This window comes from Crocodylus porosus, unplaced genomic scaffold (assembly GCF_001723895.1).
Source record: "Crocodylus porosus isolate Cpor-Errol unplaced genomic scaffold, CroPor_comp1, whole genome shotgun sequence".
Lineage (NCBI taxonomy): Eukaryota > Metazoa > Chordata > Crocodylia > Crocodylidae > Crocodylus > Crocodylus porosus.
The window spans coordinates 16,764,717-16,833,316 of NW_017728923.1; the positions used below are offsets into that span (position 1 = coordinate 16,764,717).

General features: G+C 42.0%; 3 long non-coding RNA genes and 1 other non-coding gene across 5 annotated transcripts; 2 read left to right on the plus strand and 2 right to left on the minus strand.

Moving 5' to 3' along the window:
- Positions 1-8,156: 8,156 nt before the first annotated feature.
- LOC109313514 lies at positions 8,157-37,971 on the minus strand. Of its 2 annotated transcripts, none has more exons than XR_002102069.1 (4): positions 37,890-37,971; positions 36,397-36,560; positions 29,142-29,280; positions 8,157-10,244 (listed from the first exon to the last, which is right to left on the minus strand). It is a non-coding gene; the product is annotated as an uncharacterized LOC109313514 (long non-coding RNA). The 2 variants fall into 2 exon arrangements; XR_002102070.1 differs by lacking the exon at positions 8,157-10,244 and adding an exon at positions 10,711-11,531.
- Positions 37,337-38,195, plus strand: LOC109313516. The gene is made up of 2 exons (XR_002102071.1): positions 37,337-37,635; positions 37,909-38,195. It is a non-coding gene; the product is annotated as an uncharacterized LOC109313516 (long non-coding RNA).
- Positions 38,196-46,853: 8,658 nt separating this feature from the next.
- On the minus strand, positions 46,854-46,925 carry TRNAT-CGU. The gene has a single exon. It is a non-coding gene; the product is annotated as a tRNA-Thr (tRNA).
- Positions 46,926-58,317: 11,392 nt separating this feature from the next.
- On the plus strand, positions 58,318-60,527 carry LOC109313517. Its single transcript, XR_002102072.1, has 2 exons — positions 58,318-58,747; positions 59,151-60,527. It is a non-coding gene; the product is annotated as an uncharacterized LOC109313517 (long non-coding RNA).
- Positions 60,528-68,600: the final 8,073 nt, after the last annotated feature.

Here is a 68,600-nt window from a genome sequence, read left to right on the forward strand (position 1 = left end):
ACTTAGAGAATTAGGATCTGGACTCAGATTTCTATTTAAAGCTTGGCAAAGTTTAAGGTTGTTCAGATCTGCTTGGGGTTTTAGTAAAAATACATCTCCAGTGGAAACATTAGTTCATACATATGCAGCAAGATTACCACAGTCTTTGTTTCCGAGAAAAGGATTCTTTACACGTGGAAATGAATGGGCATAATTACACTGGTACAATTATATCATTAGATTTATACATGCATAACTCCCCATGTGGTCACCCTTATTCTGGAAAAGAGAATCCACAGGAACTGTTATGCCTGTACTACTAAAACAAAATCACTTTATATTTAAAGCAAGCTAGAGAAATGTGTACATTAGCCAGCTCTTGCTCTTTAAATTCTCAATGATTGTACTGGTGCAGAATTAAGTCCAAAGTGTTACATTGCCTATGTTTTGGAATATATTAATACTTTAAGTTACTATTTAATTTAGTCTTTTGGAAAATCCAGGAGGATGGAGTCTTCCAACTAAAAGTATTTAAATTTAGCTCCATCTCTCTACTTTGAACAAGTAGCCAGATGCAAGATCTTAATGCAAGTGGAAATCATTTTCCTCCTCTTTTATTTTTCTTTCTGGAATTTTTAATGATCAGCATATCATGTATACATCAATCTGCAACATTTTAAAACTGAGCATGGATCAAATAACCATATAATTTTACATAATGACAAATTGAGCCATGTAGTTTCATCTTTATTAATGATTCATTTAAAATGTAGTATTATACCCTAACTACTAGATAAAGCTCCTATTGACTTTAATAAACCCAACAGAACTAACTGATCACCCTGTAAAAGTATATATAGATTTTATAGAAAATACACAGTTCTCTCTCTTAAATTCTATAGGACTTTTCCCTTAGTGGAACAACTTTATCACATGAATTCTTTTCTTTGTTGCATTCCATTTACTTCTTTACTAGGATTAACAAAACACTCCAAATATTTTTATGGGGAAGTAATATATTTACAAAAATTCTCATAAAAAATCTTTTATATTCAAGTTACAGAAAAGGACTCAGTCTTCCCAGGACACATTTTTATGATCAGATCAGGTCATATTTTAATTTCAAAATTATTCTGATGCTGCACTTGCTTGCATGTATGTGGGATAAGATGTCTCTCCTTGCTACTATTTCCTTGTGTGTTGGGGTCTCATTACTGCAATAATAAAGATTGTATTCTAGCCACACTATCTAGAGTGTGGCCATCAGCAGGTGAATTATTTAAGTAAATCTCATGCATAATCATGCCAGTCTGGTAAAATTAATGTTTAAATATTGATTGCCAAATAATATTTGGAGTAGAGTTAATGAAACTGTAAGTAGGACTGATCAGCACCTTTTTAATGAAGGCTTTAATGCCTTTGAAGATGCCTCTTATCAGTGTAGCCAAAAGTAAATTTAGAGAACTGTCAACTCCCAATACAATAAAATAATTGCTTTTCAGAAGGATACTACGTTACAGAATTACTCCCACTATTTGGGTCTATGTGGCACGGGCCAAATATAACACATATTGAAGCAAGTATAAGCACCATGGATTTATAGGAAGAGCAAAACATAGCATGCAAAAGGGTTACACTGATGAAGTCTTCTCACATTCAGTACTGGCCTGAAAAAGCCAAAGTAAATAGATACTCTGTGGGTGTGGCTACACATGCAATGAGTCTACATGAATAAACTCTGGGGCTTATTGCTCCAGAATTTTTTGCTTTTGGGCATGTTGATTAAATGTATTCCCAGGAACAAAAAATCTCCGGAGCAGTTAGCTGTAGAGTGTAGTCATGCACAGCATATGGAGCCCAGCCAGCCCCATCATCATCTGTGCATTTAAGTGCAGTAAGTTACTGTGCCTTCAGATAGTATTTGTCTCTGACAGGGCAGTATCCCACAGTGCAGTAAAATAGTCTACACTGGCCTAACTGCCATGCATGATTAGATGTTGATACTTTTCTGTGCAACAGTCTGCACTGTAATGCACACATGTAGGTGCACCCCATGAAATGTGCCCTGAAGATCAGCCGGCCCAGTTATTTCAGACTGAGGGGAGTAGGTTCCAAAGCAGGGCGGCCTTCATAGAGAACTGCTGCCAACCTTTTCTTCTAAATCTCAAGAGGCTACTGCTGAAGCCTCCTTTGCACATCACAACTGCTGCTGTTTGACATTAAAGAGAGATTTTTCAAGTATAACGGGTCTACTAACAAGAAACATGCAGTCAGATGTTGGTTTTGAACAATTAATTTTCAAATCTGCTCCCACTGAGTTTAGCAGCAAAACTTCTGTAGACTTCAGTTGTGGAGAATCAGATCTTGACTAACCACAGTTATATTATAATATGTTTCGGGGTATTATCAACCTGACAAATATAAACATGGTTGCTGACATAGTTAGATACCTATAAACACTGCAGATGTAATGACCTCTTGGGAATAACCTATGTGGATATTTTTCATGCTTGGAGAACGCTGGAAATTCTCAGCAGATTTAGAAATGAAACAGTGCTCATCCTAAACATTGCTAGTTTCTAAGCTGCTCATTAATTCTTCCTGAATTCATGAAGATTTATGAATCCACAAGATTGTCTGCTTCTTCACATATCCACACACACACTCTCTCTCTCTCTCCCCCCATTCCTGGCAAATTGACAGGACTGCTTTTCTTGGGAATTTGAGTATGGAATTTTGAAATGTTTTGTAAAATATCATTAGTGGCAGATGTGTTGAAAATGCCAAGTTCATTCTTCTTGTAGAGACTGTTCTGTTGATATCTGATGAGTATGTGAGGGTATGTAACTATAACTCTTCGTGACAGATCTAATTTCTGGTAAGCATGTTTAACTTCATTATCAATACAATGCCACATGCTATGAAATCATAAACATGACATCAGAACAGGACATATATTATCATAAAGAATTTGTCAATTTTGTAATGGCTGTTTCGTATTGGTAAATGTCTTTTCTCACCTGTTACTTGATGGAAAAAACACTAAATAAATGAAGAAGCCTACTGTGCACTTGACCACAGCAGGACTACTTATGACAGCAAAGTTCTTATTTTTAAATGTTTCTAAGAAAAACAGTATTTTTTTTCCTATTTAAATATTTAAATGTTTTAAAACCTGTAAATTATTTCTTGAATTTTAAAATATTACCTGTAACGGTAATCTATAATTCCCGCAGAATTTGGGGCCACAGAGGCAATCACCTCCCCTTTCTGTGCTCATCTATACCAGTGCAAAGTATATATAAAATACGTTGACACAGATTTGGTGCCTTTTCCACCACTTTGAATCATACAGCAAAATGTAAATTAGGCAAGAGCCTGAAAAACCTTGAAAAAATGTACAGCTTTTCTAAATTAAAAATTAAAATGAAACAAACAATATGAAAAAGCATGAAAATCATTCCCAGCTTCTACAACTAAGTGAAATATTAATATTGAACACAATCAAGACTAAAGATACTATTTAGTTGTTTAAAAATAATTTTTGAACTGTTGTGTTGCTACTGTATTTAGCAACACTCGGTATAGAAAGGCTTAGAACTTAACTTAAAAATTTAGGTCCAGAGAGGAGCGTGTCTCAATAGACTTTTGTCTAATAGCCTGTCTAGCTCAACAAATATTCAGTCTTTACTAGTCACACTTTGGCAGCTGTCTTACAATTTGACAGCATGAGTAGCAGATCTGATGTAGCGCTGTATTCTCCTTCTGCTACATCCACAATAGTTTCCTGATAAGTTCTTAAGACAGCTCTTAAGTGGTTTTCACTGTATGATACATCCCCACACGGTACATCTCTTCCAGAACAAATATGGTTTGACTTTAAAATCTTTTAGAATCTGAGCCAATCTGTGTCAAACGTTCAGTGGATGTAAACTGATAGAGCTTTGTTAAATCAGGGGAACGGTCCTGATTTTCACCAAATGAGCATCTAATGCTTTCTTGTCTGTATTACACTCACCCAGTGTGATATTAGGAAGCAGGGCTGTTCAACTTCAAAGCCCCCAGGGGCTTCATGGTAAAAGGGACATACCACATGTGGATGCTACCCCCCACTGCTCTGAATGCCCACATAGCACCTCCTCCACATTGCTACACCAGACAGCCCCCCCCCCCAGCCACTACACCATGTGGGCATGCAGGCATGATTCCTCCTCCCTCTCCCTCTGCAACACTCTGTCATGGACAGCCTGCCAAGGCTACCCTGCAGGCACATGATCCCCTCCCTGCTGCATAGCCTGGACCCCCCTAAGTTCTTGGTGCTCTGTTGCACTGCCTTACCCCTGGAATTAGGGCAGGAAGTGGCAGCTGGTGAACAGAAGGGGAGCCCAGCATCTCCAGCTGCTGCTGCAGTTGGACTGATAAGGGAAGTGTTGGCCAGGTGAAAGCCTGTGGGGGCTGCAATTTAATCTCTCACAGGCTGCATGCAGTCCACTGGCTGCCAGCTGGACAGCCCTGTTATAAAGCAAACAATCCCGCATCAGAAAGGATCTAGGTCTTGTTTTCACTGTCCTCGAATAAGGCACCTTGAAACCTAATCTGACATGTAAACAACCTTCCCTGATTTATGGAGGATGTTCCAAACCTCATGTCATCTCTACTTGTTTTGGGAGATGACATTAAAATAAAGTGATCTCTGAAAAGGATCTCTCTCAGAACCTCCTTTGAACAGGCCAATGACACTTTCTAAGGCTCTGTGTCAGTGACCTTCGAGATATTTGATAATATATTTATCCACACAATAAATCTATCAAAGCATGTCAGATAAAGTTCTTGTTAGACTGTGCTATTTAAAGCAGAAGATGCTAACTAAAGAACAAATGATTTATTAACTCTCTTCAACCATTTGTATTTTTGATTAAACCAAAGAAAAACATTCTTAGACCTCATAAAAGAAATGCTAAGTAGTCAGGCTGTCTGTGCTCACTGTATGTGATAGATTTATCCCTTGAAGTACCTGCTGCAAAACTGTTGGCACTAGGCTGAAAGCAGTTTATTATTGGAGTAGAGTGTTGCCCCTTCAGGCTCAAATGCTACATCTACACATGCGGTGGACTGCACAGTTGTTACTGTGGAGTCATTTAGTACTTTAGTATTACCTACTATGCAAGTACTAAATGATTGCACAGTAACTAGTGTTACTGTGCGGTACCATTGTAGCACATTTTTCTCCCAGTGCTACTGTGCAATAGCTCATTACTCCTGTGCAGTACCATTGCTGCACGGTTAGTGCCTGGCAACACTACTGCAGCAATGAGCATTTCATGTAGCATTTCATGTAGATGCGCCCAAGGTCAGCTAAATTGGCACATTTCCTATTTTTTTCCTGCATTCTCACAAGTTATTATTCATGCCGCAGGCTTCCATAGGTTTTTCTGATCTAGAGCAAGAAATGCTAAGGAAATTTTTTCCATTAAAAACTGTCTTTCTTTATGCTGTAGTTTACGTGCAGTAGTTACATCCTGTAGCTCCTCTGCACTGATTATAAGAAAGCAAGAGGAATAATGGTCTTTAGTAAAATGATAGATACTTCAGATATGGGATGGGTATCTTGTGTGACTTCTTGTCTCTCAGAGGAATAAAAAGGTATTGGCTCATAGAAGAGTTAGCTTGGTATAAAATGTCTAGACCTCACTTCTCCAGATGAACTACCTGTTTCCCATATCATATTCAAGACATGACAGTGTGCTTTCCTATAAAGGCCGCACCCTGGACATGCATGAACTCCTGTGCCAGGAGGCAGCATCCTTTACTTCACTGGTGCTCTGCAAGGGCTCACCCACATACGGTTCTTTGCAGGGTCAAGACCTATTTTTCTGAACAGCCTTTAACGTTCTGGATTACCAGAGATGGCACAAGTTACTATGTATTTAGTGAAATGCAGTTGTAAAAATATCACAAGTACAAGGCAAACTGTTAACATGAGAAATGTTTTGTATTGCTACTACAACATTTTGCTTGGCTGCTCAGGATATCCAGCTGTCAATAAACAACTTCCCTCTCGCCGCTAAAAGGTATTCTGTGCTTCTGAATGCCTAGAGCCAATACTAGATTTTGCTGCTTCCTTTCCAGGAGACTGGTTCCTGCAACCAAGTCATCCAATTTGTGTTATAGCCCTCACGAACATTCATTTGGAAGAGCAACACTTTCTCATTCTTTTTAATAAACATCCTGTGCATGTTTCTTCTCCTGTGGCTTTGCACTAAATAAAGAGAAAGTCTTGAAAGATTTGCTGAGTATTCCCTTATATAATTTCAGTGGGAAACCTAGACACAGGAAACAATTCTCATACAAATAGCCAAGGGTATCCATATTCTCCAGTGCCAAGCAACCACATTCAAAGAGAATGGCCAGGCCTAACCCAGACTTACGAGTGTCATGAAATTCTTTACAAATAACCTAAAAATATTAGCCTTGGTTGTGGATCACTTCTTGCTAAATCCCACATTGCTCTCCATCCTTACTGATTTTTTTTCCCCTTTCACACCATATCACAAGATGGAGCATAAACATAACTCATATGTATTTCTTTAGAAAGCCATGGCAGTCATAGATTGCCACACAATTTCAGTTTCCTAAAACACTGATTATCTTCTGTACATATAGTAGTAATATTTATCTAAAACCATAAATGCTTGCACTTTGCTTAGAGAATCTGTTTTTATAAGCAAGAAAATATTTAAAATCGCACATATTTTTTTCTTTTAAAACTCTTCAAACATTTCCAAAGTAGGTTCTCTATAAAATATGTTGAAAAAGAAATTACAGAAGGCATAGTATAAAGGGCTTTATTGGGAGTTGCATGCAAGTATTTTTCCTAGCTCACTTGTGACTTCCCAACTGGTAATTAATACAGTCATTCCAGGTTCTTGCCAATAAAATCTTTATACCACACTACCATGCATTATCTATATGTCCCTAATCATATTTTATTGGTGTATGTCACTGAGAAAATATAAACTATATTTGAGGTGTATGTGGCAGCACTTTAATAGCATTTACCCTTGGAAATATGAGTTCTAATATAGACTTATGAGTTGAAGTATCAATGTATTTTTGTGTTGACATTTGTCTACCAAAAATTCAGGTAAGAATCAAGGTGCTTTATATAGCGGAGTTCAGGAGAAACTTGCTGAGTTCCTATCTATACTATCCCTTCTTTTAACCTCCCAAGCCCCCACAACCCAAACCCTTTCCACTTAAAGTGCAGAGGTCCAGGGTACTGCATGAACTGAATATTTTTAATCTAAAGAAAGCCACTGGGTTAAATTCCGTTTTTTTCATACTCTAGTAATCCCACTTGGTGCAGTAGAGTTGCTTGGTTATAGCAGTCCCCTATATTTAGATTTCTAGAAAACATGGATTACTACCTCATAATGGTGTATTCTTCGTGCATGTCTACATGAGATGCTTTACTCAAGATTAGAGGAAACTACTGTGCAGTAAGCATCACCAACTACACTTGCAGATGCTTACTGTGCAGTAATTTGCTCTAATTGCAAGTAAATGTGCTACCTGTAAATACAAGCAGCAGATTTACTCAGGAGTAATTACTGTGCAGTATGGCAAATGTAGGTGGCCAACTGGGAGCAAATGTGCTCCGAGTCAGCCGGGAGCAGGAAATTGCTCCCTGCCCCCAGGAGCTTCCTGCTGCCAGGGCAGGGTCTGCCACTGGATCCTAGGTGGGGACAATGTTCCCCTGCCCCAGCAGCACGGTACTCCCAGCCCCTGTTCTGCAATCACAGAGCAGGGGTTGGGAGCTCCCTGCTGCCAGGGCAGGAGGGTATTTTCACCACCCACACTCCTGACAGAGGCCAGGCTCCTCGCAGGCAGCTCCCAGAGGCTGGGAGCAATCTCTCAGCCCCAGCCTAGAGCTCCTCCTGGTTGCTGCAGGGGGCTGGTGTGGGGCTTTTGGGGCAGGAGCACACCTGCCCACTGTGGGTTACTCTAGAGTAAATGCTAGTGTAAACACCTTGCATGTAGCTGGCAGAGCTCTTGAGCAATTCCCTACAGACAGAGCTGGCTACAGCAGCAAAAGCTCCAGGTACTGACAGAAGAAAACACTGTTCTGTAGGACATAGAGCACTGACCAACTACTACTAATTTTTCAGTTTCAGATGAAAACTCTTTAGTGCATTTCCAATTTTTTTCAAATGACTTAAGAAGCTCCGAATACAACTCTGGATAGTGCTTATCAATCTGTCATGTATGGTAGTGTTTGTTAACTTGCAACAAGAAAATGTTTATCTTCTTTCTACATTTGAAGAAAACAACAGAAATGAACGTTCCTGTGAAAAGCAGCTGGCAAATGGCCTGCATGCTAAAGGGACTCTGGTTTACTGTTTTATTTTTTACTTATATGGTTTTCTCTCCAGGATTCAGTCAACAGTAATGATTCTTTTTTTTTTATTACTTCTAATGCTAAAGATGTGTATTCAATAGCTACTGCCTAGAGTACAAACAGTACTCTGACACAAAGAAAAGGACAGCAGTACTCAAAGTATTATTTGTGACTTATTATCCATATTATTGTAGCACTTAGATATTGTAGTAATTGACTAGAACTCCATAGTACAACGAACTGTAGATATACAAAACAAAAAGAAAATCCTTATCCCAGAGTAATGGTCCAAAACTCTTGTCTTACATTAGGAACACAACCGCGTTTTAGTCTGTTACAAAAGAATACAATAGTATTTTCTTTTTCAGTGATATGTGGGTAGAACAAGGAAGTTTGTATTCCTGTTTGGTGTCCTATGATTAAGTGGCAAACTTCTGATGTTCCAACTGTTGGGTCATACGCAGTACATTAATTCAAAATATAATAAAAAACTCTAAGCAGATGCCTAATTTGTTTTAGAGTCTAATCAGATGTTACCCTGAGGAACACTACTGAGCATGTCACAGTAGTCTGCCTTCTTTCATAATTACGTTTATTATTTAATATTTATTGTTATAATTTAGTATTATTTTTATGTATGTTGTCAGTTTTTAGACGGTAACGCTTCAGATTTGTTGTATACATGCTAGTTTGTTTCCTTTTTAAAAAGCCAGAGGAAAAAAATCCTTTTAAGACCATTAGTATTATGTTCAAACAATACCAAACCAATTGATTGTAGCAAAGTAAGAACAGACTAAGCTTGATTCTCGCTGTTTTGCCTAGTTGCTCAGTATATGTGGTTGTCTTCTGATCTCCAAACGCTTTATGGTATCTTACTCCAAGACCTAATCTCATAGTTTTTAATCAGAAAATTCCTAGTGGTTGCAATGGAATTTTTTTCCTGGATATGAAGTACAGAATTAGAACTACATTCACTGTAGTGCTGTGTAACGGGCAAATGTCATGAAGTATCAGGCTTCATGAACCTGCCCATTTTTTGTTATACTTGCTTCTCTTCTCCAATCCTTGCATCCTGTCCACATAATGTATTGTCTGCTGCCTAACCTTGGGTGCCTGTACATGTGGTCAGGTGTGGGAGATGCATTTTAATTCGAGTGGTTCCTGAAAAGCACCTCAGTGTCATGTGTATTGAGACCCCCTGCATTTAAAAATGGCCATGGAACGCTTTAACTAAAGTTCAATCGATGAGCATTAGTTAAAGCACCCCAGCAACCATTTTTGCATGTGATCCTGTGGCAGTGCTAGCGCACTCTACTTAGAATTTGAAGCAGACTCAATTAATTGAGTGTGCTCCGACACGTTCTAATTAGAATGTGTCGGAGCACGTGTATAGGCATGCCTAGCTGGTTATGTCTCAGAGTACTGCGCTGTGGACACAAGCTCTCTGAGCGCTTGGAAGCTGTATAACCTGCAGTTTTTGCAGTCATCCACTTATATTAATTAGCACAATTAATAATGTACAATGCACTGCTGGGTAGATATATACTAGTGTATAGATATTAGAATGTGTTCTGCTCTCATACAAAGTCAAGCTCAATTTTCACTTCAATTGGAGCAGTATTTGGTTGTTTTTTATGGTTCTTGGGGCAAGGATCTATAATAGTTACATGTTTGTAAAACGCCATCCACATTATACCAACGTAAATTTCTCATTTATGTAGCATAATCGTGATGCTAAAAGTATATCTGTGTATTATTCCTTTCTTCCACTTCACGTAGTTCTTAGACAGATTGCTTCTTCCCAGTCAGAACCCTGCTGAAGTCAAGAGTCTGTTTGTGCATTGCAATGCAGGATCAAGGCACTAGTCTGAAATACATAAGATATATTTTGAGGATTGGAAGACAATACTGCTCTTAGCATCTGTCTAGTTAGCTTGATTAACACTGGCATGCTGTTTTCAACTACTTATGGGTCCTTGTGCGTAATGAATTACTATCAATAGCAAGAATTGGGGCTCTGTCTACTGGCAAACATTCCCCTTACGTGGTGGGCAGAAGTTCAAGGATCATAAAATGATCAAGATTTGGATTTCAATAAATCTGTTATGTTACTTGGGGCCCTTAGTAAAGTCACATTCATATACCCAGTACAAAAGAAAAAAGGCACTGAAGCAATATTTTGCAGCACTTTTGAAAGCATATAAAATAGAACACTGACACTGTGGTTTGCTAAACTGCACTTCACAAATTTTAATTTTAGAAGAAAACTGTAATTAAGATGGAAGAACTAGAGGGGCAATTGAAGAAACTAATCTGAAACAGATTGCCTGCACTCATTTTGCAAAACTTTATTGTTATCATCTATATACCCAACAAAAGTAATAAATATTTTCAGCATGAATTGATAGGAATAGGTGGAATGAGGAGCCCTGCACTGTTTTAAAATGGACAGCTAAATAGCTCCATATTTTTTTAGCAACGTGATGTGTCAGGGAGAACTGGAAACTGCAAAAGAGAGCCACTACTCTTACCCATTAAAATCATGATAAAATGGCATCACTTATGTCTATCTAAAACATAAATTAGTAACTAGTATCATTCAGGTAATATTACTAACTTTCCAGATTTTTATGCCATTTAAGGCAACACTTAGACTACTTGGGGGAATAATGTATTATGATAAGGTAATAACCTTAGACAGATATGTAAATATTTTTAAATATAATTCTTAAAATTCTGTAGGACACCTATGACTACTTTCTGCCAATAGTCACATAAATTATTTGTAATACATCTTTTTAAACAAGATACTATCAAAATTCCAGTCACGTTTTCAGTCACTGGGGATTATTACTATTTGTTCTTTATAGGAATGGAAAATTAATTATTTCCTCTTAAAATCAGCACTACCACGTACAAGCAATAACGCTAAAATCCAATTAAATACATGTTCTATAACATTCATTGCAGTTGCAATAAATTACAATAAAACAGTTCTCCATCTCACTTATTTACTGCCAAGCCAGTTAGGGGACTTCATAGATGAACAACACCTGCAATGCATCCAGAAGCAAATTGCGTGGGAGGAAGGGGAGGAGGGAGCCTAGATGGCAAGTATGAAGTGGTCACTTCAGCCTGTTGATCTAGTCAAAAGCTGAAAAAGAGATGGTTAATTGTGGCCAGGTCAAAGTTAATCAAACTGATAAAACAATTTCTCTTAATGAGTTAAATGAAATTAAAATCATAACGTGGCATCTTCCCATTGCCTAGCATACAGTGGGGAGTAGCGATAATGGAAAACGTGTTGGCAAAACCAAGCTCATTTATAGCTATAGGTAAAGGTCATATTGTACCTTAATTAGAATAGACAGAAAACATGGTCCATAATTTATTCTTGGTTATTAAAAAGAGAGAAAGGTGGATTTATATTTATGGGGGCTGTGCCTAAACTACATGTGAATGAAAGGAGTAGAACTCAAAAGAAGTACAGCAAAAGAAGTAGTGCCATCTGTTACTGAGCAGATGGTAAAATTTTCCCTCTTGCCCAACCCAAACTTGGGTGTTATCAGGAGGCACGGCTATCAGGACATTGCAGCCGTGGCTCAGTCTTCTTTTTTGGCAGTCATGCATTCAAGATCTTGAAAGAGAGACACTTGTTTTTTTGGACTTCTTAGAATTTTCTGTTTATTTACCACACAACCTGCCAAAGTTAATAAAGGAGCAGAGCAGGTCCAGGAAGGTGTGATGGGTAAGGGCAGATGGTGATTTGCCCTGTGCTGACCTGACTGACAAACCAGATGAAATTCTCCCTGAAATCACCTTGTGAGGGCAAGTAACTGCTCCACTTGTTTGGTACAAATGAAAGGGTTTTGCACTATCCTGTGATTGGTCAGACTCGATTAATCCTTTAGTGGCCCTAGGCAAACTCATGGGCCCCTACTTTTTTCACTCAATAATTATAACATGTAAAATAAGCACAACTTATTTTGGGCCCTTTCTTCACGTAGGGCCTTAGGCATGTGCCTAGTTTGCCTATGCATTAATCTGGCCTCGGTGACCAGGACAAGGCACACAGTGTCCAGACCTCGAGTCTAAACTCCTCAGTGTCATGCATTCCAGTTCTAGCATGTGGAGCTGAACCTAACACTATTGTTTTTGGGGTGTCTGCTCTAGAAAAAGAAGGGGATCTATTTTGTTATTTGAGTCTAATTTAACAAAAATCTTACAAAAACAAAACCATTTTGGCACAATTTTGAAGATATTTCTTCAAGAGCAGCTGCTTTTATAAGAGTTCTTAAGAGTTTGGGGCCTGTAAATCTCAGTCTGAACTCTACCACAGATGTAACCTCTGACACAAGTCACTGTCTGAAGCTACCCTGGACACAAACAGTTGCCTCTTCTGCCAGCTCAAGTGTATAAACTATTTAGATATCAATATTGTGCTCATCATTGTGGTATCTGAATGCCTGAGACAACAATTAACAACAAAACTGTAGCTTTCTGTTTTCAAAAGTATATGTAATATACAGTTTGTCCTTGGAAAGATACAAGAAGGAAATCGCTGCCTATCATTTTAAGAGGCTTGTCTACAAAACTAACAAAATACAAGCCATTAATGAATCACTGGGTGCATCTACATGAGATGCTATGGTGCAGTAGCGTTGCCAGGCACTAATCGTGCAGCAATGCTACTGTGCAGTAGTAATGAGCTACTGAGCAGTAGCTTGTTGCTACTGCACAGTAGTGTCAGGGAAAAAGTGTGGCGATGGTACTGTGCAGTAACACCAGTTACTGCACAGACATTTTAGTACCTGCACCGACTCATTTAGTCACTTTAGTACTGCACAGTCATTTAGTACTAAATGACTGAGCGGTAAGAACTGCACAGTCCACCGCACATGTAGATGAGGTCACTGTGGAGAAGAATTCTGAGGAGCCATTAAAATGTCTGTTAATATTATATCTGTTGCAGTCCAACTAATGGATAAGGTCACCTATTACAAATATTTCAATATAAATAATTCCTCAGCACAATAAATAAAGCAATAATCCAAAATAACTTGTTCATTTAATTCATCTCATGGAATGATCTTAAGTTTTAGTTTAAGCATGAAGTGCAGATAATGTAGATCTTTACTATGAATCACCCCATGTTGGTAAATGTTTGATTCTGAAATGAACATACTTTTCCTTTAAATTATCTTTGTTATTTTATAGCAATTCCATATATTTCCTTAACTGTGTATATACATGTTGCACATTGGTAGAGCTTCATCCATCTATAATTAAGGTTGTGTCAGCACTGCTATTCAAAAACTCTGTTTGCAGTTGTATATAGCATGACAGCAAAAATCCACTTCAGCAAGAATCTTGGCAGTGAACGTGTAAGGCTGGGGATGTGTTTATACATGTTTCAAATTTAAACAAAACAAAGTAAAACCTATTTAGACATATTTAATGTTTCACAGTTTGGTCTGATTGATGAGTGTGGGAGTGACCCTTTATTAATGGAGTATTACTTTATTTAATGAAATAGAAGAAGACCCTGATTATAAGATGACCCCCCCAATAATTAGATTCTATTTATGGAAAATTTATAAATTTGTTACAATTTTCCGGGTATAGAACCTAATTATTGGTTTGCCTTGTATTTGTCACCCTCTCACTGCTGCAGCACGGAAAATAAATCTGGGAGATCAGCTCTTTCCTCTACTTCCCTCTAACTTTTTCCCCTGGCAGCCCCTTCCCTGTCACTTTACTGTCAGACCCTGCTCTCCCTGAGCACATGGAAGTGAGGAGCAAATTTGAAAACAACAAACTTGAAATTAAACATGGTTGTAGCAATTTGCATACAGTAGCCATAGGCTTAGTTCATCCAGAATTAGTGCATGCTACTAATCTTGAAACTGCTTTAACTTTTAGCACGTGTGTTTCATAAACACAATTTTGAGCAGTGCTTTGGTACTTACATCTGTCTAGCATCAACTTTTTTTTAACCTGGCAAGGGAGATCCCATGATCAACAAGGACTTGGTAGAGAAGATCTCATGATTCTCTCAGCCAATCAAGTTTAGTTATAGGATGAGATCTGCCCCTTGCACTCCAGGCAGACTGACTACTGTAAAATTCCCCAAATGCAGGAAATTTGACTGCACAGGATTGTGGTAATGGGGGGCTGAGTTCTTGCTTTTCCCATGGCTTGCTCCTTAGTCTTTTGGTTAGAAGCAACCAGGACTAACAGGCATCCAAACCCCAAGGTCTTTGGGCTTGGGTCTTGCACATAGGATGCCTGCCATAAATTTGGGGAGTATCTGAAGCCCCAGACCGATGGGTATCAGAAGAAGGATACTTCCAGTGCTCAGTCAAAATTTGGAACTTAATTCAGGACTGATTTGGCCCTTAAAACAAAATCTTATATAAGTATAAAGTATGTATGGTATTAGTCCAAAGCCAAAAGGCTCATGATTTACCATATAGTTCACTGGACTGGGCCTCACTAGACTCAACAACATTCCAAGCTATGGTGAGCTACAACACTTCATACAGTTCACCCAGAATCCCTGCTGCACCCTCTCACAGCCTGGTACAAATTATTAGTGTGCCCCCACCCTCCATGGTGACCCCAGAGGTCAGCACTGCTCAGTACGTATATATATTCCAAATGTCCCCCACAAAGAATCCATGTACTAATTAGCCCCCAATCATGACCGGAACTGGGTGTTCTTGTCACAAGTCCTGAAATGCTCCAAAAGTTTATGTGCAGATGAGGAGCAGGGCAACCTAGTCTGGCTTTACCTTGTGGAGGGTGGGGCCACACTAATCACATGTGCCAGTCTGAGAAAGAGTGCACAGAAGGATTCTGGATATGCAATGTTGTAGCTCACCATGACTTGAAAAGAATCAGTGGTGAGGAGGACTGCACTTAATGGGCACTACCATGTAGCTTATGTAGATAGATTGCACTAACCTATACTTGTGGTATGGTCCCATTAGAATTGAAGGCCTTGATCAATGTCATAAAGGAAGAGAAAAAGATTGACAGAGTATAGGGGTGTAAAGAATGAAGGATGGGAGACCCAAAGCTCAAAACAATGGCAGGGGCAGCAACTAAGCATAAGGTGGAAAAAGAGTTGAAGAGCAGAAATGAAGGTCTGGAGACAGACAGTGGACAAAGGTCTAGAAGAGGGTATGAAAGAAGGTGATGGTGGGAACAACAGCAGAAGCAACAATGATGGCAGCAGTACCAGCAAAGCAGGGGGTGATGAGAGCGATGATGCCAGAGAAAACCCAGGAGCAAAGGAAAGTAAGCAACAGAGTGGGAGCAGCAGGCAAAGGTATGTTGGGCAAGAGACAGAGGACAGTGGGAACATGATGAAATTCCAGTGCACTGGGAGTGGCATGGTAGGAAGACACAGAAAACACAACAGATTGAAGAAAGGATCAGAAACTGCATATAACGTAGTATTAGTCACCAATGGAACAAAGACTGTATCAGTCCTAAACAGATATGACTTTTTGGAAAAGGGAATGTTTGTATACTGGATATACCGCTGGAGAACCTGACTAGCTTAACTGCTTTTCTAAACAGAAAACCTTGGCAAATCACTTACTGAAACAGAGATGGGTATGGGTTTTTTTAAAAGAAATATGCAGAGGAATGTGGGAGGGAGGAACTAAGAGGGATAAGGTTTATGGCAGGAGAAAAGACAAGGGAACGAGTGATTATAGTACAAATGTATATGGATTTATTAGTGGAAGAAGACATAGAAAGATGGTTGGAATTGCATGTTCAAAGAGTAATGAGTGTGAAGAAAGTGAAGGACAAATATGGTATTTGGACGGGGTCATGGAGGGCATTAATAGTGTTACAAGCAAATGAGTGTCGCCTAGCTGGAGTGATGTAATTCAGCTGGGGGCACATTGGAGTTTTATGATGTATCATGGGCAATCCAAACAGTGTAGCAAATGTGGAAAGGGGGGGGCACTTGTCTGCACATTGCCCTTATACAATGTGCTTCAAGTATGAAGGGAAGAGGTACAGGGTAACAGAGCACCAGGACCCACTAAAATACATTACCTGTGGAGGTGGGGAGGCTACTTGCACCACAGGTGTCCAATGGCCTTTGCAGACAAGGTCAGTTCCCACAAGGAACAGCGAGAATCAGAAGGGGCAGCAAGGGAGAAGAGAGGGGTGAGAGCAAGATGGAAATGGTGGAAGAGACCCTGCAGGAGGGAGAAATGGAGAAGTGGGGGGCAGAGTTTCTGTAACTGAGGAACTGCAGACATCAGTCAATGTCAGGAGTGTTTTAACACAAAAAGATGGGAACAGAGTGAACCAGGGTTGGAACAAATAAGGTCAGACATAATCTTCCTATGTGGTATACCAGAGGAGAGGGTTTATAAATGCTTTGAGAAAAGGTGGAGATGGGGATCATCTTGGTGGTCAGGGACAAATGAGAACAAAGTGGCAGGAGTAGCAATACTTTTCAAGAATCCAGAGTTGAGAGTAAATAAGTGGAAGACATCATCAGTGGAAGACTACAACGAATGATACCATCAGCCAGGGAAACAATTAGAAATTTTCAATGTATAGGCACCGTCAGAGTAGGACAGGGGAAAATCTATGCTTAGGAAGCTAGCAGTTTACGTGGTCGGGGGCAGGCTGTGGATAATAGTGGGGGACTTCAACTGTATAACAGAACAGGGGCAGGAGATGGAACTTTATACAGTTCATCCAGATTATTGAGAAATATAATAAAAGAAGTGGCACTAAAAGATGTATGGGCAGGAGAGAAAGATTTCACTAGAACAGACCCCAGGGAAGGAAACAGTCACAAACTGACTTTGCCTTGGTATCAAAAGAAACAGAGATAAAGAAAAAATAAACTGCCATTGTGGCATTTAGGGCATTTATACACATACCTTCTTCCTGCAACATGGCAGAGATCCGCTGCTTCGGAGCAGATTAGATTAATTGAGTCTGCTCCACATGTGAGATGAGGGGAATTGTGCTGTGCTGTGTGCAGTTGTATAAGTAGGAAAATGCGTGTCAGTGAGCAATAAATACCGGCAGCGCGCTTTTGAGCTAAAGCACCTCTGAGGAATTTTAGTTCACTGCCATTTTCTCAGCGCTGATGCTCATTTAGCCACTTACATAACTGCAAGCATTGCAGCACCAGGCGCTTTGAAAAGTGCCCAGCGCTGAGGCACTTACATATGTAAAAATGCCTATTTAGAATTACCAGATGCTGAAGGCAGAACTGAATCTTGGTCAGAGCCCCATAAGAGGAAGAGGCGTGTGGAAGTTAAATGGATGACTGTTACAAGGTAAGAAGATACGTCAAGTGTACTGAGACAGTATGGGGAGTGAACAACAGTGAAGAAATATTTTAAGATTACCTGGGAATGGTGGATGATGGTGAGAAAGAGGACAGAAGAGTTTTTCAGGACGGATGGCTGAAGAACCACAGAGAAAAGAGCAAAGCTGAGAGAGCTGCAGAAGAAGAGGCAGGAGCTGCTAGAGGAAGCCACAGAAGGAAGACAGGTATGAGAAGAACTAGAAGAAACAAGGCAAGAGATCAAAAGATGGCTTAAAAGAAAGGTGAGAGAAAAATGTTTTTAGTACAAGCACCCTGGGTGGCAGAAAACGAAGAGTGGTCCCGATACTTTTCAGCTAGAGTGAAGATGGCGAAAGGAAAGCTAAAAGTGGTGCACAAAGAGGGTGGTACCTGGGTGGAAAAAATAGAAAGAGGCAAAGAAAAAATTTTATGAAAAGGTATAAAAGAAGAGGGAAATTCATAGAAAGAAGATGAAGGATTTGCTGGAAGAAATTGAAGAGAAAGTAGAGGAGGAAGCAAAGAAGATGAAAGAAAAGATAAGTTTAAAGAAAAGAGTGCTTAAAAACCTTCAGAAGAAGGAAATCACCAGAAGTCAGACTGCCTATGGAATTTTATGGGAAGTTTTGGACATGTGTAGGGAAGGATATAGTAAAAGTCCGTGAGGAAATGGCAGGGGAGAGAGGCAGGGAAGGATTTTACTAGAGCCATTGTGATCTTACTGTTCAAGAAAGGGGAGAAGGAACTCTTGAAAAACTGGAGACCTATTACACTCCTCACTATGGATTGATTATAAATTAATGGCCAAGACAGTGGCTTTGAGGGTGAGGAAAAACCTCCAGAAGATAATACATGAAGACTAAGTATGCACATACCAGGTAGAAGGATCTCCAAAGCAGCCAGAGTAATCAGAGATACACTGTCCCACATCTGAGAGAGGAAAACAAATACAGTTATAGCAAACCTAGATTTAGAAAAAGCATAGGACAGAGTGGATCATGATTACATATTAAAGATGCTAGGAAAATTGGGTTCCCAGAGAAATGTATATGTTGGATTAGATTATTGTATAGAGAAGCAGAGATTCAAGTTCCAGTTAATGAGCATCTAAGCGGGACCTTTAAAATCCATACAGGGATGAGACAAAGGTGCCCCCTGTCGCTACTACAATTTGTGTGGCGTGGAACCATTAGCACCAAGAATAAGAAATGACAAGGTCACAAGTGGAGTAAAGATACCAGGTGGGGGAGAAGTAAAATTCATACTATACATGGATGAAACAAACGTAGTAGTTAGAGATAGATTCCTTTCATTGGAAAGGGTGCTAAAGTATACACTGGAGTATGGAAAAAGGTGACAACAAGGCTATAGCAAAAACTTTGGTTATGGTCCAGAAGTATGCATGTATTCAAGTACTTATGGTATTGATTTTTTGATGTTTTCTGCTTCTGTAACTCTATAACAACTTCTGTTAAAGAAAAGATAATCTAAACAACCTCAGTACCTCGTGGTGCCAACTCCGTGTGTGCTCCGGGGCTGGAGCACTACTAGAAAAAATTAGCAGGTGCTCAGCACCCACAAGCTACAGTCATTTTGGTTTTACTCAATACATGTTAGATCTCTGTTATGTTAAAAACTTTCCCCAGAAACTGAGCTTTTACGAACTGGTACCACTAGGTAACAGAAGAATGTTACATGGCTGCACAAGGGAGGTGGACTTAGACCAGTGCCCCATAATTCAAGGTGAGGTAGTGGACATCAGTATGGCTAGAGGTAGGGCCAAAGCACCTACCCGCAAAATCCACAGTCAGTGGCTATACATCTTGGAAGCTGTGCTGTATCCTTTGCCTTACTTGGGGCCACATGCTGCAGGGAACACCAGCACAGTCTCTCTGCAACCTTATTTACAGCACACAGGCTCTATGATGGTCCTAGAGCATGTCTGTACAAACCAACCCCCTCCACCACTTTCTGTATACCTCTTTTTGGTTCAGGGTCTACTGTTTCATGACCCTATATCCAGCATCATTCTAGTGGCGGGATGACAACTAATATTTGGCTCACAACCATGAGGCAGAACTGTTACTGACTTTATTCAGTGAACTAGACCGCATGCACCCGAAGTCCCATAAATATAATATATGAAAAAATACATATTTTTTAAACAGAAATCAAAATTTGTATTAGTGGTAATTTTTTAAATAATTTGATAGCTATACATAAAACTTAAAATAATTCTGATAATGCATTGAATAAACAATTTTTTTTTTGTATTTCATTAAATTTAGGATTTCAGCTTTGTGTTTTTATATAGCTGCCTGAAATATCAAAAATTATATATACGATAGAGGAAGAGACCTGTAACCTTTCTGTAAAGCTCCTCACATTTTGGGAAAGAATGAAAATATATCTATATTTATCATTTCTTGGCAAATAATAAATATTTCATAACTTTTGCACTGTGGAAATTCTAGTTTAAAGATGTCACCTGGGACAGAATTTGATTTCCCTGGGTGCCCCCAGATGAGTGCAAACTTGCCTTTTGTGGTATCTCAGAGGCTTCTGAGGCACCGCAAAACACATGCAGTGCACGTAAAAAGGTTCTCTGTGCTGCATATTTGCAGCACAGAGCCAGAATTAGATACCAGGAAATCCCAGTACCTAAAAAATGTGCCAAAAAAAGTGGGGCAGTACACATGGCTGCAGCATGTACCACCTGACGGTGGAGTCTGGCCAGCCAGAGTCATGTTCTGGCTGCTGGCCAGGCTCTGCATGCCTGTATCACCACTGCTGCAGCCCCATGAGGCCCCCAGGATCCCAGGTAAGGCTGCTGGGGCCAACCCAGGTGCTGGCCCCAACCCAGGTGCTGGCCCCAGCTTCACCTACCTCACCCAGGGCAATTTGCTGTGTGCCAGAGTGCATGTGCAGGGGCATTCCCCAGGCACAAGCAGCAGCGGCAGAACTATGTGCTTCTGCTGTTTGTCCTGGAGAAATGCAGTTTCTCGTTCATCTGGATGCACCCCCTTTGTGCATCCAAGTGCAGTTTTTTAGCCATGTAAATGATGTTTTTATTACTTATATGCACAGTTTGAAATTCTATCTTACATCCTTATCTCTCCTGCCCTGTGGATGCCTAAGCCTGCAAGTATAGACCAAGCATGCTAATGAGTTACACACTGGCTGGATTGCTCCACAACTAGGTAGGTGTGTCCATTCTGGATGGGTACCTGCATCTAAGACATGAAAACACAGATGGCCAAAATCACATGACTGATGAAGTAGGTGGGGAGGACTTTCCTATGTATTAACCCCAATAACTGAGTGGTTAGGACACTTGCTAAGGAAGCAGGAGACAGGTTCTAGGCCTCTCTTGTCCAAAAAGTTTTTGAATTTATCTCTCTTGACTTCTGCAGCATTTCCCAGGCCACAAGTCAGGTATTACCTAGTTCCTTCCACAGCCCTCGTCTTGAAGCTGAACCACAGCCATGGGCGACTGGTGCCTCCCGAGTCTGGGGGGGGCACCAGATTGCCGACTGGGAGGGACCCCCCAACGGCCAATCATCAACCAGGGGAGGGTGTCTCCCAGTGGCCAATTGCTGAGCCAGTGGCAAAACAGCTGGTGCTTCCAGGGGGTGCATGGATGATCTCAGGGGGTGCACATCCACCCCCTACGCATCACCAATGACCACAGCACCTTGCATTTTATAGTCATTGGGTTCTAGCCTGGACCCGTTTTCCTAGTGGGGTAGATGGTATACTGTTTTCCGTCCATGTATGCAATGACTATTAAGGACACTGGCTCAACCTTAAAGAGAGTGCTAGAGAACATTCTAGAGGGCCTAACCTGTGGTGTTGCTATTCAATACTGGTGCTGAGAGATCAGCAAGACTAAGGTTCAAACACCCACAGAGCAATGAGGTCTCTGGTTTCTAGGACAAGTGCCCTGACCCAGGGGATGGCCAATCTGTGGTACAAGTGGCACAGGCAGCCTCTGTTCATGACATGGCAGACAGGGGAGAGGACAGGCAGCACAGTAGCAGACAGAGTAGAAAGATGAATAGCAGTTCATGCAGGAAGCACTAGGCAAGAAGCAGAAAGCATAGCAGCAGATCAGGAAGGGATAGGATATCAGAGTGGTACTCGAGGGCCATGTCTACACATGAACTTTACTATGGAGTAGACTAATTAGCTGTGGAGTATTACCATCTACATGTGCTCTGGTATTAGGACATAGTACTACCTTACGGTAGACAAGGGTCTTTGGGTAGATGTGATATCTTTTATTAGGCCAACTAAATAGTTAGAAAAAAGTTCTTTCAAGTTTTTTGGCACAAACACCTTTCTTCAAGCACTGGGAGACTCTGCTGCTTATGGTGGAGTAATTGAATGCTATTAAACACAGGTGCAGGTGCTGACTGTGAGCATAAATTGCACCTGGCTAGCCCAGGCACCAGCAGGCCAAACTTCTGCCTGCTGCCTAGCCACATGGGTCTGTACTTTTAGCACCCTTTTGCCCCAGCCAGCCCCTCTGCCACCAACCAGAGCAGAGCAGAGCAGGGCTGGAGTGGTCCTGGCATAAACTGCTCTACCCCAGCTCAAATTGCTGCTGTCCTGGGCACAAGTGTAAATGCGGCACCTGGGAGTAGTTTACTCTGGCTCAAACTGCTCCAGAGTTTATTGCTTCAAATTAATTGTATTTGTAGACATACCCAGTGAGACTATAGGGCTAATTTGTGGCACACCTGCCTAAAAGGGTTGGTCCCTACTGCCCTAACCACTCAGTTATTAGAGCTAAAATATAGGTTCTTCACCTGCCCCCCTCCCCTTGCTTTTCCAGGACTTGTGCTTAGCTACATGCATATACTTGCAAACTAATTCCACGTGCTGACCCCATGCCACTTATCTGGCCTGTAGGACCAGAAGGTTGAGCACCACTGCCTTAAAATATGTGCCCATTGCAGAAATTATTCATTGTTGTAAACTCTAATTCTTTAATTGATTAGAACATTATACATTTGACCCATACTCTTGACTTAACTGTTTAAAATACAGATCTCAGACCACATACTTAACTCTCATTTTCTAACACTTATGATGGAAAAAATGTGTAAATAAATGCACATACTTGTATGACAGTTAATTTAAGATCTGATATATAGCCAAAAAGTGGGCAGAATTCTATGTCACTTAAAGCACCACCAAAGTGTGGCTTGCAACCAACTCTGCGTTACCTGACTAAAGTTTAGGAATTATTTTATTACCTCCTCTGAGCATGTACGTGCTTCCATTATAGAAACAGGGAAAAATTTATACATCTCTGGAGGCAATTCTATGAAGCATTTTTTAAAGACTTTCATACAGTTTGGAGTGTGGGCATGTGTATATATCCATATAAGAATTGTCTGGTATGTGTGAGATTTTATTTGCTGTGGTTTTAATGAAGCAGAAGAGGTCACTTACTTAAATTTTTTTAAAAGACTTACATAAATCCTAACTTAACATTACAATACAGAATGAGTATGAAAGCAGCTCCATTTTAATAAAAAAATCCAACATTTTACATATGATTGTGACAAAGATCATCCAAAAAGATTTTTAAAACATACAAAACCAAATGATTAACAGCTCATTCAGTTGACACAGTTGTCTGCCATGGCAAAGAAATACAGAGTTAGATGGCTCTCAGAATACCACCCCCTCACCTCCCTGCCATTGACTGTTAGTCTAGTATTCTCCAAACAGTGTATGTTCCCACATACTCTCGAATATTGTCTCAGTTTGAAACAGATTTTTTAGCCAAGTATTCTACTCAGCAGAAACAGGCTTGCTGAACACACTCCCAAATGACTGGAACTTCATTAATAATACTAGTAAGTTAATTAAGGATCTAAACCTTACAGTTTTAAACCCTGTATGGGCCTCAGGTTACACCCTAGTCATGATGTTTGTAGTTCATATCACAAGACCTTTAGCCCTCTCATATGACCTATAGCAGGGGTAGGCAACATTTTTTGGCCGGAGTGCTAAAAAAACCACAATGTCTATCTTAGAAGGTGCCGGAGTGCCAACATGCCAAAGCCCAGAGCAGCTGTTTGCAGCCTCCCAGCTACAGCCGGCCCATGGATCCTGCGCTGCTTGCAGCAGGGCTTGCAGCCTCCCAGCTGCCTGCTGGGAGCAGCCTGGGCTCCGTGGCTGGCAGCAGCTGCTTAGAGCCTGGTCTAGCCAAGCAAAATGGCCTTGCATGCCGTGCTCGGCACACATGCCGGGGGTTGCTGACCCGACCTATACTTTTGGAATCAAGTATGAGGTTGTAGGAGGGCAGGCAGCTGATCTGGCTCCAGCTCCATCCCAACCCCAGCTCCAACCCCAATCTGGGGTCAGAGCTGGAACCACAGCTGCTGCCTGCCTCCCTGCAGCCTATGCCCCTGCCATCTGCCCTCTCCATAGCCTTAGGCCTCCTGTCCCTCTTCTCCTGCATCTCCTGTCCCATCACCCCCATCCCCATTCATTTACCCTTGCTCCAGTACCACCGGCTCTGTCCCTGTTCCAACCTAGGTCATGGAGCATGTGCTTGCTCTGGTTCCAGCCCAACCCAATAGCAGTGGTGCTGGCAGAACAGCTCACCATGGGCCCAAGCTGCTATGCCACCAGAGCTGCTCCCAGGCCTCCCAAGCATGTGCTTCATGAACCAGGCTGGAGCAGGGATAAAGCCTGTGACACTGGAGGAAGTATAAGTGGAGGGGGAGGGGCAGGTGGAACAGAGCCTGTGGCAGGGAGGGAGGATGGGAGGCACAAGATGAGGCAGGCGTCAGTGATGACAAATGGTAGGGGTGGACAAGTGGTAGTGGGCAGGGTGTAGGAGGAAAAGGGGCAGAGGTCAAACTACTTGACCCAACTATCTGCCTGTCTTCCCACTACCTGCCTCCCCACTGCCGCCTCACTGCCTGCCCTCTCACTGCCTGTCCCCAGTGCCTCCCCGCTCCCTTTCCCCCTACTGGCCCCTACACCTTCTCACCACCTGCCCCTCTGCCACTGCTTTCCCAACTGAAACAATGGTGGGGGAGACAAATTGAAGATAACTCTCCAATAATTAGATTCTATACATGGAAAATTATAACAAATTTAAATATTTTCCCATGAATAGAATCTAATTATGGGGGGTCATTTTAATTTTAATGTATTCGGGGTCACCTTGGATTTGGGTAAATACAGTATTTGTCCTCCCTGTCCAATATCTTGATTTAAGAATACATACACTACTAATCATTCATAGCATTCTACTGGTCACAGCTGCTAAATTTGCACTTCTAATTTTACACATATGAAGTTGAGGATATATTGTGCTTCAATATCAGGTGAAAAGAGAGATTTGTTTTTTGATTTTAGGACTATAGTCCCTCTTTCTTCAAACCACAATGAAAAAGTGAAGGCTTTTTGGCAAATCACCGTCTGGCATGAAATGTTTTGTAGGGTGTAGACTTGGCTTGGGAACAGGCCTCAAAACCTTGGAGATCAACAGGATTCACATAGATGAACAGAGGAGCCACCCTGAAGGTATAACTGTGTAGAAGGTAAACCTTTTACCAGGAACCTATTGAATTTGTGTATCTCAAAATGAGGCACAGTTATACCTCTAGCAGCTGAGATATACCTCACTTCCCAGATGCACAACTCCAGTAGAAGTTCTTCTATAGCTACCTAGCAGAAAGTTCCAAGATGAGGTAGAAGTGGTACCACAGAGATGTCACTTTCCACAATTCTCCCTGTCTCCAAAAGAGCACAGAGTGCTGGTAAGTGCAGGTAAATTCTCTGAATTATAATGGGAAGGGGGGACACTTGAAAGGGAGGAAATAACTCTCATTTTTCTGAGTGATTAGCTGAAGTTCTATCCATTCTATCCATCTCTTGATTACATAAGCATAGAGCAGATAAGCACTTGGATGTCATTCCTAGGTCAACAGGAACATAAAAACTGGCATTATTAGGTCAGACCATAGGTCCATCTCGCCCAGTATCCTGTGTCACACAGTGCCAGAAAGTGGATGCTGAAAAGCAGAGTAAACAGGGATTGGCCAGGATTTTTCCTCTGTTCCTCTCCCACTTGCAGCCTCCAGCATTTAGGCTAGGGACAGACATTCAAAAAGCCTAAGCCTGAATTGATTCAATCTTTGCAGGTTAGTCTAACCTGGCTAGGCTGAACTGGTTTGAAACTGGACAGACGTTTTTTTCTGAACTGAGGAAATTCAGGCACGTGCCTGCAGTAGCTCAGGCTAGGGGGGGGGGGGGCACTAGAGCAGCCCTCCCTTCCCTTCTGCAGGGAGCTGAGCTGAGGGGGGCATAGCCAGGCTGGCAGGACTCTCATTAGGGAGGTCTGCCTGCATGGTCCCAGGCTTTTCCCTGCTCATTGCCAGCCCCAGGCTAGCACTCTGAGGCAAGTGGGGTGCACAGTGCATGCATCTGTTGATGATATGGAGCTTTTCAAGCTCCTTCCCTGTTTTGTCATACTGTCTGCATCACACTGACAGGCTAGCAGGCCAGCTGAGGGCTGACAGTGATAATAGTCATTATCACCCGATTAGCAAAACAATGACGTCTCTCCATTACTTCAAACTTCATATACAGTTTACTGGTTGACCTGTTGATTAGCTCTAAACAGCCCTAAGCAGTCACTGTTCTGTCTGCCTGTCCTAGTGAAATTGGAGAGAGACACACACAGACACGTCTCGGCATTAGCTACCATACCACATGCCTAGCATCCATGGGGCTGGGGTCCCTTCTGTGGGAGATGGGAGGAGGGGGCAGGATTTTCTGCTTGAGCAGTGGGGGGGGGAAGGGCAGGGGGAAGCCAGACAGACTCTACTGTGTCTGCAGTCTCTGCTGGAGCCTTATACAGCATTAGCTAGCATACCACATGCTGGCTATGGTCTGTGCTGTGGCAGAGAGGAGGAAGGGATCCCTGCTTAAGCAGTGAGTGGTAAGAGGGGGGGCGGTAAACAGGGAAGCCAACAGACCCTGCTGTGCCTGCAAGACCGCCAGAGCTCTGGCCAGGGAGCAGAGGGGAGGGGCCAGCCCTACTGTAGAGCAGAGAGCCCTGCCCAGCCCAGAGAGCATGCTGGGATGCTAGGGGACTCTGATTTAACTTAAACCAGCAAGGGGTCTGGGACAGAAATAGCATAAAACAGTTTGACCCAAATGAGTTAAGTCTAATACTACATTCAACCAGGTTTATCTCAAACCGGTTGCAGCCATTTTAAAACTGGTTTATGTGCACTGAACATCTGCTCTGTTACAAGTTTAAGCCAGTTTCTGATCACTTAAACCAGTTTATCTGTAATGTCTGTCCCTAGCCTTAAGGTTTAGGACGTTCTGATTCAGAGACTATATCTCTGACTCTCATGGTCAACAGCTACTGATGCATTTTTCCTCAAAGCATTTGTCCAATCTTTTTTTAATCTGGCTAAACTAGCAGTTTTGACATCTTGTAGCACTTTAACTATATTCTGTGTGGAAAAGAACCTCCTTTTGTTAGTTTTAAACTATCTACTAGTTTTATTTTGTAACCCCTAGTTCTTGTATTGTGAGAGAGAGTAAATAATAAATCCCTATTTACTTTTTCTTCACCATTTAGTATTTTCTAAATGCTTATCATGTCCCCCTAAAGCATCTCTTTTCTAAACTGAATAGGCCTAGCTCCTTTGTCTCTCCTTATATGAAAGCCCCGCCATGCCACTAATCATCCTTGTTGTTCATCTCTGTACCTTCTCTCCTTCCAAACCTACTGTGCAGTGCCAGTGAGTTCTTCTATCTCCTTTCAGAGATGTGGGAACCAAAATTGGGCATAGTACTCCAGGTGTGGATGCACCATGGATTTATTAAGGGGCATGATGATACTTTATGTTTTATTTACAGTTCCTTTCTTAATAATTCCTAACATACTGTTTGCCTTTTTGATGCATGCTGAGCACTGAGCTGATGTTTTTAGTGAACTGTCCACAATGACTCCCAGATCTCTTTCCTGTGTGGTAACAGCTAATGCAGAGTACATTATAGTGTAGGTATAACTTGGGTTATTTTTTCCCATGTGCATCACTTTACACTTGTCTACATTGAATTTCATCTGCCATTTAGTTGCCCATTTGCTCAATAATACAAGATCCTTCTGTAATTCCTGACAGTCTACCTTGCTCTTTACTACTTTGATTAATTTTGTGCCATGTCCATATCTGACCACCTTGCTACTCACCCCCTTTTCCAGATCATTTATGAATATGTTAAACAGCACTGGTCCCAACATAGATCCCTGGAGGACCCTGCTACTTACTTATTTCCATCCTAAAAACTGATCATTTATGCTCACTCTTTGTTTTCTATCCTTAACACAATTTCTAATCCATAAATGGGCCTTACCTATAATCTCATGACTACCTTTGTTAGGAGCCTATCCTTGTCAAAGGCTTTTTTGGAAGTCCATACATCACCCTGATCTATCTGCTTACTGACACCCTCAATAACCTCAAAGAACTCTAGTTGGTCAGTGAGGTATGATTTCACTTTGGCAAAACCATGTTGATTCCTCCCCCAGCAAGTCAGGTTCATCTGTGTACTGAACAATATTTTTAATGATTATTTCTACTAGTTTTCCAGGAACAGAAATTAGATTTACTAGTCTGTAGTTCCCTTAGAGCCCTTTTAAAATATGGGAGTCATGTTGGCAATCCTGCAGTCCTCTGGTAGCAAGGTTGTTTTTGCTGATAGGTTGCATACTACAGTTTAGAGTTCAGCAATTTCTGATCTGAGCTCCTTCAGGACTCTAGGGTGAATGCCATCAGGTCCTGGTGATTTGCTACTGTTTAGTTTATTAATTTCCTCCACAACCTCATCTACTAAAAATGCAATTTGGGTCAGCTCCACTTACTCATCCCTATAAAAGAATGGATCTAGTGAGGGAGTCTCCCTAGTATCTTCCACAATGAAGACAAATTCAAAAAATGCATTTAGTTTCTCAGCAATGGTCCTGTCATCCTTTGGCATCCCTTTGACACTGATTATCCAAAGGCCTAAGTGACTCCCTGACAGGTCTTTGGCTTTTAATGTACTTGAAGAATTTTTTAAGGGTTTACCCTTAATTTGTTTATTAATTTTGAGATTATGTGAGGCCTGTGATTTTATCTGACCACAATTTTGGTGCGTTTAATAGAAGACTCATGCTATGCGGCTCTGTTGTACACTGCTTCATATGCACTCTTACCAGCAACAGATTTTGAGTGGGATCAAATACAGCAAAGTAATTCAAGAGTAGGTGTACTAAATCACTGAGAAATCTCTGTGTAATGGGGTTAATGATCCTGGAGACATACGCGGTAAGTTCTCAGGTTAAACACAAATTATATTAGTTTTACAAAACAAGTAAAGCTTCTTTTTAAAACTCACTCTTATGGTGAAATTTATTCCTTTTCCCAAGTACTGCACAGGTGCCAGCATGTTCCTTAGATTTATGACTTCTGACATTTGTTTATCAACAGGTGGTTGCACATCTTGCCATTTATATTTTAAGCAACAGTAAACACAACTAAAAATAAGATAAGATAAACAAACTCAGTGTTTTTTAAACGATTTTTGCATTAAAGCTGCACTTATAAGCTAGGTCTTCAAGTAGTTCACACCAGGCCCTGTAACACAGAAGAATACTGCAAGAGCAATAAGGATTTTTAGGGGCATTATGATAGTGTAATGGAAACACAACTGCCCCCAAAAGTCCCTCATTTTCCCTGCGGTAAAGAGCCATGCAGGAAGTGATGAATGCTGGAACATCAAGAGTGAAACTAAAAGGAAAAATATTAGAAATTAAAACAAACACTTGTTCAAGACCAGTTCAGGCTTTTATACCGTGCTGTTAAGCCACTTTGCAGAACAGTAATATGTAAAGCTATCAAATTTGCCAATTTTTTCTTCATATTCTGGATGCATTCAAAAGTTCTGCTTCTCAGTCAAGTACCACCTAATACTAAGTAACATGGAGATGAAAGCATGTCTTATGGAAAGTGAAGACAATCCAAGAATATTCTTGGCTATTATTTTTCTGACAAAAATGATACCAAAGAGAACAGTTTTGTTAACCTCTGATCAGTTAGCCTAATATTTAAGCACTAACTTTAAACAACTCATGATAGTGGAACAGAGTTTTTAAAGAATGCAGGAGCAAATAAATCCTGTAACAGTTTTTATCCAAAAAGATTGCAAAGTGGTTTTACAAATTACAGTCCATGTTTATCTCCACACATGAAAGACTACAGTAACGGAGCACAAATAATAGGAGAAATTCTAATGCTAAAATATCTAATCTACCTACATGTTAATAGAAGTCATTAGTAAATCAGATAACATTCTTAACACTCAGTGAAACGGATGGATCAAATACAAAGGTAAAATGATAAAATAATCCTTTATTATGTATCAGTCATATTATTCCTTGGGTTATGTGTAGTAGTATATAAAGTATAATTATTTTGTTGAGTATGATGATTATCAAATCCTTCATTTATTACTCAGCTTAGGCCTATATCTGGTACTTCTGTTCTTTATTTCTATTAAAAAACAACTTATGATACAGAATGTGAAGCCACTTCTGTTCTCAGATCAACTTATTGTGATCTCACAGTTCATATGATCTCACATAAATCTAATATTGATTCAACGCCATTGATTTCAGGGGTGTTATTGTTGAATTATACTATTGTAAATGTATAACTCCAGTTATCAGACAACAGAAGGCGCCATAAGAATAATATGGTAAAGGTTTTGAATAGAGTTTAGTAATTAAAGAGAGAGGGATATTTCATAAAATTTGATAATAACAATCACTGCTCCCCCACGTTATGTGCATTTTACAAGAAATGTAGCTAATGCTAACAATAACAACAAGTACATATAAAATGTGTCACCAATAAAACTAACACCTGCAATATTTCTTTTCCCCAGTTTAACCCTTATAAGCCAACCATGGAACATGCTAAAGAAACTCACTGCCCTCCCCCCTCTCCTCCCAGTGAAGCCCACTTAAATCTGAGCTGTCAGAAATGATAGTTTTTCTTTTGTATGTCTCCTGCCTGGCATACAAAATGGAAGTAAAAATATTACCTGCAAAACACAAATGTATAGCTGTTATTTTATACCAATATACTGAATGCATGCAAGGAATTCAGGCCTCCTGACCCCAGTGAGATAGAAGCTTGAAGATGACTGACTTAACAGAGGCTTAATTGCATAAATATTACATTACACTGGAAAACTGTAACCTCTACTCTCTCCTTCCCTGCTGATAACCAAATTCAAATATTACACCAGCGCTAAATGAAAGGCTGAAAATAGCTTTAACATAACTAATATTTATGATGTAAGTATTCAAATTATAAGGCAAACTTTTGGGCCTGTTACAAGATTGCTAATGGTTCTTTTGATCTCACTAGATCTATTTCAAGCAGGAAAGGAAGAAACAAAACTTTTTAGGACACTAGAGCTCATCTCTGAGGGTGCTGCTATTCTTTCTGAATCCTGTCTGATGACCAAAATGGTATTCAGACTTGAAAGCATTTTTTGAAGTTTTTTAACCTGATTATACTGCAGGGACTCGGAAATCACCAGTAACCTTCTCAAACGCCACCAATTCCTGACATATAGTCGTATTTGGCAGGCTCACAAAACAGAACTCACCTAAATAATAGAAGATGGGTTTTTACTCCTGCTATCTGCCTCACTACACACTGCAGGAATGTCTGGAAACCCCCCCTCCCACAATGCTGAACAACCCAAAGGCGCACACACATGGCTCGCCTACATAAACACTGTCCTCGCACTGAAACCTTAGTAAGCAGAAACCAGCCAGGCATTCTGGCAACGGGCAAAAAAAGCTGATTCTTTGTCTCTCTTGTTGCCATGCTTGGCCTTTACCACAGTCCCTATTTGCTTTATTTGATTGAGAAAGGCATATGACACTGCACCGGACAAGGGGTTTGCATAATCATTAACTGACCTGTACTCTGCAAAGGACAAATAATGCCTTAAATAAGACTGGGAGCTTCATATCCCCAGGCTGCACAGGCTGAAATGGACTTGTTTGTCTGCCCAATACAACTTCTTTTCTGCAGCTTATTCCACTGTAAGGGCAAATTCCAGGTCCATACCAGTTTTTGTCAGTCCACGTGGGGTGCTGTAAACTCTTCAACAAACTTTACGGACAACATCTCTGCTAACAAGGAAGCAGATATGCCTGTTTAAAGGCAATGTGAAATTGTTTATCTTTGAAACAACGTGTTCTGTACACGTTTTCATACATTCATAAACATTTCCATATACCTGTTTGGATGTCTGAGGTCCAAATTCTGCGCAGGAGAGCAATGCCCATTAATTCTATGCAGGGGCGTAGTGCCCACTGAGGTACATGAGTTTAATCACATGAGTATGACAAGCAGATGTTGACCATTTCCTTGCCCTGGGATAAAATTGTGGATGCTTTCATAAAAACTTGAGCCTGAGTTTGCAGCCCTTACTTGCAAACCTGCTAGCTACTCCAGCGCAGTTTTTCAAAGGATCACAGCCTCCTCCCCTTTCTCTATGACTACATTAGAGAGGTTCCAGAAAACCTTTGTGTTGTAACGTGGGGTCATGGGATGTGAAAGGCTGAGGACCACTTCTTCAGAAGACTGAAGGTGCAAAATACTTCTCAGGTTCAGGCCTTATGATAGAAAAAAAGTCATACCATTGCTTTGTGGTGGGGATCCTGGGCCTGAATCTGTTTCCACTGATTTCAATAGGAATTCATCCACTGACTTCAACAGCATCCAGTTGGGCCCTTTGCTAGACCTTTCACAGTTTCTCTTGCTCTTAAGTTTCCTTGGAAAGCGCTCAAACCTGACATTCAAAAATCGAAGGTAGTTTTTAACTGTATTTAAAAAGTATACAAGGTAGGTTTTCCAAAATTATAAATGAAAAAGTAATAATCAAAATAGCTTTGATTTAAAAAAAAAATGTTTGACTGAAAATAATTATTTTCTTCATTAAGTACATTTTCTCATTTTAAACAGGAAAATAAACAAACTATGTCTCTGATCTTTAATTAATACAAGTATTATATACAGAATACATTCTAATATATTTAAATTTAAGGCTGACCTCTCATATTTTAATTATGGCTTGTAGGAAAAAAGGCATCTAAATATATATATTAGGAACGACCCTACCCATGTAATTTTTATTACAAGCATTTATAAGGAATCCATCACTATACCATCTGGTCGTCATTGGTCTGGATTACAAATTTAATATTAACATAGAGTTTGGGGGAACATATTTAAGGGTGACATCTGAGTTTAGCATTGGTTTAACTGGTTTAATATACTTGTAAACATTAAGAAAAAAAATACATGAATAATAGTTTTAATGAGGAAAACCTGCAGGACTAAATTCATATTATTCATATGTGCTTATTTAAAAAATAAACATATTAAATGGTCTGATTTAACCTAATGCTACTAGAAAGATTACACATATATTATGTTTATGGTTAATGAGGAACTAAATAAAATCCAATTTGAAAAATGTTATCTCAAGAATAACTGCTTAACCAAATGTGATGCATAAGAATGGGCATAATACATAATTTAGTATTAAAAGCTATATATGTGACATTTCAGAGCATTCAAATGTTGGGTTTCATTTTCTAAAGAGAAATTACTTCTAACTTTTAGCAGAAAAGGGTTGGTGTTTGGAGTGGCCCTGTACTGTTTATTCCTGTTTTCCACTTAATAAGAGCAAGATCCTTCACTAGACCAACACTCACAACACCCACAACACTCTACTCCTTGGTTTTCAAAATAGTACTCAAGGAACAATGGGAATAAAGTTACTGTATTTGTTTGGATAAACACTGTACTCCCCCCCCCCCCCAAAAAAAAAAAACCAAAAAAAAATTACCACCATAAACTAGGGTGTGGTCATTATATGCACCCTAGACCAAGACAGAAAGAATATCAGAAGTTATAATACAGGGTGCGCCCAGACGAGTAAAGACATTTGTTTCCCCGGTGACAAGTAGCAGTGACACACCTTGTGCCGCTGCTACTTATCCCCAGGAAACGCCTGGGGCACGCACGCTCTGGCACGTGGCAGGTTACCCTAGGTTGGGTAGGGGAGGCTGGGGCCAATAACCGTAATGACCCCAACAGCCTTACCTGGGGTCCTTACAGCCTCAGGGCTGCTACTGTGGCAGGAAACCTGACCAGCAGCCGGAGTATGACTCCAGCCAGTCAGCCTCTGGCTTTGGGTAGCACGCGCTGCCACCACATGTGCTGCCCTGCTTTTTTTCAGCATGGGCTTTTTTGACCCTGGCATATCCTAGGGTCAAAAAGGCTCCCTGCGCTGCAAGATAGTAGTGCAAGAAACACCTGTATATGTGGTGTGCAGAGCCGCAGACAAGTCTGCAGTGCTACATACCACATGTCCACACTTGTCTGGATGCAGCCACGGTGTTCAAACATTCATTCTTACTTCTCCATCTTTCTTTATCTTACAGACAAGACTGAATGTGGAGCAGAACTAATACACCATGTGGAGTACGTTTCCTAAGTAGGTATGTTGTATTCCTCAACAAATTGTGGCTTTTCAGAGAAATGTAATTCGAATCAGTGTCTCTAAAAATTTGAGTCCAGCAGTTATGGAGGTAGGTTATTTTACAAACTTATAAGATAAAGTTTAGGCATGTGGACATTACACAAATATGAATATTACATGAATAAATATATTAAATGCATTTATATGGAGACAGATATATAATTTCCTTGGTACAAAAAAAATTAAAGGTTTTCCATAAATTCTACTATTGAGCCATAAAAGTGTTCGTATTAATTAGAAGTGAACATACATCTAGAGCAGTAGCATAATAATTTAAAATGTTGCCAGATATTTCTTTCAACATACTTTGGGTCTTAAGCACATTGATTCATTTACCGTGTGTGGAGTACAAATGTCTTTCTATCTCACATATGCCTACGTAAAGACCATATAAAACTTCTTTGGAATAGCTATTGTGAATTCTTCATTTTGTAAAATAATCTTTTTGATTATCATTATCATATATTTGATTACCATATCAGCAACTACCTTAACAGTATATCACTGTGCAACTTTTGCTAATTTTCAAGATCTTTTTAAAGGATTCAAAGTGGTATAAGAATATATTATATTAATATGAGTAGAGCAGTTAAATAAATAATGCAAAAAATATGCCAATGCATGAAAATATGAGTCGCTCATTTACAGTATGGGAAAGATCCACAGCTGGGGTGGCTATGATAATTGCATATATCTATGATAACTTATATCACCCAAAGATCTTCACCAAACATACTTTCTGGATATACAGTGACCACACATAGCAAATATTTAATCTCACAAAGAAGTTAGTAACTTGTTTCTTTACATTCTGTGTGCTATAGAGTCATGGCTACAAAAAGGGTTGGAATTTTCTACTAGCAAATCTTAAAAGTTTATAAAAAACCCAATTGGAAAATGTAAATATATGCTTACTTAGTGAAATTATTTAGTAAAAACTACTCTGAGACTATGAGTCTCAACCATTTATTAATAGAATGGATTTGTGCACTCTTACTAAGTGCAAATGTATCGTACACTTGTCCTGAGAACATATTTTACAAATAATGTGAATACAGTAGCCAACATGGCCAAGAGAGAATTATTTAAAAATATATATTTGGCTGAATCATGACAGTTAGTGTAGAGAAATACATATAAAACTGCAGAATTTTGTGACTAAGAATATATATAAATGGAAATCCTATAAAGTCTATAAGATTTTTTAAAAGTTTTTTAACCTGTTTCTCTTAATTATCTAGGCACTAGTTTGCTTTTCTCAGAAATTCACTTTTGGTAGATTTATGTTCTTTGGCTCATGTTCCATAACTGAATGACAGCTGAAAACTTTTTCATAGGGTTTTTACTGTTTATAAAAAAAAAAATCTTTTATGAATTGCATCAACAATTACAAACTTATCTTCTAATTCCCAAGGATTGGTACCATCTTCTACCCATTTATCATGTTGAGGACATTATCAAATTACAATATTGTTATTTATTTAAAATGTGCCATAATCTTGTCCTGCATGCAGCAGTAGCATAACACTAATTTACTATCCACTGTATGAGCCATAATCTACACGTTTCTTTTGCAGAACAAAGTGACCACCAAAAGCGGGACTTTGTGGGCCAGTTGGATAAAACATAAGCTCATCTTGCCCCCAAAACCCCGACTCTGGAACCACAACTTTCAGAGGGTTAATTGTTAAGGGAAATATCTTAACAAGGTATGCCCAATCAGCTAAAAGAATATCTGCTGCAAGCAGCTAACTTTTCTGACAGCTACAGAAGGATAGCATAGCCAAATCTCAATGCACATTTTCTTCTCTTACTGCAAAAAAGAAATTGCTACCAGATCTTACTGCTTTCTATTTATGTTTCATGATTTCTGTACTATATAGACCAGAAACATTTTCTAAAGCAACTTTATATATAAGCAAGTCAGAATTCACACAGTAAAGTATTAGATCAGGCCAAACTGCATCTGTTTGATAAGATTTTTTTTCTTGAATTTAGAAATTAAATTTCTTGCATTTACCTGTTTGACTTTATTTCAAGCAAAGACTGAAACATTTTGGGTAACAGTCTCCATTTCTGTCCAAATTTGGTGGAAATTTCCGCTGTAACAATCAGGACTTCTACTCAACAGCAGTTATATTTTGAAGGGGTGTCATACGTACTTCTGTAATACTGCTCTCGACACTAAATACGTATTTTACAGATGACAGAGAAAGGCAGGTATCTTGAAATTTGCCGTTTCCTTTTCCTACAAAAATTCTAATAAATAACTTGAGTTACTCAGAAACATAGTCCATGTTCAGACAGCTGAAAGAGCGCATTATTATATTTTTTTTTAAACTGCACTTGCAAAGTAAAAATAAAGTAAATGTTAGGTTTACTTTGTACTAAAAGAGTACCATGGACTCTATGGCCTGTGGAAGTTGGGAATTGTATTTAGTTATGGTAACTTAAAAAAATGGCCGGGTTGCTGGTTTCCCCTCATCTGAGCAGCGACACATGTCTGCAGTTCAGGAGTCCGGCGCTTTCCTTCCTCGCCTTCCCCGGGCGGGTCCCGGGAGCTCCTTCCAGCCAACGCTTCCCGAAGTGCGAACTGGGGCGGGATGCTGCGAAGCGCTGAGCACCTGTAGCTGCGGGGGGCTGCGGCGCTCAGCACCAGGCCTGTCTTCCTCGAGCGCCCGACCACGGCCCCGGCCTCCTGCCCCGCGGGGACTTGCAGACACTTGCAGCGTCGGCCCGGCTGCCTCGCGGCTGCCCGCAACGCCAACTTGGCCGACTCGCGCAGCTCCCGCGTCCACCTGGCTGCCGGCACGTGTCAGCGCAGCCGAGAGGGCGGCGGTCCCGGGCGGCGGCGGGCGCGCCAGGGCACGGCGGGCTCGCCACGGCGCTGTCACCGGGCGAGACGGCTCGGCTGCTCGGGGCGCTCCCGCCTGCGCGCGGGAGCAGAGCGAGAGCCCCGCACGACGCGCCCGCCTTTTGTGCTCCCGGAGCTGCCCAGCCGCGGGGCAGAGCGACATCTTTATTTATCCCCGGGCACCTCCGGCGTCCGGCTGCGTGTGCGCAGGGGAGGCTGCCGAAGCCGCCGTGGTTTTTTCCGGCGAAACGCGTGCGATGGAGGAAGGACAAGGGGCTGCTGCGGGCGGCAGCGAGGCATCGTCCTCGGGCAGGGGCAGGGGCAGGGGCAGGGAGACTGCAGCGGAGCCGCCGCCGCCGCCGCCGCATCAGACACTGTCTAGCGCGCGGTCCCGGGAGAGCCCAGGTGCCTGCTCTGTTTGCGCGACCCCGCTCGCCCGGCTTTGTGAGGGACCCGCAAAGCCTCGCCGCACCCGGCTCCGCCGAGGCCCCTTGTCCCCCTTCCCGGCCCCGCACCCCCCGCACCTGCTGAGCACCCGGCGCAGACAGGGACGTGCGTGAGCACACGCGTCTCGCCGAGCCTGGGAATCAGCACAGGGAGGTGGGGGGAGGGCACAAATTACCGGCGGGGGGGGGTAGTGAAAAGAAAATACAACTCACCACTTGTCACAGCTTTCAGGTGTCCAAAAAACCCCAAGCCCCCACAAAACAGCAAGCGAGGACTGGGCTCCCAAGGAGAAGGTGCAGCCCGCCTGTCATTTTTCTGCTTGAAAGGAGACAACCCCTCAATCCTCCGGCCCTCTTTGCAAAATCCTGACTCATTATAGAAAAAAAGATCACACTGCCAGGCGCCCAGAAACATTTCTTCATCATGGTCACGCCACAAGCTAAACAAGAGGCCACATCAAGGGGGGGCGGGGGGCGGCAGGAGAAGGAGAGAGAGAAAAAATCCATAAAGATTAAAAGGAAAAAAAAAAAAGAAAGAAAGAAAATTTTTTTAAAAAAAATCCTCTTCCGTTGAAACAGAAAAAGAAAAGTGCCGGAGTCAAATCAGCCGCCCGGAGATAACTACAGAAGATCCACGCATTGTTGCCACAGACACCTCTCCCCCCTCCATGCTCATTTCTGCAACATTGTTACAAAGAGGCAGCGCTGCCTGGAGTTGGGATCGCCGGCACCGGGCTTCGCAACTCCGCCGGGCTCCGCGGCAGGGACCCCTGGGGGCGCGGGTCCTTGCACAGGACGGGGGCTCAGCCCAGGAGCCTCTCAGAAGGCTTTTTTCCCCCTAGAAACTACCTCCAAATATAGTAACAGGGAAGGGGCATTCCTAGAAATTCAGGAGACGTCAGAAAGGGAAGACTTGTGAAATTCAGCCTCACTTCCTGCAGAGGGCTCCTAGCATAGAAAAAAAAATCAAGTGAGCAATAAAGTGCTTTTCATGCCTCTCTGATCAGATAATAGTTAAAAAAAGAAGAATGGCAAAGCACTTAACTCACATTGCTCAGATAAGATCTAGGAGTGTCATATGGAGGAGAGCTAATCAGTAACCTCCTTTCTTCATTTTCTACTAATGTTTATAGATGTCTGCCTCCTGTGTTTACTTTTTCCCCCTGTCTGTCCTCACAGCAGACACATGCACAAAGCAAATACAAGGAATACACAAATTACACACACACACAGAGTGATACTAATGCTTGCCTACATCACAGGGTATTCTAAGCTTAGCAAATGTTTACACAATATTGTCTACATGATCTGTGGGTGCCATCTTGCAAACTTCAGTCGCATTCATGCATCTTGCAAACTTTGGTCACATTTAAACTGCTGATAAATGTATGCAAAATTGCTATTGTAATTGTTATTGCTCAGGTGAATAGGAATGTGCATGATCAGCCTCTATTTAGGGCCTCAATCCTGTGAAAGGCTGTCACTGTCACTTGCCAAAGACTTTAGCAGAAGTTGAAGGTGCTTAGCAACTCTCAAAATAGGTCATAAATGCCCTATATAAAGCAATTTGAACAACACTCCTGTGACAGAGTCAATTATTACTGTTTTTTCTCATAAATCTTTACATTTACCTAGTATATGCTTTACATACATCTATTTGATGTGTTCCAACCCAGTCATTCAGCATTTTTGAACTCATGTGAATAGTCCCAATGAAGCACTAAAAATACTTTATTTAACTCATCGAAATGTCAAAATGTTGCATGACTTAATGTTTGTAAAGGATTCTAAGATTCCCAGAAGGAACTATAGATGTGAAAGTGCTATTATTATTGATAGCAATGGATTCCTGATTTAGAAAAACTATCCAGGAAAAGCAATGACTGCTGTAGAAACCATCATGAATAGTTTTTGGCAAAAGGGTTTAAACATGTTTAACTTTTGTTGGTGAATTGGATTTTCATAATTAACCCCCTATTGAGTAGGTGAAATTCTTGCCTTTGTTCTTCACATTTTCAATACAATTTTTAAAAACCTTCCCATCGCCATCTTCTTAGCATCAAGTACAATGAAGATGCTGGTGTTTGGCTCCATGCTCTCACTTTGTTTTTAGTAGTTTATAAAATATTGCTATTAATCACTGAAGTTGAAAGACACACAGTAGTATGCACAAAGTTTCTCTAAAGTTTCCCTTAAACTGTCCTATAACATTTACCTGTTACCTCTTTACTGAGAAAGCAATGGCATAAAAATACAGAGCTAACTGTTGAACATTTACACATTTTCATTAGTAATTATACCTGTTTAGAAGTGGATTAAAAGAACACTTTCTAAATAATCTTTCTGGAATTTAAAACAACACTTTAGATAATTACAAAAGGCATTTCTGAGCTGGCAGTAATTTTTGCAACATACTTTTGCCACTCAAATTAATACCCTCCATGGAATGAGGATGACAAGCTGAAGTTCAGAATCTTTTGATCATTATAAAATGTATTTGCTGTCCTCTGTTGGTCATATTGGTTGTCACATGTAAAATTAAATTAGATAGGAAATAAAGCTCAGTCCTATAAAGCAATGGTTCTCCACCTTTTTTGCACCAGGACCCATTTGTAAACATTGATGGCCAGTCCCAACACAGTGCCCCTCACTCCTGACCCCCCTGCCCCAGGCTCAAGCCCCCCAATGTGTGGACAAGGGGGTGGAAGTGTGGGCTATGGGGTGCCCCAAGCAGCCCCTTGCAGGCTGAATTTCTGACAGCCAGCAAGGGAAAAGCTGTGGTTTCACATGTTTTTCTCCTTTAAAAGAAAATCCATTTTTAAAGTTTGTTCGCGACCCTTTTATACATTCTTGAGACCCACATTTGGGTCATGACTCATGGGCTGAGAAACACAGCTATAAAGGGTTGGAATGAGTTAACGCCCTTTCCCCTTTCACTATTGTGACTTGGCAGTGCATGGAGTTTTAAAGCATAGTCTAATACTAAAAGATACCATAACGTTAGCTGCAGGATAAGTTAAAAGAGGGAGGCAGTATTAATGTCATGACTTTTATGTGATGAATTTTGTATATATTTCTCCCACTCATGTTATTTCTCCCATTTCTTTATTTCCTCACCCCATTGTTATTAGCTGTGGTGAAAAGTCCAAAAAAAAGCCAGGAAGTGCTCCAGGACATTCCTCTGCTGTAGTGACTCTGATGTAGGTAGAGTCCCTGGCAGGTGCATAGCTGATTTCCCCCATTGGAGCCCCTGGCACAGGAGGTGTCCTCAAAGCACATCGGAGTCAGCAGGGTAATATGGCTTGAACATTCCTATGACATTCCAGTTTCCAGCTGCCAGAATAGTATGTAGGGGTCACTGCACCAAAGGCACAATTTAGTATAGAAAGAACTGCTGTTTCATTATTAGTTGATTTGTTCTCCAGTCTGTGTCTCGGAAGTTAAAGCTTACCTGTACAATTCCTAGCATCTATTCTCTCCCTAATAATATAAGAGAGATCCTAAAACCACAAGTGAGCTGCGCAACTATAGTCCTGATAATCTGACCTCAATAGCATACTAAAGCTTTGACAGGAAGAATAATTAAAGACATTGAAAATAGAAAAGTGCAACATAGTTTTACTAAGGTAGATTGTGCCAGATGATCCCGATGTCTTTGTCTGACAACTAATTCTTTTGACAAATGAAATGCAATAAATCTAATCCACTTGAATTTAGGAGAAGCACTGGTACAGTGCCACAAGGGAAATGATTAATTAAACTAGAGAAGATGTGTATTAATACAAGATTTTTAAAGTGGTAAGGAATTGGCTGAAGGGGAGACAACAATGGGTTTTGCTGAAAGGGGAATCACTGCACTAGAGATAAGTTGCTTGTGAAGGTCCTCAAAGATTTATATTAGAACTACTCTTATTTAATATTTTAATTAATGTGGTTGATCCAAAAAGGAGAAGTATACAAATGAAATTTGCAGATGACACAAACTAGGAAGGCATTGTCAATACAAAGGAGACTCAGTATAACACACAGGAAGAACTGGATGATCTAGCAGACTTGAATAATAGAAATCAGCTGAAATTAAATAGCACAAAATGGAAGTTGCCATACTTAGAAAGTAATAATAATTTGTACTATACCTTTTGGGTTTACTAGCTGGAAATGACCAAAAAAAGATATATATATATATATCTATATATATATATAGATATATATATATATATTAGTCATAGGATGGCTATGAGGAGCCATTGTGATACAGCCATTGGTAGGGCAAAGCAATCCTAGGGCGCATCCAGAAGAGTGCACATATGTGGTTTGGGGCACCTCAAACCACATGCTGCACATGTGCAACCATTCACTGCGCTGCTAATTTGCACTGCAGCACCAAAGTTTGATACTGAGAGATTCCAGTACCAAAAAAAGCTGAAGCAAAAAAAAAGGAAAAAAGAAAAGCGGCATGGTGTATGCTCTAGAAGTAGGCACTGGCAAGCATGGAATCTGGGTCCTCCAGGAAGTTGCTTTGGTTGCTGGCCAAAGCATCTCCCCCACCTCTAGTTGTCCCTCCAGCATGCCTTAGTAGCCCATGTGTAGAGGCTTGTGCAGTGGCAACAAGCGGCAGCCCCAATTTGTGCTGCTGCTATTTTTACTGTAGCAAACACGCATCTCTGCAAATTTATGCTTATCTGAGTGTGCCTCTAGGGCAGGGGCGGGCAATTATTTTGGGGAGAGGGCCACTTACTGAGTTTTGGCACGCCATCGAGGGCTGCATGACAGGCAGCCAGGGGCAGATAAATATTAATTTTCTAAATTTTTTAGGGGTCCCACAGGCCAGATAGAATGGCCTAGCAGGCAGCATCCGGCCCGCGGGCTGCATTTTGCCCACCCCTGCCGCAGGGTGTATCAGTAGAGGTATGTATAGTCCTCACCATGGACTGCCACCTTGATGGGGTGGAGAGCTTGCTTGTACCAGTGACTCTAAGAGCAACATCGTTTGGAGTCTTGTACTCCTGGTAGGTTCACTCATGGTGGTATGGTCAAAGTTGAGGTATCAGATGAAAAGTAGTCCTGTATGACACAAAGACCTCGATGGTGGAGCAGGGTAGATGCAGAAGCCATACTTCTCGATGGCTGCGAAGGCAGATGAAAGCTACTGTGGAAGAGTAACCTCTGTTGTCTTGGATCTCCTTGCCACTGGACACAAGTTTCTCCTCTGCCAAGATCTGTGTAGTTGCCGATGTGCAACAGCCTTCTTATGTAAAATGTAAAACTCCTTCATGACCAGATGACTGCCTCCATCCTATGCAGTGGCTCAGCTATCGAACCCTTTGCCATTCAAAATGGCATCAAGCAGGGCTGCATGATCACACCAATTCTGTTTTCCATCTTTTTTGTGATCAAGATGCTTATCCCTGACTGCCATATGGCATCGGCATCAAGTACAGGATGGATGGGAAATTTTTCAGTCTTTCCTGCCTCTGTGCCAAAAGCCAAGTTACATCAGCCTTGAGTTTGGAAAGCTCTTCTCTATGGCTGTGAAGCTTGGACCACCTGAAAAGCCTGGAAAGCCTTCAACAGCACTACCTCTGGAAGATCCTTGGCATAAAGTGGGAGGTTAGTTGCACAGATGGCATTGTCCACACCAATGCCAAGACCACCAGCATGGAAGCATTGATTATTCAACATCAGCTGTGATGGACAGGGCATTGTGTGTGCAGGCCTAATGTATATTTACCAGAACAATGGCTATACTCCCAACTCAGCCAAAGACAAAGGGCATGGGGTGGGCGAGAGCACAACAGAAAAATGACAGAACTGGAAGGAAAGAAAAGAAAACCCAGAAAGCTGTGGTTCAACCCTCTCTTTAACCACCACTTGTGGCATTTGCTAGAGAATCTGTGGCTCTAAGATCAGCCTTCTTAGCCATCAACAGACTCATCTACAGCCCTCTACTTGACCCATTGGAGTGATCATCTTCAACCGTGGGAGATTGCTGCCGCCATTGGATTTATAGTAGAGGTAGGGAAATAACCACAAAATTGTACAAGTCCCTGGTGAGTCCTCTTCTAGAATACTGTGTTCAATGTTGACCATCCATATTTTTTAAAAGGTTAATTCAAAGTGGAAAAGGAAAAGAGCTAAGATGATAATGGGAATAGAGAGCATGTCTCATGAGAAGATTTTAGCTTTCATCCTTGTGAAACAAAGATTGAAAATAAAGTTTCTAACCATCAGAATAATAAACTTCTGGGCCAGTCTTCCAACATGAATTATAGGTGCTTAAAACATAACTACTTTGAGGGTGAAGCTAGAAGCTTATGAACAAGATTACATGATAACATTGGTAACGTGTAAGGGGTGCACCCTGAGATTGGTGGTGCACTCCCTGCAAAAAGCGCCACCAATGCTGCTGGCAGTGACTGTAGGCGATCGCCACTCACAGCACCCCTCACTGTCTGCAGGTGGTCCCTGATCGCTGCTGGCTGCCACCGCCACCATTGGTGGTGTCTGCGGGTTGTCATCGACCACTGGTCAGCGCTTGCCACCCCCCACCGCCAACAGCACTGTGGCCACCTGCGGGAGCTCACTGCTTGCCGCCACCACGCCCATGCCGCTGCCAGTGTCACCGCTGCCTGCAGGAGCTCACTGTACCCCCCCCAGCCTCCAGGGGCACGCAGTGTTCATGCATGATATGGTTGCCTGTGAAGACAGGGGAGGGGTTTTGATAACTCAGGATAACCCTTCTAGTCCTGTCTTACCTGTGTATTCAGCTTACTGTAAACTGAACACACCAATGGAAAACAGGAACATTGCTGATGCGCATTTGGGGCTGGGCTGACGCAGCAGAGCTTCACTGCTGGGGCTGTCAGCAGGTATGGAGGAGGGAGAAGGAAGCCACACATGCAGCCCTTCCCCATCCAGTCTTCTTGAAGAGGATTTCTGGAATGCAGCATGTGTTAGAGTCCTCGGAGCCAGCAAAGGCACCTGCTTTCAGTGCAGGTCTACCTGCTTTGCTCCTGTCAGGAGCCAGGGGGCTGGTGGCTGCTTCCTCTGTGAGCGCATCACTCCTTTGGGACTAGGTGATATTCTTGCAGCCTGGGCAGTCCCAAAGGAGTGAGGTCCAGGAACAGGACAAGAGGGTGAGGCTGGGATCTGCTCTCCGCGCATCCCTGCCTGCAAAACTGTTGCCTATTGCAGGGACATATGGGGAGTGGACCACGTCTCTGCCCCAGCCCTGTGCTGTCACCACCCAGTAATCCCAGCCCCTGCCCACCTGTCCCATTCCTGGATGCCCCTCCCCACTCACCCACAACCTCACTATCCACCCAGCCAAGTGTGCTCTGCCCATGGAGGTCTGGGCCAGTCTCCATGGAGACCGCATCCACCTACCCACCCACTCACTTCATCCAGTGCCCTCAGCAGTGGATGTGAAGCAGATGGGCTGGGCGCCAGGGCAGCCGGGCTGGGTCTGGCAGTGACAGCGGCATTGGCGTTGCATAGGGAGTGCACGTGGGTGCACCCCCTGAGACTGGTGATGGCATCTGCAGCTGGTTGATCGCCGCCATTATCTGTGCAACTCACGGGTTGAGAAATACCGGTTTAGAGATATATCAGGTAAGATAAAACCCCCCAAAAAATAAAACATGTCTGTACATTAGACTTGGTATGGAAATCTTACTGTATATTAGGAAAAGCCTTAGCCAACCACACGTGAACATTTGTGGAGAGGAAAAAAAGGTAAAAGGTTAAAAAAAAATCTGTCAGGGATTATTATGGGCAATCTTTAAATTACCTTCTTCCCCTCTGCCTTTCCAAAGATCGGCAGAGATACAGAACAGGCAAAGGTGGTTCCAGAAAAAAAAAGACTTTAAATACCTCCATGACCTCCACCAAGGCCAGTCAATCAGCAGGATTTAGGGACATGTAATGCTGCACTGGCTACTGTACCAAATCCGTGCTCTTTGGGCAATTTTACATGTGGTCTGGGACATGATGCTGGGCACTTTAATTAGGGAGCCACGCTAATTAAATGTTCTCACGCATCACGTGTATCAGCATCTCCACGCTGAAAAAATGGTGGTAGGCCACTGAACTAAAGCTCACTGAATGTATTTCAAAGTGCCTCACCACCGTTTTTTCAGCATGGAGACACTGATACACATGACGCAGAAGGCTGCCGGAGCGCTTCAATTTTTGTGCTCCAGCTGAGTCCATTTATCGAGTCTGCTCTGGCGAGCTGGTGTGTCCGGCATGGGCGACTGCTGCCACCTTAGTCAAGGGGGGGCACGTGCCCCCAGTGACCAGTCAGTGACTGGGAGGTGGGGCCCGTGGCCAATCTCGCTGACCGGGAAGTGTCTGCAGTGCTACATCCATCGCTCCCACCCCCTGGCCAGCGCTTGCAGGGGGGCACTGGTGCTCCCACCTGCCCCCCCCGCCCATCGCCTAACCGGGGAGCACGGCTGGTCTGGGGGTGCACCAATGCTCTCAGGGGGTTCACATGTACACCTGTGCACCCCCTACGCATCGCCACCGGTGTCTGAGCAGGCGCCGCATGCCCTGGCAGGAGCCCTCCATGGCTTCTGCGCTGCAGAGAAGCCCTGCCACTGGTATCAGCCTGAGATCATTCCTGGAAAACACACATTTGGTTGATAGGCCGCCCTCTCCAGAAGAGGCTCAGGGCACCTTGCAACAATACAAACTGGGTAAAAGGTAATCCTTTTTTAATTTAATCCTTTATCATGGCAGCCATAGATAACATTATTACACTAAAACAGTATGTAATAAATTAAGCTCCCCCACATCGTAACGCCGCCTCTGCCCCCACCCACACGCGGGCGGGCGAGGAGCAGCTCCCGGGCTCGCCCCGCGGCAGCGACCCTCCCCCCGCCGGCGCTCGGAGCCCCCTGTGGACTCAGGCCGGGGGAGCAGCTCTGCTTTGGAAGAAATGCGGCCGGGCCGGCTCGGGGGACAGGCCTTCGTGCGCCCCGCTCCGGCGCAAGCACGGGGCCGGCCTGCGGATCCCCCATTGGTCCTGGGAGTCGTTTCTTCCTCGCCCCTGAGGGCCTTGGGAGCGAGGCAGGGAAGGAGCAGCCCTGCTGGCGCTGCTTCTCTCCTGCCCGCCGTTCGCTCGAAATTCCCCTAAAAATTTTCTAGGCAAACCTTCCCCCTTCGCGGGGACCGAGGCACGGACGGGGTTCGAACCCGTGATCTTCGGTTTACGAGACCGACGCCTTACCACTTGGCCACCGCGCCTGCGTTGCCAGGCCGGTCCCACGCCCCTGTATGCTGGCGCCACTCCCGAGCGCCGCCTCGACAGTTCGAGTGCGCGTGCGCTGGAGCCACCTCCCCTTGTGCCTGCCCCTCCCACTCCACTGCCTGCGGGCGGCCATTTGGCGCTGGTTGCACGCAGGTCGCGGAGAGGAAGAGGTTGGCGTGGTACTCGCGCTTCGCTGACGGGGCGGAACGCGGTCCGTGGAGTTCCTCAGCAGTGGCGTGCGGTCACGACCGTTGGGCGCTGCCGTTAGGAACAAGCCGGGCCCCGCGCTGCTGCGGCCCGAGCGGGGAGGGCGATGAGCGCTGCCCGCCCCCGGGGCACAAAGACGCCTTCGGGACCTCCCATGACCGCTGTGCTGGGCAAGCCCCTGAGAGCAGCCCGGAGCGGGTGCCCGCAGTGCAGTGCCAAGGGGCGGTGTATGGCCACCAATGGTTTCCCGCCCGGGCCCTGTGGGGATTTGCAGGGGCAGCGGTACCCCCCCGTGGTGCAGGCTGGGCTGCGTGTGAGGAGGAGCAGCAGCAGGTCCAGGTAGAGGGAGTCAGAAATGTGGCCAGAAGTGGAGGACCCTGAGGCAGTGAGTGAGCAAAGAGGTGCATCCAGCAGGGCACTTGCAGGGGGGGTCTTGGTCAGGTACATGGCAGGTTTGATGCATCAGAGAGACGCCTCTGGTAGCAGGTTGGGGTCAAGCACAGTGTCTGCAAGGGTAAAGGGCAAGTGTCTTGGCTAGCAGTCACTGCCACTCAGACTCCAGCTGTGGCCCACACAAAAGGTGACTTGGACACCTCCCTGCTCAGAGTGGCAAGGCTCTCCAGTGCTGCTCCGACTGCCAGCCTGTCCTGTGCTGCGACAGTGCCCCGTGCTTCCTTGTCCGTCTCCACATCCCCTTGGGTTTGTGGTCCCCTAGGTTGTAGGGTTGAGACTTCTCCTCTGCTGCCTCCTTCCCCACATTACCTGTTTAACCCCCTCGAGCAGAGGAATCCCCACATAGCGGTTGTGTAGAACGCAACAAGCCATGGAGGTTTAGGGAAATTTTGGTGGATGAATTAATGTGCTGCCAGGTGCAGGTCCAGTGGACCTTTCCACAGCTGACCTGGCGCATGTGATTGTACAGCATTTTGGCATCTCTCTTGGGATACAGGAGACATGGCCAGACAGGGTAACTGCAATTCCAAGTGCAGACATACAAGCGGCAGCCCCAAGAGCGCCCTTCCCCCTGCCAAATTATCTCACAGTGACTGGCTCACACCCGTTCTGCCTGCTGCTTTGCCTACACTTGTCAGAGGGCCCCAAGGCGCTTTATTTACAGTCCATGTTCAAATTGGCAGCAACCCGCAGCAGCAGTTGCTACAAGCAGCTACATCCTATTAGTCGAGTGTTTTGTACAACTACATTTTTTTTTTTTACCTATTCAGGCTTAGGGTAGCCACTAGATATCCAGAAGAATGGAATAGATTAGCCTTAGGGTGTAAAAGGCTGCTGCATGCCTCTGAAGAGGAATAGGATTGTGATAGAGTATGCTCAGTGGTCACAGGTGCAAATGACCTGGCAAGGCTGTAGCAGAGTCATGCATTTTGCTCCGTAAGTGTGATTCAGTCGTTGGAAAAAATGACAGAATTAAATCTGGATAGCTAGCTAGCTAAGTGTTGTTTAAGCATCACATAATTGTTTTATCTGATGAAATAAGATTCCACCCAGTTTTTGGTGGGGTGAGTTATGTGAGTTATGCTTAGCTCCTCAAAATATACCGTACTTTGGATATATTGTATTTACTCAGATACAAGATCAGGTTTTTCCTTCCAATTGGCATGGGGGAAAAAAGCCCCTCATCTATAATCAAATGCAGGAAAATCTCACTAAATACACTGTCTATCGTTAAACTGCTGCCAAAAGCAGCATGTGCTCAGCAATGGAACCCAACTATGAAGCTGATTAAATGCAGCCAACACTGAGCATGACTAAAAACACATGGCCCATATTGGGCAAACATGCTGATAGGGACCTGCCACTTTTCAAAAATTTTGTTTCAAGGGCCAGATCAGTTCCAGATTCAATTGGGCAAAGCCCAACAGTCAAGTTCCAAAATTTAACTAAGCTCTTTGCTCAGTCAGCAAGTCTGTGCAACTCTACCACCAGGCAGGTATCCTCCCTTCCAAACTCATTGGTCTGGAGCATTGGATATTCCCCAAATCTAGACAGACATCATATGTACAAGCCAGGGCTCAGAGGCCTTGGGATGCAGTTGCCCCCCAGTCTCACCTGATCTTAGCCAAGAGGCCAAGAAGCCATGAAAAGCCATGCCTATCTTTTTTAAAATAAATTTTATTGGTAACACAAAGCTTAACATATTGTACAAACAACTACATATCCAAAACCATACAACTGTGTATCTTAAATGACATGCATCAACCACTCACAAAAAAATGCTTACAGGACTCATTTTCTTCAAATCCATGAAACACAATTACCTCAGCAACCACCTGAAACTGCCCCTCTCATCAGTCCTCTCTGTTGGTTCAGTGAAACAAGTCTAGTCCTTTTTCCTCCATTTCTTCTCTGATCTCTTCCTTGTTCCAGTCAATGTAGTATTTCAGTTCATGCACCCCCAGCTACGGGCACTCTCTTTCAATGAAAACCAATCCCTTAAAACCCAGAGGTTTCTTACTTTCCATAAACTAGTTTTAAACATACTAGTGAAGTCCTTAATAATGTTTCCTCCAGTCTCTTTGGTCTGAGTTTGCATAGTACCATCTCTCCGGCTTACAGGTTTATTTTGATGACACTCAGAAAGCAGTGGGCCCTTCCCCATACCCCCTTTGCAAATGTACACTCCCAAAACATGTTCCACTGTTTCTTTTTGCCCGTACCCTCTACCTTGGGCACCTAAATATGCTCGTCAAGCCTCAACTGTGTTGTACCTCTTTCATTGGCAAGATATTTCTTACAACCATCCACGCTAGGTCAGCATGTTCACATTTTAGTTGTTTACCCACTGCCACTCCCCACACCTTCTTCACTTGTCCTTCTGTGAAGGTTCCCACCAGCACCATCCTGTCTCTCTCCCGTATCACTTTCATCAATTTTTCACAATCCTTCGGGACCTACAGCTACACGCCAACTTTATGGAAATGGGAGACTCCTCTCTAGGTTGCTTCTGCAGCCATACGGCTGAAGGCAAGCAAAACTCGGGGACATCTGAATCCCAAGCCTCTGGGCTTGGGCCTGCATGTAGGATGCCTGCCTAAGATTTGGAAGCATCTGAAGCTCCAGGCTGGAGTGGAAGATACTTGCTGGAGCATACGGTTCTTGAATGATTCAAATGGATTCAGATTTGATCTGGCTAATTTGACGAGGAATATGAAAAATTTTCCACAAAAAAATGATGCTATGTGATAGCAATGGAGATGACAACAAAAACAGGTGCAATGTCAAGTGAAAGGATGGGGAAGCAGGCAGGAGAGTTGGGAGGGAGCGGAGGGCACTGAGGCACTCCTTGGCATAATTTGTTTTTCTTGCTGTGTATATAATAGGGAATTCAAAGTTAAACAGGTTTTGAGCTATGATAGGAGATTAAGGTGTTTGATATGTTAGATACTTGTAACCTAGTTTAGCAGGGTTTTGAAGGATTATATTTCCCTCATGTTTTTAAACTGGCGTGGCATATTTTGTAACACTTCTGGAACTCCTTTTTTATTTAAGTCAACTTTTATTTTATCCATGAGGAACAGGGCCAACCTGAACTGCAGTCACTTCGTTTACTTGTGAGATGAACTTTTACTGTTATATTTATTCTCGATCTTTATTACTTGGGGGGCTTTGTACCCGTTCTTTTCCATTACACTTTTTGGAAGGTGCCAATAGACAGTCTTGTGTGTGGAATCTGACTTATTAGAAGATATACATACATAACAAAAAGGTTTTCCCTCTTCGGTCTTTCCATGAGAATTTGAGTGAGAGTCCTGATTTTGATCCAAGGTTATTTTCTTTTTTCTTTCTGCAGCCTTGTCAATGTTACAAAATTCTGGAATACCTGCAAGTGGTAATTCCAAATTCCTTTTATTTTTTTTATTTAAGTGCACATTAAGTTTTTCTTTTTTCTTTTCTAGCTCTAGATAGATACTTGTTCTTGTAATGGAAGCCACAGGGTAGCTAAATATTCTTTTAGTTTTATTTGAATGCTTTCCTTTTCTGTCATGACCTCTGTGGGCTCCTGAGGCAGAAGTAGACACTTTTTGATAGAGAGATTCTTCTGGATGGTTATTCATTTGGGATTTGGCATTTACTGATTGCTGTTCAGCATTCATACCACAAATATTGCAATGTTGCTGTAAAATACTCCACTTTACATCTTTTTCAATATTTTGCCTTATGTTTGAGGCAAAATTGTTGACTGCTGGAATTACTTCCAAGTCTGCCTCTAATATATTGTCACTAATATCTGACTGCAGAGCAGGTGGACTGAATGAGTTCCATGCTTGTGGTATTATTAGTGCCTGCCTGTATAGTGATTTCCTCAGTGTGATACACTTGTCTTGCATATTAGCAGAGGAAAATGAGGTTTCATAGTCTGAGGAAAATGAAGTTTCATTGTCTGTAATGTCTGTTACAGCTCCACTTGGCTGGATTCTTGTAAGTGTCCATGGGGCCTTGGGGATCATCATCTTCATAGACTCACTATATACTGTAGGAAGTTTCCAAAGGAATACAAGATATTTATGTTTTATATTAAAATCTATAAGATGTAGAGCATCTTGATCTATAAATGGCAGGTATAAAGCCTTAGATCTTTTAAGCTTATTACCATAATGAATCAGTTTTGTCAGAGGTCTTTTTAGATTAAAATAAACTGCTTTGAAAGATACTTGAACCATTGTAGGTAGTGTTCCTAATCTGACCTGTAGTGATTTCACTGTTGTATGATAGATAAGTTTATTAATCTCTTCCGATGTAAATGATCTGAGAAAAAAGTTTTTCGGTATTTTTCTTGCTTCAGAATACATAATACTAGGTCTTGCATCTGATGCAAAGTGTACATATGGAAAATTAAGACATTCATAACTTGTAGCATGTACAATGTTTGATGTTTCTTTTTTCCTATATGTGATGCAATTGGCCATAAGTTTTTCTTGGAAATGTGGTGCAAAGGGGGTAGATTTTTTTAATGGTTCAATCTCTTTGGGGGGGATTCCCCACTTTTCCTTAATTATTTTCTTTTTTATATGGAATTCAAGGCAATATTTGGTTTTCTCATTGAATGGTAAATTGATTATGTTTTTCACTTCTGTTTCATTTTTCATTCTGATTTTTCTAGATGGGCCTGGTATGGAGACTTCAGTTGACTTCTCTGTCTGTAATTCCAAAACCCACTTGTGTTGAATTTTTTTTTTCCTAAGATGACATTCAGACTTCTCTACAACTTGATCTGGAGTAAGTGGTCTACTTAGTTCTGTGTCTTGTATTGCAGTTCTTATTGTTGGATTTAGAGAAGGAGACTTTGGAATATTTTTTCTTAAGGGCTCTGTTTGTTTTGGAGGAATTCCCCAGTAAGCCAATAGATGTTTCTGTCTTATTTCAAAATTATCTTGATTAAGAGAAGCTTGATGTATTAATGTCATCATTGTAGTTGTTTCCATTTTGGGTTTTTTATCATTAATAGATGGCTTTACAATTGGTTTCTGTATGACAGTGCAAGGTTGTTTAATAGTTACAGGAATTGTTTCCACTTTGATAGCAAATGATTTCCTCATAACATGAAAACATACATTATTCTTTTTTCCCAAAGATGAGCTTTGGAAGATATTTCTTCCCATTAAGGAATCTTTGAATTGGAATTTATTTGTTGCCATAAATCTATTTTGCAGTTGATTCATTTGTTTCGTTAAAAGACACTGCTCAGGAAATGCTGGACTAGATGATACATTTTTTTCTTGATTTTGCACACAAAAGTTGCTGTCTTCAGGGATGGAGCAGTTGTGTAATTCAGAATCAGAATTACAACTGTCACTGTCAGAGATATCTGATACTGATTTTTCTGTTGTTGAACTTGCCTTTACAAATGAAGTTAGTTTTGTTGATGGGATGGACTCCGGGCATGTAGAAGCAATGGGATAACTAGAGTCAGTTACTTGTTTCAAGCTTTTTATGTGAGATGGCATGAAAGATGATGATGTCCCTTTGGATAAGTGGCATACTTGAATTTCTTCTGTATTAGAAAAACATAATCTGTTATCTTTACTTTCTTCACCTAAGTCTTTCTGATACCAGTTCTCAGGGTCTTGGCATCTAACTGAAGCATTTATACCTGTCTTCCAATGTGCTTCAAAATTGCTGAAAAGTAAGAGGACACATCTTACAAATGCAGAGATACTGGTATATTTCAAAATAATAAAATAGTGAGTAGAAACTGCGGCCTTGATGAGGCCGCAGCTGGAGTACTGCGTCCAGTTTTGGGCTCCACAATTCAAAAAGGATGTGGAGAAGCTTGAGATAGTCCAGAGAAGAGCCACATGCGTGATCAGAGGTCAGGAAAAAAGACCTTACGATGACAGGCTGAGAGCCATGGGACTCTTTAGCCTGGAAAAGCGCAGGCTTAGGGGTGATCTGATGGCCACCTATAAGTTTATCGGGGTTTCTTACTTTCCTGCCTTCCTGCTCCTTGGAGGCAGATGTGGGAGGGAAGGGGGCAAGAGGGTTGGGGAGAACAGGGTCAGGCCTGCTGTGGCAGGGGGAGGACACAGGGGAGCAGCCTTGGACCCAAACTGCTGGGGAGAACGGGGTTAGGCCCAAAGCAGTGGGAGAGGCAGGGCTGGATGAGGACAGGAGCAATGCTGGGCTCCTTCCCCCTGTAATTCTTGATGGGCAACTTGCTAGTATTTTATAAATATGATGCAAAAGTAAGCACAAGAGAAAAGGCTTGAATGTTCATTTAGGAATATTTGCTGTGTTTCTTCTGTAAGAAGATCTGTGATAGAGCTCTAGTTTACCAAACTGGAAACTAAGATTAGACTTTACCTACCTGACATAACTTGACGTTGATTGTGAATTGATTAATCCAAAAACTGAATGAGAATCTGTCAATATATAGAAAATAATTTACTGAAATAGGAAGAACTTAATCTATATATTACTTCTATTAAATCCAATTAAGAATATGGAATTAAAAAGACATTGTTTCCCCAGCTGTCACTTCTCCATCTTTTATTACAAACCACCACTAAAATAACTAAAACATAAAGAATTTAAGAGAAAATTGTTAAACACATTTTGTACAAATAAGTTCAACACATTTTGTACAAATACATTTCACTGGTTGATGGCCTAATACTTTATTTTCATTCATTGCTCTCATTTCATTCATTGCATTTACAAGTGCTGTAAGTGGATCTTCACTGGAGATGCAATGTTTGTATTCACAAGGAAACCCCGGGGAGAGTGGACTTGAGCATGTTTGGTGTTATGTTTTCCAAAATATTCTTAAAGATACAGCAAATCTGTTATTAGCTTTTTTTTTTATCAGGTCATACCATGTTCTGTTTAAAATAATATTTCAAAGTTAGTCAATGCAAGAAAATGTAAATTTTATTATTTCCTCTGTAATGGTTGCTAAGTGTTGCTGATATAAAAAACAATAACTTTTTTTTTTTTTAAATGAGATCAGCTCATGTTCTGTCTAAAACAACTAGTCAATACATACAAGTTAGTCAGTACAAGTTTCAAAGTTAGTTAATACAAGAAAACTTAAGACTTGCTGTTTCTCTTTTATGTTTGCTAAGTGTTACTGATGTAAAAGCAATAAAGACTATATATGTTGTTATTATTATTATACTATTAAGAACTTATTTTATATTTACCTTTTGTTTGACTTCTTTGAGAGCAACTTCCTGTCTCCTGTATAAAGGAAGAAAAGGATTAGAAGACCAAAACAAGTCCTAGTCACAGCTTCCTTTCACTGTTACCAACCTCAGTTGCTGAAAACTTTCACTAACCTTACATCTACAATACACACTACATCACATCCGGGCACCTTGTCCTCACTTGTAAAGTCCTCCATAATCTTGCTGCCACCTATATGTCTGCTTCTCATTCTTTACTTTATGTTTTGTTCCTACACTTTTCCCTAGATTCTCTTCTTACTGTTTCCTTAATCTAGGAAGAGAATAAAAGTTGTAGTGGATCAGAGCAGTGATCCAAATTATTCAGCTTTTTGCAGCTTTGGTGGTGGTTAGTTATGAAATACTTTCTCTCCAGTCTTGCCTCCAATCTCAGCTTCCCACCCTCTCTTGTGTAGTTCCAGTGTTACTTATTCACTAAACTTTTTTTCCTGCAATCCTGACAGAAAGCTTATTTGTTCAGGGGTCATTCGGTGTTCATTTGACCAAAGATCCCTTTCATTCTAATTTATTTAAATCACTGTCCTAAAATGTTAATGTAGAATTCAAGCAGTGTAGGTAATAGAAAATGGCTTGCTGTATGTTTATCTGCTGTAGATATCTGACATGATATAAAGTACTACAAGTGATAAAATTACTTTTTAAGTATATCACACTAAAATGTATTCTTTTTACCCGCTGAAAACATGAAGAACTTTCCGAACTCTTCTGTTGTGGCATTTGTGCACTGGTTGTTTTGTAAGATGTCCAGATGGCAAAACCTATCAGCAGAATAAGTATTGCAGTTCTCAAATAGAAACAATTCCAGGCGGGTAGAGGAACCTGGCTGAAACCATATTTCCAGAAGATCTTCTTTTCAAAAAGATACGGTTTATTCGCTGTCTCGTGCAAAATAGCTGGCTTTTTCATGTCCATAAGAGCTGCTTCATATTTAAGGAATGGTTTCTTTTCATGGTTTCTTTTCAGTAAAGATGCAGTAAGCACTAGAAATATACACCAATTTCTCATGGTAGTCCACCAGAGGGATCCTTTTCAAAGTAGAATTATATCCAATACATTATTAGCACTGAGCACCTATCAAGTAGTCTGGTTTAGCCTGATAGAATCTGTAGGTTTGCCTATAGAACATTTTAAACAAGACAAATATGTCATAATGCTGCTTTTGTCCCATCTTAAACATCATCCTTGCATACAGTCAGCTTGAGCAGAAAGTGCAGGGGACTTTTATAGCCCAGCTAGGTAGCCATTTGTACATCGTATATTAATAAAGTTAGTTTTTGTTTCATTTTCAGCAACTTCAAACAGAGAGTGTAATCTTTGATTAACTTCACAATTTTTTGTTGGCTGATGATTGTGCCTTAGTCTCTCATTAGCCTCTGAAGAACTGCAAACCATGGTGGAGAGCTTTGCAAATATATGCTCACTTTTTGGTATGGTTACTAGTCTTAAACGGACCAGAATCCTCCATCACCCTGCACCTGCAAAACCTTAGGTATTGTCAGAAGCCAGCATTAGTGGACAGGATCTCCAATCAGTTCCTAAATGTAACTATTGTGGGAGTACTGTAGCATGTTACGATGAATGATGAACTTCCACAAAGAATTGCCAAAGCCATCACAGTGTTTGGAAAACTGCCAGGCTAGTATTAGAACTCACACTGGATACATCTACATATGCAATTTATGTGCCTGAATTTATACCACAGAAAATTCAGGCTCGTCAAAGCACTTTGGGGTACACATCTATATATGTGCCCCATCAGGAGCAAATTGAACCTGACAGGAGCAGTCCAGTCCAGGGCTGCTTCCTGCCGCTGTAGCAGCCATGTGGCTTAGGATTAGGAACCCCATGTGGCTGGCAGAAAGCATCCCTTGCTCAGTGGGGATGGTTTTCCCAGCTACATGGTAATTGGGACTCCCTTGATCCCCACATAGCTTGAATCAGGCAGTTCCAGTTGCTGGGACAGCTGTCCTGACCATGTGAGGGTCGGGACAGGTCCCAGTCTCCTTGTGGCAGCGAAAGAGCTGCCAAATAGCTAATGAACCATTAATCTAGTACCTATATGTCCTAGTACTGGCAAACAGCGCATTAGCTTAATTTACTGCACAGTAAGTCCTGTGCACGTGTAGCCGATGACACTTTACTGCATATTAGAATAGTTTAATGTGCAGTAAAGCATTTCATGTAGACTCACCCACTGTGGACCAAATTGAAATGCTTTAAGGACTGCCTGAAATTTCAACTCAAACAGTACAACATTGGCTTCTGATTGGGAGCAACTGGCATTAACTCACAACCTGGGACAAGACAGCATGGCATTTACTAACCCAGAGGTTCTCCATTTTTTGACTCAGGTCACCTCTCAGCTTTAGCTCATTTTTTGAATCTGGAAAAGTAATTGCAAAGAACTCAGAAAGACCACAAAAGGTTAGAATGTTTTTGACATTATTGATTTCTATTTGAAATCTCTGGGCTTATCTTGTGAATCGTGTGTGTATTTGCTACCTAAGGGTGCTAATATTGCTCTTATTAAAAGTATCTCATGGCACTCTCCTTGGGAATCACTGTGCAAACCTGTTCAGGTGCTTGCCCTTTGAGAGCCCATGCATCTGAGATACTCACGATAGGTCTCCTCTTGATGGCTTGAAGCCGTCCTCTTTGATTCCAGCAACGGGATAAAAAGAATGAAGATTGTATGGATGAATTCATTGCTCATCTAAATCTTCATTAAGGCTTTTGGACTCAGAAATATTAATAGTGTAAAAACAACATCTATTTTTCTTCAGTAAGGAAGTGCTGTACTTCAGGGACTTTTTCTCCTTTTGGGTAACAAAGGCTACATTTTTAAGGTACTGCTCTCATTTCCCCTCTCCTGCAATTGCTTGCAAATGCAAACACAATTAGGCATAGACAGAAATGACAGCATTTAAAACTAATTACCTAATTTGCAGATGCAGTCAATTGTGGCAACAAAAGTAGAAACCATTAACCAGAAAAAAAGAAAAAGCCAACAGCTTGTATGTTCTTTTGTGTTGCACTTTGAAAAACTGAAGGCCCTTCAGATCTTATCACCCAGGTTATCTATGGAATTACATTAAGTGGAGTCGCATCAGCCTATGTGCCTGAATGCAGTTTTGGCTTCTGGCTGTTTGTCCATCACCGTCCTGAAGCATATGCAGGTTTAGGTAACCAGTCAGGGGATATGGCAGACTTGCCACAGAGCCTTTGGGGCAAAAAACACTGATTATCCAAGTAAGTAAAAATGTAGATATTTCTTGTATTAGTGATGTCCTGCCGGTGTTTTCTCTCTCAGTCTATGAAATTCTGGATAGGGGTTCTGGATAGAAGGTTGCACAGAGAATACTGGGAAAAATGTCTATTTTGTTCCTTTTGGAAACCCATATTCTCTATTTTCGTGGAAATCAGAGCTGCAGCTGGTAGAGATTGTGTCCTGGGCAACAGAGGTATGTATACCTGCTAGGGTTTGCTACTGGAATATATAAGGCTCCAGCTGCCTGCAGCAGGGTGGAGACAGGATGCTTGTGCAGGAGGAGTTGTTTCCACGAGCACCCAAGTTAACTCTCCCTTGCCCCAACTGCCATAGTTTTATATGGTGAGCAACCATGTAAATCCCTTAGGTTGTTAGTGATACCTCTCCTTGCAGCAGCATTGCTCATGGAGAAGGAAGGTGAGTCTGATGAGGGAACTCCTGCCTCTGCTCTGCCGTGTGGCTGGGACCTTGCACCCTCCCACCTCCATTCTGGCTCTCCCTTTTACTGGGCTTCTCCCAGTCCCCCACCCTTCATTATGGTATGGCTGAAAATACTTGGACTTTATTCCAAAAAATGCATGTGTTTATATGTGTTTATAGATTTCTGAAGGCTTCTCCAGCTTGTAAGTTTGCCAAACCAACTGTATCCTTTCAGTCTCTGTGAACAGAGAGAGACATGTATATTTCCTCTTCTGCAAAAAAACTTCTTGGAAAACATCCCTCCTTTTCTTTTTCCCTGAGAATTTAGATTCCCTTTATATTTTTCCCTTTGCATTTCCCTCCTTTCTTGCTCTGACTTGGATCTGGAAAGGTTACAATAGCTCCTTATGGAGGATTGGGAACTTCCCTACCCTAATAAATCCTTGATCTTTTGTAGGAGGTAATGTTGGTTGAACTGCTCCATCCATTAATTCTTCTCAGTGCTTAATATTTTCCTTTCATTCTTAAGGTACTGTCATCCACCTTTTCCATCATCTTCTGCCTTGTTTTGTCTACTACCTAACCCAAGTGGCAGATACCGTATTTTTCCAAGACCACCCTAATAGACATCTTCAGCACATAATACAAAAGCAATAAAAGTTACATCACATAACCTGCCACTACTTCTACTTCTTCATAGCTTCCAGTTGACTCTTTGTGCCATCTGGATGCTGTTTCCTTTTGGCTGAGAAGATGCAACTTCAGAGAGAGCTAACTGTGCATGAGATGATCAGCTGCCAGAAATGTAGCTAACCATCACTGGCAACATGTCACAGACTGTGCATTTATGTCAACAAGAGCAGAACAAAAATCCATTCATTTTCCTTAATGCTTGGCTGAGGAACAGTGGTATTAACATGTTTTTTAATGCGTTCCTTCTTCATTGAAGTGCAGTTTGTTTATTAAAATGTTTTAATTTTTGATTGATTGCTTTAGAAAGCACGCAGCGAGAAATATTCTGTTCTTTGCTGGAATAGAGGTCTGTGTCAAAGTGATACACAGCATTTTGTCAGTCACTAGAAATCTAGGACAAATCTACTGTATAACACTGCTTTTGAGTGAAGTGGTGAGAGCCTGGGGAATGGGAGTTAGGACTTGTTTCTGTCTCTGATGTCTGAGGACCTCATCTAAGTGGTAACCAAAAAAAGTAGTCTGATAGAACAGGTGACACTTGAATTACCCTCTATACTTTGTGCCAAAAAAATCAATGTTTTGGCCACTTAATATGCATCTCAGCAGCAAAAAAAAGGTGACATCTCCCCCAGCAGTAATGAACCTCAAGATGCTGCTTCCATGTTGCTGCTGCTGTTCTGTCCTCCCCAGTGCTGGGGCTGGAGCCACTGCAGCGAAGGTACAGGATGTGGGGTTGAGGGAGCACGGTACCAGCCAGTTATGCCTTTGCCTCAGATTTGCAGCCTGAGCCCCCATGGCTCCTGTCTCCAATATGTTGAATCTACCTCAGTGTCTTAACCCTCTCTATTTATTTCCCAGTGTCCCAGATCTTTCATTTTTAGCAGTCCCTTCCATGTCCTCTTGCAGCAGAGGCTAGCTGTCTTTCCTAGTGTTTAGGAGCAAGTCTGGGGGGTGCAGGTCCACTCCAAATCCACCAGGTTCTAACCCATGGCCCTGGCTCGTTTTGCAGCCACACGTCCACCAGCTTTGCTCTGGTGCAACTTGGTACCTGTTTCATGGGCCATCTCCACACCTCTGATTCCTCAGCATATACATCTTCCATCTTACCTCTACCTTTGGCCTCTGCTGCCTAGACTGCCCTTCAGTCCCTCAGGCTTCATGTGCGCATCAGGGACATCTGTCACTTAGTACTTATTGAAACATTTTTATAAACTTTTCTAAATCAAAGTAACTCTTGTGTTGTAATATAGTGGTGTTATAGTTGGGCCTAAAGCATTTCAATAGAAGTTTTTTGACTAGTTCTGTTAATAGCATGATTGTCCTTGCTCTGTATTTGGAATGGGAAGTCCATTATCTATTTTTATGACTCAGTCAATTTTTGCTTTGTGTTGTTAGGAGGAGTTCTGAAATCTAGTAGGATGAAAAAATTGGCCTCAAGTCCATTTGTTTGATGACTGCTGAAGCTTAGCCATCTGGTGGAGACATGTTATTTTGAGTGGCTCTGTGTCAAACAGCAAATTACTCTGGCTTCAGTCTGCATGTGAGCTAGTAAGAAAAGTATCTCTGGATGTCTAAAACTAGTTTCTTCACATATGCTCTTTTGCCTTTTAACCGTATTTAAAGAAAACAGCACAGGATGATCATCACAAGATAATATGATAGGAGTGCTCGACACCCTTATCTTTTCTCTTTTTGTCGGTAGGGCAGTGCAGTGTCTGATTAAAAAAACCACATTCCGCTTTCAAATAATTGCAGAACACTCCTGAATTCACTGCCTCGTAAGAAACCCTGCCCCAGAATCAGTCCATGCTAACAAAATGCCATTTACATCAATGGCAAATCAGTGCACTATGTAATTGAAAGACTGGAGAATATGCAGCGCCCAGAAATATAACTTACAATTTGGTCAAAGAAGCCAAAAACAAAGAATCTGATACTAGTCTTCCCAGTGATAAATTTTCAGAAAAAAACAAGTGATTTGTAAAGGCAATAAAGACTGAAGGAGAAAACTGTGGCAAGAATGTCAGCCTTTATTCGTTGGAAACACTAGTACCTCTTTTAGCATATCCCTTTACCCCTTAATCTTGGCACTATTTAAATTAAATAAAGTTTATGAAAGCCTCTTCCAGAACCAAACCTGACTCCTTAGGTTTAATATCCCCACAACTAACCTGAGTGAAATATGTAAAAGAACCAAATTACTCTGCAAAAGTAAATTTATTGAATTCTTCACGTCTTTCAGTTTATACCTGGGAAGATGTTTTTGCGCGGCTCTGATCCCAACCTGGTCAGCTACTGTAGACCTATATTTCAACAGGACTGGCAGGGGGCCTTTTAGTTCTGCCAAAGGCTGAAGCCCCCCGTCCCCCTTACACTGCCTGTTTGTGGAAGAATAATTTAATATATTAGAAAGAATGGATAAAACATTATTTTAAAGGGAATTATATGGACAGCCCATTTATAAAATCCTATGCAAGCAGTGTTTAAGCTGCTTAGCTGTCAACATTGTTTATTGTAGATTACGTTTTCTATCATTCACAATAAGATATTGTGAGAAATCATATTTTACGCTGACATATCCATGGAGACATCATTGCCATGTGAGGGCCAGCCACCCAGCAAGGAAGGTGTAGACATTAAGCATTCAAAAGTCTGAGACCAGGGACAGTCAAACAGTGAGGTTTTATACAACCAAAAAAACAACATAGTACACCCTAGAACACAAAATGTAGGCCACATTTACAGGGGAGGAGCATGTCATTGAAAAGGGCTTAGGAATCATCATATATGAAATCCCACCATGTTCCTGTGTCAAAAAGGGCATGATCTTACATGAATTTACTAACAGAGCAGTAGGGAAATGTTACTACTTTTTTGTCCATGATCACCTTCCCCATTACTGTGAATGAAACTAGTACTTGAGAGGCTAGGTCTTTAAAGGTAGAAGGAAGTCACTTCTGGCTCCATTTCCTTTACAGGTAAGTAAGAAGCAGCAGAGGTGTAATTAGCTAATTCAGGGCCTTGCCAGAGTGTGTGTGGGGGACATAGGGAGCGGGGCAGGGATTGGGGGCAGGTGAGCTCCTGCTACCTTGCGCAACGGGTATGGCTACCACCGTGCAGGTGCCCCATTGACTGCACCCTCATTACAGTATTGATAATCAGGCTAGGAAAGCTACATCAGTTGAACCTAGGCTACTAAGAAGCTTCAGGTCCAGAATTGGATGACTCCCAACCAAGCTGCTGGCTAAGACTGTGGAGCAGCAAGCTTGAGTGATAAGCTAAAGTGGCTGAGCCAAGGAATTAAAGCCAAAGGACTGAATATGGAGGGGAGCAAAGAGCCAGGAAGCCAGACTGGGAGGCATGACAGGAGATGCCAGTGTTGGGACTGCCAGACGTGGAAGGGACCCAAATAAATTGTAATAAGCTGTGGTAAAGAGTGTAACCACCAGGGCCAAGCTGTGTAGCCAGGAAGGGTCCTGGGTTGGGAGGAACCTGGTATACCTTTTTTGTGTCCAAAACTGGGTACCTGCAGAGGACCACTAGCCTATACTATTTGGGATAGGCCATAGAGGAGACTGTGAGGTTTCGATGCTGAGCAACCTGCCTGCTTCTGAACAAGAGAAAGCGTGAGAACTTTGGATAGATCCAAGTGAATTGAAGGAAGGCTATGAAGGGCCTGGGTTGTTAAAAACAAATGAGCCATGGCACAGCTGTAAGCGCTAAGGAGATTGATCAGGAAAAGATGAAAACTGAAAGATGTATAGCAAAAATCATATTTTTTTTACACCAGACTAACTCCTGGCCAGAGTGAGCCTTTTTTAACACAAAGTCTCTAGGAATTTGTTTTGACCATGTTAAAAAATGTATTTCATTAACTCAGTTCTCAAAAATCCCTGAACTATCGTAGCTGAAATTTAAAAAAAATGGCCTGAAATACCCAGCCAGTAATTTCAGCTGAAATTGTTAGTTTGGGATCATGATCAGCAACTGAAAACAAGGTCCATTATGGGGAAATTCTGTAAAACAAAACAAGAAAAAAAGACAACAATATGTGATATTTTCTTACATCTCATATTTTCAAACGTGGCTGGTTTTATATCAGGGGTGTCAAACATAAGGCTGATGGGCCAGATCCAGCCTTTGGTGCCATATGATCTGGCCCATGAATCTCAGACTGACCTGTGCAGGGCTGGTCTGGCACATGGGCTGGACCCAGGACCAGCTGCAGGTGCTGCTTGCAGCACAGGGGCCTAACGCATGGTGCACACTGCATGTGGACTCATGCTGGACTGACCCTGTGCACTGACTCTGGGCTGATCTGAATTGGGCTGTGCCAGAAGCTGGAGTCGGGCTGGTCATACTGCCCATGACATGGGGTGAAATGGGGAATGTAGCGGCCCTGTGTGCCACTGGACTGTCTTTGTGTGGTTGCTCTGGTGTAGCCTGATCTGGTTCACAGACTGGCCTGGAGACCTTCATCTAGCCCACCAGGCCTGATGAGTTTGATACCCCTGCTTAATGTAATGTAATACAGGCAGTCCTCAGACTTACGACACAATTGGTTCCAGAAAACTGTGTCTTAAGTCGAAATGCAACTCGGAACAAATTTTCTCATAAGAAACAATGTTATAAATGGGGGATTGGTTCCTGAACCAAGGCCCGATACCCTATTTTTACCAAAAATACCCCAGAATTTTGTACTCGATCAATTATAGATAAGTAATATAGCTACATTAATGTCTTCATATTGTAAATAGCAATCAGATTGATTTGGAAGGACTTCTTTGAGGTGACTTTGCTGGACTTTTTGAAGGGCTTTAGGTTGGACTTTTTGAATGGTTTTTGGCTGGAGTCTTGGCTGCAGGTTTTTCTGGAGTCTCGTCTGCTTTCTTAAGGAAGTTTGGACAGATGTTCTCCAGGGAGATGGGTGATGCAGCGAGCTTGTTTGCTGGTGTGGCATCACATTGGATCAAGCGTTGTAAAGTTGAAACTGATGTCAGAAAGTTGAAACGGTGTCAATTTATAAACACAAGTGCAAAACGTTGTAACTCAAAACATTATAAGTCAAGGACTGCCTGTATAATCTTGATCATTTACGTTCTAATACCAGGATTTGTTTCCTGTAAGCGTGGCTCATCAGCTTCTCATCAGCCGAAATAAAGTTCTGTAATGAGACACATTCTGTACCAGAAGAAGTGACAAATCTTGCTATTGCAAATAGAAATTTTGCGTGGCAAATGTGGCAGCATCAGTATGTCCATGTTTCACTGCTGAGATCTCCATGTCAGCAGGCATGACTTCATTTCTTCTGTAACTGGGTTTGCAAGGATAGCAAGTCTCACAGTGGGTTCAGGGGTCAAAGGTTCTTCTTTTATTGAGAGGCACAACTGAAAGGAAATACAGGAGAATGGTTGGGTACTTTTAGATCCTGACTGCTGTCAGTTCACTGGGGATTTAAATATACAAGCAGAGCAATCTTCTCAGGGCAGTCAAAAGAGCAACTGGACAAAGGCTACTAATATTTGTCCTGCTGCAACAGAGCAAATAATGGCCTGTAGCCAGAGCATTGCAGCAAGCATGTAAGAAGTTGGCAAAGTTTAGATACAAAATTACTAAGTAGGAAGATTAGAATGGAAAAGGACAATACTCTAAGCCTTAGTTTGTTAAAACTGATGTCTCAAACCATGTATATGCACTCACTGAATTACATCACATAAAATTGACAAAAGATCTTTGTTCTTTATAGAAATATCTGGACTTTCCAGTGAACATGGAAAGAAAAATCATACTCTTCAAGCTCGCTGAGTTGAAGCGTAATCCCGAATGCACAATTGTAAAGCTAGAGGGAGCCTGTAAAAGTCAATAGAGTGAGGGCTGTTTAGGGTGGCTTTTTTCTAGTGTAACGGGTTAGAATCTGGACTCCAACCATACAGGCCCCACATTATGTGGCATCAGAAGGGTTTATTTGAGGGAAAAAAATGCAGTTTTAGCAGCAGTGTAAAAAACCACACAAATCAGCAAACAATAATCCAGAATATAGTCTAGAAATGCTAAAATCTATGGTATGGTGTCGCAGGGTCCCCCAGGAGGGTGCTTGTGTGGGATCTCCTAGCAATCCTGTGCCTTAACAAAGAGTTAAGCCTCTGTACCCAAACCAGCACATATAGCCATGGGGTTGTTCACCCTGCCCTGTCCATTACCATTGCTTATCTCTGTCTCCTCCCTCTGGGGCATCTCCTTGAAAGGGTGATTACCAAACCCACCTGAAGCAGCAACATAGCTATTCAAGTCTTTATAGATGCATGTGTCTCTTGTCAAGTAGGTCAGTAGCTCTGGCTTTACTGTCTGTCTCTTTTTTTCCCCTCTGTATAAATTAGCCACGGGAAATTGAGGTACACAGCATTACTACAACATAAACCTACTTAACACAGAAATAGTAAAATGCATAATGATGCAGATGGCTTATAAGGAATTTTAGAAATGTAAGACAACTTAATGTCACAAAGAGGTATTCTTGCTATAGTTTTCTTCTAGTGTGTTTCAGGATATGGTTTACCTGAAACTAGTTACATTTTCTATACTACAAAGCATTCATGTGAGGGGCTTTTCTCCTGTATCGGAAAGATTTTTAGTATCTGCTTTCTTCTTTCCTAAGGGAAAGCTGCATTTTTTACTGCCTTGACTTTTACTGTAGTCCTAATGATAATAGAATCAATGTTGAATAACATGGGTCCCCATACCAATGATGACAAAAATATGGATGATCTGTCTCAGAACAAATACATGAATATTATTTTAATTCAGTGAAGTATTGTTCAGTCATTGATTTAAGCTTCTATTTCTAATTGATTTATTTGTCCATCTATCAGATGGCCTGCCAGATCCCACAAAGCTTGATGCTAAAGCAAATGCTCTTAAAAGGATTTGAGAAACCTGAGAGTCAGTAGAAGTAGTGGTACTTGGTCCTTTCATACCAGTAAGGTAACTTATGTGCAATTTGAGGACAGAGTTGCAATACTAAGTACTTTGGCTTATGAAGTGTGAAGAAAATAGAGGAGATGCAGAAGCTGAGAACACGGGGAGAAGATGAGCACCGCATCGCTTTAATGGTAAGATTTAAAAGAAAAAGTTCTGATAGGTCAGGTGAAAGAACTATGATTCAGGAAAAAGGAAAGAAAAAAATTACTCCATCAACCAACCTCCATAATTACCAAGGCTCTGTCGCTCTTTACCACTATCCTCATAAAATTCATTGCCAGTTAGTAAGTGGAAAAATGGTGAGCTGTACTTCTTGGGCTACTGTGTGAGATGGCCACTGACAAATGCCCAGGTAAAGGCACAATGGGATCTGATTTGTGATCTCAACAATAGTGCCTCCTGCTAAGCCACACATGCATGACAGGAGTTGCAGTTGCAGGATTGGGGATCAGATCCTAATCATGCCCTACTGCACACGAACAGGGAGCTGACCCCAGGCTCCCCCTGCTTTGCCAGCAAGTAGTAAGCAGGTATTTGGTGTACCCAGCTGTGGGCGTTCAGTCATCTTGAAGGGCTCCAGTGTGTTCCTGTGGCTGGGAGTGCCAGTCTGGTGATTGGCACTCCCAGCCTTGGGACCACATTGGCGCCCTTCAGGACTCCACTGCACTCCCAGGGCTGGGAGGGGAAGGGAGTGCTGGACACACATTCAGTTTAAGGTGCAAGGGAACCAGCCACAAAGCTATTACACATATTTTGTATGATGATAACCAGGGATCTGGGTTTTCCATCTGCTATGGAAAAATGCAGTAAAACCCAGATTTTTCTCATTTTATGGAGAAAAAAAACAAATTTCTCATTTTAATGAGAGAAACCTGGATTTTTCTTCTTTAAAGGAGAAAAATGTGGGAAATGCTGGGTTTCTCCTTGTAGGTTTGCAGAGTTCCAGCCTGCGAGGGGCTGGGGGGAGCCGGAGGAGGGCGATCAGGCACGGGGTGCCATGTACGTGTGGGCACGTACACATGCACATGGCCTCTAGGGAGCCTGGAGAGCAGCTCCCTGCGGGTATTTTTTTTTTTTTGTGGGGGGGGGCATGGCTGGATTGAGGCCCCAGTAGTGATGGAGGGAGGGAGCTGGGCAGGGCTGGCACACAGCTCAGGTGCGGAGTGGGATGGAGCCGTGGGTGACTCATCCAGGGAGCAGCAGGAGTGGGAGAGGGGAGGATTTTTAAACAGAGAAAACCAGGATCCCTGGTGATAACTGTGGTTATTCCCTGTTTTAGCATGTTATTAATTGCATGAATATATGGTTGGGTTACTATTTAAGATGTAATTAACTGGTTAATCATGTCTTAAGTGTAATATTTAACTTCAGAGGCTGTGACACAAATTGCTATGCATTGGACATCATTTAATAAATCTACAATTTCAACTGAAAACCAGGTTTTGGCTTCTGGAGCAGAACCTCAGGTGCCAACCAGTTTTACTGGCCTGCTGTTCACATCGTTATACCTTTGTGAACATCGCAGCAGTGTTTTTAAGTTAATTTGGTGAATTCAACTTTACCTGTTATTTGATGGAAACAACATTAAAAGAATTAAAACAGAAAAATAAATAAAGGTAAAATAGAATTCAGAGCCTGGAGATAATGATTTAATGTGATCCTGGAATTACTTGGAGAGGTTTTAAAGGCTGTTTTTATAAAACAAAAAAAAAAAAAGAAAACACAAAACACAGCTACATAAGCACTTATTCTGCTTCACATGTAAGTCTAGTTTATCTAGGACGGGGGTTAGACTGTTTACCAGACCTTTGATTTCACATCCACTCCTGAATGCTTAGAAAAAAATGTACTTTTTCTCAAACAAAAGAACATTCTTTGGGCTGATGCCGCCTGACATGATCCTTCTGTGTGCTTGCTCTGGTCAGGTAAGTGACAAGAGTTGATCTAATGATCACCGAAAGCAAGAGCTCGTGCCGCTTTCTGGTTCTTATGTCTCATTATTTACTTCAAGTACCCAGAGTTTACTGAGGACAGTGTCTGATTCTCTTCCTAAATTAACATGTCTAGGCAGTGTGCAAGAGGCCCCCCCTCTAGATAAGCAACCTGTATGGGGCATGTTCCCCAGTGTCTGGTCTTGAATAATGGGTGTTTTTGTTAGGTGAACCAAGTTTGCAATCCTGCAGTTAAGCTCCTTTACCTTTAGGAATATATTTTGATTGATTAAATTCATATACAAATGGTCTCTTCTGGTGCTATTTTGTTCCTTTGCAAAAAGCATGATTTAGAGAACGAGTGGCTAGAAATATTGCCTGAGTTTGAGGGATAGCCGGCACGGGTTTGTTGCAGGTAAGTCTTGTTTGACCAATCTCATTTCCTTCTACAACCAGGTGACCTATCACCTGGAC